The sequence below is a fragment of the Urocitellus parryii genome, chromosome 8 (genome assembly GCF_045843805.1).
Source record: "Urocitellus parryii isolate mUroPar1 chromosome 8, mUroPar1.hap1, whole genome shotgun sequence".
NCBI classification, from domain to species: domain Eukaryota; kingdom Metazoa; phylum Chordata; class Mammalia; order Rodentia; family Sciuridae; genus Urocitellus; species Urocitellus parryii.
The window spans coordinates 110,462,391-110,533,689 of record NC_135538.1 but is presented as its reverse complement, the minus strand read 5'-3'; the positions used below and the strand labels follow the sequence as shown (position 1 = coordinate 110,533,689).

General features: G+C 50.4%; 1 protein-coding gene across 1 annotated transcript; it reads right to left on the bottom strand.

The window, feature by feature from the left end:
* Nucleotides 1-33,336: 33,336 nt before the first annotated feature.
* On the bottom strand, nucleotides 33,337-70,949 carry Lrfn2 (leucine rich repeat and fibronectin type III domain containing 2). The gene is made up of 2 exons (XM_077802111.1): nucleotides 69,550-70,949; nucleotides 33,337-34,303 (listed from the first exon to the last, which is right to left on the bottom strand). Exons 1-2 carry the CDS (start codon nucleotides 70,947-70,949, stop codon nucleotides 33,337-33,339), a joined length of 2,367 nt encoding a protein of 788 aa, XP_077658237.1.
* Between the last annotated feature and the right edge of the window lie 350 nt (nucleotides 70,950-71,299).

Sequence of the window (71,299 nt, the reverse complement as noted above, 5' to 3'; positions counted from 1 at the left end):
GTGCCCTGTCTGTCCCCCTCCCACTGCCCTGCTTGGCCTCTGATCCCTGCTCTGGGGATTTCCTATCTCTCCATCTTCTTTACTCCGCTAGGACACCCTTCCGGATGAGTTTTGAACTCACTTCCTGGGTCACAAGCTCCTCTCTCATTAAGACCTCACCCTTAGGACCTGGGTATCCACGAAGCTGGAGCCCCACAGGACCATCCTTGAAGCCTCTCTAAGGGCTGGACACCCAGGGACTTAGACAGGGAGATTCAGGCCTCTGCCAACTCCAGTCCAGAACTTGTCCCAGTAGACACACGCAGACAACTTGTAGACACACGCACACCTCTTGAAATCTAAGCTCCTTTCCCAGGACCAGGAGACGATCCCAGTAGTAAATACTTACTGAAGAAAGGCTCAAGCACAGCACAGCTACGGTGTTCCAGGCAGCATCCTAAGCTCTTCACATAAGTTAAATCATTCAGTCGTCACCGTAACTCTCCAAAATGGGTAGCGCCATTAACCCTCAGAAGCCCAGAGAGGTTAAGGAACTCCCTCAAGATCACAAAGCTACCAAGTGGCAAAGGAGGGAATTGGGCCCAGGCAATCTAACTTCAGAGTGCGGGTTTAGGGACCCCTGAGCCCTGCTGACTCCTCCGTCACTGGCCTCAGATCCTGCCCTTCCCCGTGCCCGCTCTCCTGGCCCCTCTGCCGTCCAGCTGCAGCACGCCAAGCTCACTCTAGGCCAGCTTCTGGCCTTGGCTTTCCCTTGCCTAGACTCAGGACCCACCTTCCTGCGGCCTCAGGAGACCTTGCCTGGGGCCGTCTAAAGCCATCTAAGTCTAAAGTGGCCCCTGCATTCATTCACTGTGCTTCTGCCCCAGCTGAAAGGATCCCATGTGCTGGACACTGATTTTACCACTGCTGCTAAACTCCACGCGGCCCCTCATCTAGACCACCCCAGCCGGGTATCCAATGGGCACTGATAGAGACTCATGCATGATCCACAAGTGCCCTGTCCACACACTGCCCTGCCGTGCACTGCGTGTGCTTGTGAACACACTGTGGCAGGTGCCTGTGCACACCAGTCTGGGACACGTGTGAGGCCAGACAGAAGTGGTGAGACCTGCTTGCCTCCAGAGGGCTGTCCAGCAGTGGACACCAAGAAACAGAATTCTCTGGGGACAGGCTCAAAGTTACCCGCCTAGAAGAATGCAGTAGAGACAACATAACCTCCAGGTAGGGCTGAGTGTCCCCACCACCTGGGCCAAGCCCTCTGGCGTGGCCTGGAGAAATGGAAGGCTGGATTAAAAGGTGTGAGGGAAGCCAGCCCCTCCAGACTACTCAAGAGGTGAGGGCTAGGGTGGCCCAGTCGCTCTGGTTACCCAGTCAGACGTGGGGCTCTGAGGAGGCAGGGCTCAGCCAGGTGCACAGGGCGCCCTCCTCACACAGCAGCGCCGCCCTCTCCGTGCCCCTCTCATCCCAGACCCCATCTGTGGGAAGGGGATGCCATCTCTGCCCCCGACAGAGAGGAGGAGAGAAAGAGGTAGCGGCACCCAAGCCCACAGATGTTCTGCCCAGTGCTGCCCGGAGCTGGGGTGTTCTATTCTGGACAGCAGATGTTTGGGGGAAGGCAGGGTCGCACGGGGTCTTGGTCATGGATAGCCCCGCTCTAGCAGATGGGGCTTGCTCTGTGGCACTCGGGTCTTGTCAGTTTGTACGCTGCTTGAAGACCTCATGTGTGTGCACACGTGTGCCCAGAATGTGCACAGGGGGCAGTGATTCACGCAGTAGGAGGAGCAGGATGCCCTAACCCCCTGGTGGTTAAAAGCCAAGGAGTTAAACTTAGTCTTCCTCGGGGAGAGACACGGGGCGTAGTATGTACCCCATAACTGTCCCTAGTAGCAGGGGCTGAGTTAGTCCTCACTGGCCTGGAGGTCCCCAGAGCCGCTGCTCCAAGGTGAGAAGGTCTTAGAAGCATGTGCTCCAAGGGAGAGGACCAGGAAGCCTCGGCTAGAAGTGGGCAACCGGCTGACGCTGAGATTGTCCTGCCCAGAGCATCAGTGACTATTACTGCCCTGGTCCCCAGCCACCCGGAGATCTCCCAGAGTCCTGTGTCTGTAACATGGGACTAACAAGTGACCTTTTCAGAGCATCGTTGAGAGGCTGAAGGGAGAGAGGACGGGAGAGTACTCAGCACAGCCAGAACAGCACCAGGGCTCTCTGCTTAATCCCCCAAGGCAGCCCCCTCCCTGCCCTGCCTCTAGTGGAAACGTCCCTGCATGCTCACGCGGGCACAGGTGGCAGGATTTCCATTTCCTTTTTTCACCAAAAACCGTTTCATAGCATGTGTATGACATTTTCTTTATCTACTCCTTCTTCTACGAAAACTCCGCCTGTTCCCATATCTGGGCTACTGTGAACGATGCTGCAATGAATCCGGAGGTCTCTTGAGAGAGAGGCTGCATTCCATTGAAATGAGGAGTCTGAGGGTGGAGCTGCCCCAGCCGGGAGGGGAATGGCGCTTATCGGAGGCGGGGGAGGGGGCAGGATGGCGAGTCCTGGTTCAGTGGGTGTGAAGTTTCAGTGATGCAAGATGAATTCCTTCTCCGGATCTGCCGGGCCACGTTGTCACCATTGTTAGCGTTGACAATACCACATTGTGCACCTCAAAATGGTTAAGAAAGTTCTCACCACATTGAGGGGGAAACGGACCACAGGAGCAATGCCTTATCTGTCCACGTCGCTGTGAGAGTGACTAATGCGTGTGTCAGCTCAGCTGTGGGGCGGGATAGGCTGTGCCTGTCCCTGGTGCTGAATCTGCATGGCGCTCCCTGCGCTGCCTGTCTGCCAAGGTCTCCTGGGTGACTCTTTCTTCCACAAGGATCAAAGCTCAGGACCTTTACCCAAGCGAGATCCCAGGGAAGAGGACCAGCACCCACGTTTCCCTTCTGGGCAGACTCCACCTGGTCTTCTCAGGCTTCTTCCTATCCTGCACCCTCAGAGCTCAGGAACCAGGAGAAGGTTGGGTTTGCAGGACCTGGGGCCTTTGTTCCTGCCTCTGAAGTCCCCAACTTTGGTGAGGAGAGATGAAGAAGGCACCCCAAGAAATGCCCCAATTCCTCCCCCTTTCCAAGGATAAGATCCCACCATTCCTCAGGGGCAGCATCCTGGTAGGAGGAACGTGGTCCTCCATCCCCAATCCCCCCACAGTTCCTCTGGGGCCCTCTGTTCATATCCACATAGGTCAAGCTCTTCACCTGGGCAGGCCCCTGCCCCTCCACCAAGTGTCCCGGCAGACCCCACCCCTGCCTTAAAGCTGACCATGGACATCTGCCTCACCCACAGCCCATGGGCTCAGACAGCTATGCCGGCTCTTTCAGGGACTTTCCTGCACCAGGAAGGGGTCAGCAGTTTCTTTAATGAAGACTTTATATCATATCCCTTACTTCTTAAAGACGTGCTTGGAGACAAAGACAATTAAGAGTCCATTTTACTTTCCATTCCTTGGGGGCACTGGGTTTGGGGCAGAAGAGAGATGAGAATTCAAGGAAAGAGAGCCTGGTCAGGGTCTCCCTCCTCACCTTCCAGGGCCTCCGGTGCCCTCAGACCCCAGGGTGGGGATCATCTTCCTGAACATGCTTTGCAGACAAGGTTCTGGTAACTCAAGGAGCGGCCTCTTCTCAGTGACATCCTGGGTGAGCTGCAGTGGGCCAGCGACCTTCACTGGTGCGATTCTCACGGGTTCTACCTAGAACAGTGAAAGGGTGAGTCCTGGCTAACACAGGTGGCCACAGCGCCCATCCACACGGCGGTAGGGCATGAGCCCTAGGGAATCCGGGCCCTGGGCTGCTGCTGTGTCTCTCTGGACTCATCAAGGGCATGGAGTCCTTTCAGTGAAAACACTGAGGCCCGGTGTCCTCCTGGGCCTGGGGAGTGGGACAGTCAGCCCACCCCTGTGGACATGTTCTCCAGTCCAAGCCCTGGCGCATGGCTGGTGCATCTCTTCAGACGTAACCACACCCACTCTGGACATGCCCTACGGATCAAAGAGGGATGGATCTGGTGAACATGGGCTGCCGGGAGTGGGGCCCAGTCCCTGGATGAATTCTGAAAGTCAACACACCCCTCGCTCCCCAGCACAATGCGGCACTCCTGGGCACAATCTTGAAGAGCAAATTCTAATAGATACCTAGAGGAGACTAGAGGGCCGGCCTCGGCCACTGTGCCAGTCCAGTGATTCTAGAACCCAGGCAACCGGACGTCGTCATTCAGAGGCTGCGACTGGTGGCTGCATTCAGCGATGCGTGTAATTAATATACAGGAGGCTGTGAGCACTTCTGCTTCTCCAGCACTGTGTGCTGCGTATTTAATTACTTATTACTTCTCAGTTTGCACATACACAACCCCCTGAGCTGCATCTTCTGCATGGCTACTTTACCCATTAAGGAAGTAAAGCCATGAAATAAAACCCTATTCCTGTCCCCGCCTTTGACAGCTGATGGAACCTCCTGTTGTCCCCAGGCCCAAGGCCCCTAAGCCCACCCACCTCAGCCAATGTAGCCACAGCAGACACACCCCAAATTCTGAAGCTGCAGTTTGCTCCCTGAGGCACCCTCTGTCCTCAGAAATGACAGTCAGCCTCACTGACTCCTAAGGCTGGCCTCTTCCCCTTAGTCACCTTCCACTAAATGGGGCACATGGGCCTGGGAGCTGCTGTGAGCCCCCAGGACCTCTTGCAGCTTCAAGAGCCAACTCAGCTGGGTGCTGTTGTGCTTCGCCACCCCTGGCCAGGCAGCGAGCTCCCCAGAAACACAGGCACCAGGTGAGATGAGGGAAAAGCACACCTGTGATCATCAGCCAGCCACGAGCGACCCAGGCAGCTGGCAGGGCCTCGAGGGCCTCTCTCACAGCCTGGGGAAGCAAGTTCCTAAGAGTGACCTGCTCCATTTCCCCAGTCCTCGCATTGCTGCTGGACTCTGCCTTCTAAAGCTCGTGGCCTGTGAGCTCAGATTCATGGCATTAGGAACTACGGGATCATCAATTCTAGTGTAGGTGAGTGTGCTTATTGAAGACTTGCTTGGTCCTGTCACTTACCAGGACTGTGACCTTGATGACCTCTCTGTGCCTCATCTTGCTCATCTGAAAAATGGGAGCCCTACTGTCCATGCCAAAAGCTTAGAGAGGCTTAGCTGGCATAGCCAGTGCCTGAACTCCCCAGGGACTGTGTAAAGAAGCGCCAGCTTCCCCTTGCCTGCTCACACAGGCCTCTCTACATGGCGGAGGGCCTTCCCTTCACAAGGCTCAGAACAGCCAGGTCCACAGGACACACCGCATGGGCTCTCCCCTTTCAGTACAACCGCCGTGGCTTGGCCCATTCTGTGCCCTTGGAATATCCCATAAGGCCTGACCTCAGAGCGCTTTCTGTGCTGCTTTCCCCCGGGCCAACCCTAAATCACAGAGGTCCCGCTTTACCCCCAACCAGGGGCAGCATGACTGACCGGGGGACCACAGCAGTTTTAAAAGGCCAGTGGCTCACTGCCCGCTCCCTCCATGCTTGGGCCAGTGTTTCAGACCCACAAGAGGAGAGGAGGCCTGGGGCAGGAGTGGAGAGGGGCGATGGCCCTGCCGCAGGATGTTGGTAGAGGGCCCTGGAGCCAGGCTTCTTGACTTACTCCTGAAATGACGACTGCTGAGTCCTCAGGAGCAGGTGCCCTCCTGCCTCCCCTACTGGGGATGGGCCATAGGTGACAGGTAAGAGTAACCGGCATAGGGGACCTTCCTGAGAATGAGCTGCGACTCCCAAAGCAGGGGAAAGAGCACCCTGAAGTCAGAATGCAAGCTTCCCTGGCTCAGAGCCCCGTCCCGCCACCCCCATGCCCTGAGCTGCAGAGGTCCCCTTCCCCGCTGCACAAGCCCAAATCAGAGGGTTTCATCTGCATCTCTTTCTGCACCATGGAGCCTGCTTCTGGCTTTCAGGATGGGCTGAGTTCCACTCGGGGGACACCAGAGGAAGACAGGTTCAGCTCACCACCAGCTGGGTGGCACTTGGGGTCCTGTTTGTTTTGTTTGTTTCCAATCCACCTGCTGGTATTGACTGTTCAGAGACTTCAGACAGACGCAGCCTGCACTCTGTCCAGTGGCGGTCAGTGGGAGTGAGGATGCCCAAAGTTCACCTCTCCTCACCTGCAAGCAGGACACAAGGTGTCAAAGCCAGATCAAGTTCTCAAACCCATGGTCCTTCCCTCTCACCAGGAGGAAGATCATTCTATTGTCCTGTATCCCCATAAAAATGCCATGACACCTATTCATTGCTTCATTCATTTAACAACTATTTCTTGAGCTAGAAATTGAGTATAACAATAACAAAAAACAGACAAAGCCACTGTCAGGACAGTCGGAATACAAACAAATAATTAACTATGTATGTGTAGGTGTTAGGTGCTGCTATGAAAATAAAGGAAGATCAAAGGATGGAATTTTTTTTTTATAAAGGTGGACAGGCAGAGCGTCTTTGGATAGATAATGACATCTAAAGAGAAAGCAGGAAAAGCAAACATTTCAAATACTAGGGGCGAAAGCACTCCAGCAAGAGGATACTGCCGTGGTCCCTTGAGAGGAGAGTGGGCTGGGCATGTCTGAGGAGCAGCCAGGAGGCCAGCGTCAGGAGGGAGCATGGGCCAGCAGGATTGCAGGGAAGGTAAAATCAGTTTGGTGGGGCTGGGGCAGTGGCTGGGGCCATGGGGGACATTGGCTTTTCCTGGGAGTGAGATGGGGTTTGACAGAGAGGGACATCATCTGACTTTTGATCCGACAGGATCCATCTGACCCCTATTGAAGACAGACTGGGATAGGAAAGTCCGGGATGCAGGGGGCAAGAAAGAAGCAGAGAAGTCATCTAGAAGGCTACAGAAATAGCTCAGGGGGCAGAATACCATCTGTAGATCCAGAGTGATTCAAACATTGAGAAGGGTGTTGAAGATTTGTTGACAGTGTGGGTTTGGATGGCCAGAGGTGAATGGCCAACTTGGCATTGCCACAAAGACCATCTGGCAATTACTCCGCTGACCCAGGAGTCTGCTACCCAACATCCAGACATCACATCCAGCCTTATCGAACACTCTCTGGTTGTGGAGAACAGTGATTTGAATCACAGTCTGACTCCCCCATGGATGCATTGCACTGGAACTGCCTGTGCAAAGGTGCAATTCAAGATGGCCCAGTTGCTATGGTGATGCTGACCCAAGGAAACTGCAAAGGATCAGGGTTCTCCATAGAGGCCTTGAGTTCAGGCACCAACTCCCAGGGATAGATGATGCTGAGCATAACAAGATAACCCTAATGTCTCGCTGATCCTGCATCCTTCAGATTGCCTGCTTTGCTAAAACTTTCTAACAAATTACCTTTTAATGATGAAACCTATAAAATAAATGTGCTGAGCTAGTTCTGAGTCAGGCAAACTCCATCAGAGTTTGGCTGCCCACCTGGCCCCACCTTTTTCTCTCTATCTGTATCTGTTTGTCTTTTCTTCATTCCCTCATAGCTCCTTGTCCATGTTCTTCCCTGAATTAACGGCTTTGGCTGAGAGAGAGATGAGAGGGCTACAGCATCTGGTAAAGAACCCATGACCTCACATGCTAACCCTGCCCAGACCTGTAACCTCCTTTCTTATACTCACTCAAAATCCATGTCCCTGTGTTTCACTAAAGCAACACAGGACACGTCTCCACCACCTCCCACAGGATGTCCTCCAGATTCCCTGAGCCTGGCTTCTTGCTTAGCACTACTCTCAGTCCCTCTGGATGTGGAGATCCCAGGAGGAAGCAGATCTGGGTCTTGTACTAGGTAAGAGGGTCAGGGATAGATTGCCCTCTGAGCTGCTTCTAGATCATTCATAGAGTTTGGTAACTGATTGGCTTCCATCCAGGAATCTAACTTTGTCAAATCACTCATCTCCACCTGTTTTCCAGGTGAGGGATTGGAGTTAGATTAGATGGTGCTTCCCTACCTGAGAAAGTCACATTAATTAGAAGAGCCCCTCCTCCATGACTGCCTGCCTTTTAGCGTCCATGGCCATGTCCTCTGTCTCTCTGTCCATCCTAGTAAATAAATTCAGTGCTCCTATCTAACAGCAGTCCTCACCACTCTACACCATTCTGACCCTCCTTGCCTATTTAAGAGGTTGGTTTCCCCGAGAAGTGGAGGGAGCATGGAATAAGGGTTAATATCTTTTAATGGAATCAAAAAATTCTTTATAGAAATAAAAGAAAAATCTACATTTCTGTAGGGACCAATGTATCTAAGAAAATTGACTGAGAAAGATCAACTGAGACATAGTCTCTAAATCTTTAAGACAAGGGTTTCGGTTTGAGACAAAAGAACAGTTCTCAAGAACTCCAGACACAATATTGTAATCTACAAAGGTAAGAAAAATATCTTAGCATCAGGGTATCTGCAGCATCCTGCAGAGCAAGGCAAGAGTGGAGCGTTATTTTCGAAAAACCAAAGGAAAATAAATAGTGGGCCAAGGACTTCACATGCTAAAGCCGTCATTCAGCTTTGCAGGCTGTAGAAAGGCAAATCATCCGTTCAAGGAGTGAGAGAACTTCACACACGTGAACACTCCTTGGATGATCTGCTGGAGGATGAATTTGACCCCACCAACACATGATCGGGGTGGATTTCTGGAAAAAGGGTCTAGAGTGTCTCTAAGTGTAGATCTGTGACTTTAACAAGGATTGGGAACAAGAGTGGAAACTAATTGTAAATGTCACATGTTCTAACAAAGTAAAAAGAATACAACTTAAGATTGAGCTGACCTAGAAGACTTGTTGAAACTTGGGTCACTGGCCCACACCCCTAGTTTCTGATCTAGTTGTGCATGGGTGGGGTCTGAGAATTTTTACTTCTGTACAAATTCTCAAATGATGGCTCTCTGGAATCTCCTTCAGAACTTTTGGTTATAAGTCAAATCAGGTTCAGCATTGCTTCTTGGGTTAATTTTGGTAAATTAAAAAAAGTGGCATATTTCATCTGTGTCTGAGATCTTAATTATCAACTCTCATCTTTTCTATATTCTGATATTTTTAACATTATAATTGCCCACGAAAATTTGAGCTGTGAAGAAAGACAAAAAAAAAGAAAAGTAGGATAGGATAATCAATCATTGCACAGGAAATGGGGAGGTATCAAATTATACTATTTAGAATCATCTAGATACTAAAAGCTTCAGAAAGATTAAAAGTCGAATAAGGGTATTTTGAAAGGTATCAATGCGGAAAGCTACTACAGAGCCAAATGTACACTTGAGCAAATATCAAAGTAAATCTTTTTGAAAAGAGTAAGAAGTTATTTAATATAGAGAAAGAAACACACTAAATATAATGAATAAAACTGTTCCAAGATAAATTGACATAGGAGTTGATACTCAACATATTAGTGATATCAGCAAATGTGAACGAGCTTAAGTTACCTTAGTAAAAGAAAGAGATTTTTCAGACTATCTAAGAAAGAAATAGGCTCTGGTTTATTCCATGTACAAGTGATTAAAAGGCTTACAAAGAAAAAAATGAATATGGAAAAAGTTATGGCAGGTAAATGAAAACTCCAGAGTGTGGGGAGCAGATATTACACAGTTCAGAACTTAGGACACAAAACATCAAACAAGACATAGAAAAACATTGTAATGTAATAAACCACATCCACAGTATATACACGAATCAGTCATGAATATCTATGAACCAAATTGCACAAAACCCACCTATAACATAAAGTAGAAATTACAGCCATGGAAGGAGAAATAGTTAGAAAAAATAATGATTAGAGAGTTTTCCACACCGCTCTCAGGACAAGACAGATCACGTGAGCAAAAAGTAAGTACACATAGAGAAGGCTTCGTCAACGTGGATGATACATTAGATTCTGTAAATGTGTATCAGATGGTGTAGTCTTTAATAAAGAATGTGTTTTCTTCTCAAGCGGGCGTCAAACATTCATTGAAACTGATCGAATATTAGATCACAAAAGAAATGTAAGTTCCACATTACAAACAGAATTCTTTGATCACCACGCAGTGAAAGTAGAAATGAAAAGCAAACTCTAAACATGTTCTTCCAGAGATGGGGGGAAAGAGACTGATTTCCCTCCTAAAATAACAAAGACAGTTGAACATGACATTTACTAAGTTACTGATATCAAAATACAAAGGACAGTGATCCAGAAAAGTCAGGGAACAGATGAAACAAGTTTTATTTTGCTGGCCTAGTGCTGTGGGAGAATTCCCAGTCCTTGGGGCAGAGAAGGGGATCTGGGCAGAGCTCTGTAGACTCCCTGACCCGGGAGCCTGTGTCTGGAGAGATCACAGTGGCTGGAGTCCATAGAACAGCACACCACAGACAGGAGCTATAGAAGGTCTCTCCGGGCACAGAATTGATCCGTTCATATTGATCAGCACATACTAGTCATGTAAAGAACTACCCAGAGCCATATAAAGAATCAACCGAACAGACCAAAGGAAATACTACCAGGTACTCTGTCAGGGCAAGGAAAGTGTCTGTCCTCAAGAGCTGAACTGGGAAATGTCATAATGTGCATAGAAACCTAGAGTATTCAGACAAATTTTTTTGCCTTAGAATGCCCTAGACTAAATGCTGGTTCCATCTAACAAATCTTACAAGCAAGACATGAAAGGATTAACTGTTTCCAAGTAACCTGACTGCATTCCAGAACAAATCTCAAGAGTATTTATAGGAAATACATAAATACCCCAAATCCAATAAGTTAAAATTCATAATGTCTGGTATCCAATCAGAAAATCCCCCGGCAAGCAAAGAAGCAGGAAACCCAATCTATAATGAGGAGAAAAATCAATAAATTAAAACCAACCAGAACTGGACACAAGTTATAATTAGTACACAAGGACATCCAGTTATAATTGTAATCCATATGGTCAGAAAATTGGTAGGAGAGGATTCACGGGAGATCCAAACTGAATATCTAGAGATGAAAACTACAATGTTTTGCATGAAGATACGCTGGATGGAATTAATGGGAGATTAGAAATTAGAGAAGAAAAGATTAGTGAATTCAATTTAGCAAATTTAAAGACAGCAATAGAGTCAGTCTTCTAGTTTTAATTTTTGAAAAGGATTGGTGTTGATTCTGCCTTAAGTGTTTAGTAGAATTCACCAAGGAAGCCATCTGGTCCTGAGCTTTCTTCAGTGGGAAATTTTTTTAAAAAAATTATGATTCAAACTCCACAGGAACTATAGGCCTGTCCAGGTTTTCTATTTCTTCCCAAGTTCATCTTGGTGGATGATTTGTTTCTAGGAATGCATTTTCTTTTAGGATATCCCGTTTATTGATGTATAATTGTCCATAACAATCTCTTATGATCCCTTTTATTTCTGTGGCATCAAATATAATGTCTCTTCTTTCATTTATGATTTTATTTGAGACTTCTTTTTCTTAGTCTAAAGTTTTGTCAATTTTATCTTTTCAAAAAAATAACTTTGTTTCATAATGTTTTTTTTTCTAATTTTCTGTGGTCTGCTGTGTTTATTTCTGCTTTATTCTATGTTACTACTTCCTTCTCCTTCTCTAACTTTGGGCTTAGTTTGTTCTTCTCTTTTTCTAATTATTTGAAGAACAGAATTAGGTTGATTCTTTGAGACCTTTCTTCCTTTTACCTATAGCTATTTATTGCTATGAACTGCCCTCTTTGTATTGCTTTTGCTGCATCCCATACACTTCAGTATGTTCTTTTCTCATTTTCTTTAGTCTCAATATATTTTTTATTTCATTTTTTAATTTCTTCTTTGGCCTGATGGTTTGTTCAGGTGTGTGTTTTTTAATTTCTACACATTTGTGGATTTCCAGTTTCATTTCTGCTATTGATGACTTTAGTTTCTTTCATTGTGATTAGAAAAGATACCTGGTATGATTTCAAGCTTCCTAAGTTTGTTAAGGCTTGTTTGTAACCTAATGTGATAGATCTTTCAGAAAGATGCATTTGGGCTTGAGAATACTCACTCTTTTGCAGTTGGGTGCAAGGTTGTGCATATGTCTGTTGGTTACAGTGGTCGACGCTGTTATTCAAGTTCTCTGTTCTCTGACTGATCTCCTTTCTGGATGTTCTATCCATTATTGAAAGTGAGGTACTGAAGGATCCTACTATTATTGTAGTGTCTTTTTCTTTCTTCATTTCTGAAAATGTTTGCTTTATATATTTAGGTGTTCTGATGTTGGTTGTTGGGATGTTCTGATGTTTATAATTGCTATATCTTCCTGATGGGTTGACCCTTTAATAATTACATAATATCCTTCTTTGTCTCTTAGAAAAATAAAAATAAAATCTGAAAGAAAACATTTTTTTTCAGGATGATATGTCTGATAAAGAACTTGTTTCCAGAGTACGAAAGAACTCTCAAAATACTAAGAAATCATAAAAATCAGTAGAAATAGGCAAAAGACTTAACCAGATACTTCACCAAAAAGATCGATAGATATCAATAATCCCATGAAAAAATGCTCAACACTAGCAGCCATCGGGGTCATACAAATTAAAAATATAACGAGATATAATGGTATACATTTTCAAATGGCTAAATTAAAAAAAAAAACTAGCTATATCAAGTATTGGTGACAATTTGAATGAAGTAAAAGGCAAAGTCATATACTTCTTTCCTTCCTTCTTGTTTTCCTTTTTTTTTGGGGGGGGGGACTGGGGATTTAACTCAGGGATGCTCAGCCATTGAGCCACATCCTCAGCCCTTTTAACATATTACTTTGAGACGGGATCTCCCTAAGTTGTATAAGGCCTCCCTACATTGCTGAGGCTGCCCTTGAACTCACAATCCTCCTGCCTCAGCCTTCCAAGTTGTTGGGATTACTGGCATGTGCCACGATGCCAGCCATACACTGCTCTTGATGTAAAACGTACAGTCACTTTGGTAGACAGTTTGGTAGCTTCTTATAACTTAAACATACCCATCATATGATAAATCATTCACATCCTAGATACGAGAATGAAAGTGTATGTCTATACAACTGCATACTCCCAGCAGCTGTATTTGTACTAGCTAAAAATGGAACACACAAAAGTCATCAGGCGAGTAGATAAACCAATTGTTGGACATCCAGGCAGTGGAATTCTATTCGTCAATAAAAAGGAATGAACATTAAGACATGGATGGATCTCAGAATAATTATGCTGTGTAAAAGAAACTGTACAAAAAGAGAGTACATACTGAATGATTCCATTTATATTAAATCCTATAAAATTTGAAGTAACCTACAGTGACATAGCAGGTCATTTCTTGGTAGGAACGAGGGTGAGAGATGAAAACAGCGTGGGTTTTGCTGATATGCTCACTATCTTCATTGTGGTGATGGTTTCATTGGCGTCTATAAATGTCAGAATTTAGGAAAAGACTTTCATATCAAAATATTTTTAGCGATACCTTTCCAACTAAAGTTTTAAACCAACCTCTTCTTAAACAATTCTGGAGTGATAATTAAAACTTAAGATGGAATTCAAGAATCCTGATGAAAAAAAAGATAATCAAACCACTAAATATTCTATCATAAGATGCATTTAAAGCAGTGATGAGAAAATTCTTCACAGCTATAAAAAATCATACTGATAAACACTGAAAAATGAAAATACATAATGCTTCCCCCCAAAGTACAAAAAAGTAAATACAAATACGTAACCTAAATATGTGAAGAGTTGTGATAGAGGACAGGAATATAATAAGCCTAAACAACAAATTAAAATCCCAGTTATTTTTTAAAACAGCATTAAAGAAAACAGAAACAAATGTTTAGAATGTATAGAAAAAATATATGTATATATAATTGACAAGGAAGAAATATCCACTAATAGAGAACAAAATTTGCTTTAAAGTTGGGAGTCATTTTCCACATTTGTGCAAGTAAATTGGGTGGAAGGAGTAGAGAATCAAGCAGACACTCACTGATTAGAAGACTGAATATGGTTTGACATTTGAAATCAGGTGATTGTTCTCCATATTTAAAGAATCATATCAAATCAGGCTGAGGAAAAGGATATTAACATCATCTCTAAGACTCTTCCATGAAATTACTTATTAATTATGAAAGAAAAAAAAAGACTTTGGCAAAGGAATAATTCTAGCTCAGTACCTCTTCATAAAATGGAACAAAGTTAATGTCATCAACCAAAAGACAAGATAACAACATGGCCCTCAAATCCAAAAATCACGAGCTAGTGTTTCTGCCAGGAACGCATTAAGTGAGTCCAATCCACAGGAGACAGCAGGCCAACCACACTGTGGAGGGTTCTAAAAATAACTGATCTGTGCTCCTGGTGTCAATGTGACAGCACCAAGGAGGAGTGAGGCAAGAATTCCAGATGAAAGACACGTGACCAATGCAAAGTGTGACGCCGCACTGAATTCTAGACTGGAAAACAGAACTGCCTGAGAAAACACCACTGGAATCCTAGAGGAAATTGAAAAATATGCCAATGGCATGACAGTGAGCTCTCCTGATTGATAAAATCCTGCACTTCTGCGAGGGAATGTCTTGGGAAATGTTATGACGGAGCAGGCAAACGTGATGTAATGCAACTTGCTATAAACAAGAGACAGAAGGATAAGGAAATGTGGCAAAGCATGGCTTATGAGCAGAGCCAAGCAAGCAGATAAGGAAATTCATGTGCTGTGGTTGCAAATTGTCTATAAATTGGCAGCTATGACAAAGCAAAAGCTTGATAATTTATCCATCTCCATAACAGTCCTGATGCTCAATGTGTACCCAATTTCTTAATTCCATAGGCCTTATTAAGCCCCATCACCAGCAGCTATTTGTTTATTATGTTCATTATGAATCTCCCTCCGTAAAAACCTGAGCCCTCAGGAACAGAAATCTTTGCTCTTTTGTAGAATGAAGTAATCTTGAATTTCAAGAACTGTGCCTAGCACTTAGTAGGTGATGTAAGACAAATCCTCCTGAGTGAATGCATACTAGAGCAGGTTCAAGGTTCAAGCTGCCTATGTCCAAGGCCTTCCTCTCCTGTTACTCGATCAACCTGGGCACAACACTCACTGCCATGGAGCCCAGCTCTCAAAGAATATTTACTTTAAGGGATATGGAGAGCGTAGTGTCAGCAGAAATGGAAGAGTCTGTTCCTGTGGTCACAAAGTTTAAGAATAAACTGGCAAAGCCTGTAGGGATCAACTTTTTAGGAATTCTGGAACCTAATCAAAAGCTTTAGGCAAGCAGGGGAACATTTAATCAAGGGGGAAAAGAATTATGTCTTAATAAGAAAGCTTTGTGACATTTTTATTTACCCTGGCACTGTCCCCCATTCCCCAGCTTGGTGGCAGGTGCAAGACAACAGACAGCATGCCCAGCATGTACCAATTACCACAGGGAGCAAAACAGATCTCATTTCCAAAGAACCGGGATTTTGTTTTGATCTATCTGGTGGCTCATTGAAGAACTATCTCAAAAGTGCTCGCCTCTATTTCATCTAACTGGAACACATCCAGGGTTGAGCCAGTTATCTGGAAAGAATTTTATTGAAAATATTTAAAGGCCAATGCATTAACTGCTCCTGCCCAAGGAAAGAGATCACAGTTGAGAAAAATAATAGACTAACATAAAGGCTTAGGGAGAAAGTCTAGGCTATGAGAGGCTTTGGAGAATAAGCTCTTTTAAAAGCTTCCACAATTCCTGGGGATCTAGAAGGTCATGCACATAATTTAGGATAGACATAATTTAGGCTCAGAAAATGTGTGAAAGAATCCTACCCTCTTACCTGTGGCCAGACTTAAGGATCTGCCTACCAGGAAATGAGGCTTAGGCAGAATTGTACGCTCTCTGGCTAGTTTTTGAAGGTTTACTCTGACACATTCAGAGTACATCCTAAAAATCTAGGACTTTTTTCCTTTTGGTTCTGTTATTTAAGGAAATCTGTCTTGTGAAATCACTAGCTGACCACTCTTCTAACAGAATAGAATATGTCTACAGGATACCAACTCTGCAAACTGGCTCAAAAAAATTCACTAAATGTCTAATAAAACAACAAACACAATTAGAAGTAACAACTAGAGCTCTAGGGGTGGGGTACAGAATCTGATTTCAAGAGCTTCCACATTACAATGTTCAAAATGTCTAGTTTTTAACAACAAATATGAGGTGTGCAAAAAAAAAAAAAACCCCAAGAAAGTATGATCCATACATTGGGAAAAAAGAAATTAAAAAAAAACAATTCCAGTGGAATCCCAGACATTAAGACTTTAAATATTTTAAATATACTTAGAGTCATAGAAAACCATATATATAGAACTAAAGGAAACTATGATAAGGAGAAATACTAATAAATATTAATATATAAATGCACACATACCTACATATACACAAGAAATGTAAACAAGAATGAGATTATAAAAAGGAGCCACATTGAAATTCTGGAGTTGAAAAAAAGCAATTAAAAAATAATTTCGTAGCAGATTTGAGCAGAGAAAAGATTAAATTTGAAGATAGTCCAATTAAAATTATACATCAGGAGGAACAGAAAGAAAACCTAAAGAAAATTGAATACAGATTAAGAGACCTGTGGGACACCATCAAGCATATCTACATAATAATGAAAATCTCAGAAGGAACAGAGAAAAGAAGAAGGCATAAAAATAATATTTAAAGCAAGTCAAACATGGTCCAAATTTGATGAAAGATGTGAATCTACACACCCAAGAAGTTCAATGAACTCCAAGTAGGATAGGTTCAAAAAATCTGCACTCAAGTTGATTGTAAACAAAGGGCTGAGATCCAAGGACAAAAAGAGTCTTGAGACCAACAAGAAAGGAATGAAGTCCTTGTCATGTACAAGGATTTCTCAATAAAATTAGGAGCTGGTTTTTCATTAGAAAGCATGAAAGCCAAAAGACAGTGAACTGATATATTCAAAGTGCTAAAAGGCGAAAACATAAATCCTGTCAACCAAGAATTCTATTATCTGGCAAAACTATATTTAAAATATAAAGGAAAAATCATGACAGTCCCCCAATTTTTGAAAAAAAGAAAATCTAATGGAATGTGTGGCTAGTAAACATGCTCATGAAATGCTAAGGAGAGTCCTTTAGGTTAAAATAGAAGGACATGAGATGGTACCACAAATTCACATTTTTTTTAAAAAAAGGATCATCTGAAAAGGTAACTACATTGGTAAATATGAAAGTCTGTATTGCTATATTTTTATAACTCTTCTTTTTTCTGTATGATTTCAAATACAATTTTATAAAACAATAATTATAAGTCTATGTTGACGGTCATACAATGTATAAAGACATATTTTGTGCAAATAACAGAGGGGGTGGAGTTACATGAGATTACAGATTTGCAAACTCTATGTTGGAACTAAGTCTAACTAGATTGTTATAGAGTAAGATATTAACTATAATGCCCAGGGAGCAGTAAAAAAAATAACTTTAAAGGTACAATAAATAAACTAAAAGGAAATATAATGACACATTCAAAATATCCACTAAACTTAAAAAATGCAGACATGAAGAAATTTAGAAAATATAATAGAAAAGATAAATAAACAAAAGTGATGAAAGCTTTACCTTTTAGCAATTATGTTAAATATAAATGGATTAATATCTCAAATTAAAAGGCAGAGATCAGCAGAATGAATTTTTTGAATGGTTTGCTGTCTGTGAGATACATAATGTAGATTCAAAGAAGGAAATACATTGAAAATGAAAGGATGGGGAAACATTTCACACAAATGGAAACCCAAAAGGAGTGAGTGGATGGAAGGCTTTTTCCCCTTGTGGTTCTGGGTACTAAAGGGAATCTCTTTCAAATCACTATCTGGCAAGACAAAATAGACTCTGTAACACAGTGGTTACAAGAGGTGAACAAAGATATTATATAATAATGAAGGAGCTATCAAGTCAATATTTTAACAATGATGCACTGTATGTGCCTAACAACAGAGCACCCAAACGTATGGAATAATGGCTACTAGAACTGAAAGGAGAAAATGACAGTTCAAGAGTAATTCTTGGTGCTGTGGTTTGAATATGCTCCCTAATTTTCATGGGCTAGAAACTTAATCCCCAATCCACAGTGTTTTGAGAGATGGCTAAGTCATGAGGGTAGAGTCCTTGTAAATGGGTAATGCCATTATCACGGGAATGGATTAGTTACATAGGGAGGGGGTTCCTGATAAAAAGATGGGTTCAGTCCTCATCCCTCTCTCTCATGCTGCATGTTCTTTTGCCTGTCCATTCTCCTGACGTTGAATAACACAGCAAGAGGCCCATGGTGTATGTGGCCCTTTGATCTTAAACTTTCCAGCCTCCAGAACTATGAGACAAACAATTTTCATCATGAATTATCCAGTCCTAGATATTCTATTATAGCAGCAAAAAAAATGGACTAAGTCACTGGGGACCTTAATATACTACCTTTAATAATGAATAGACAACTAGACAAGAGATTATCCAGCAAATAGATGACTTGAACAACACTATAAACCAAGTGGACTTGACTGATATCTACATAGAACATTCCATCCAACCACAGCACAATATTCTTCTCAAGACTACTTGGAAACTCTCCAGTAGGAGCCATAAGTTTGGCATCGAAATAAGTCCCAATAAGCATAAAAATAATGACATCATATAAAGTATCTTCTTCAATTACAACAGAATGAAATTTGAGATCAAATAAAATTGGAAAATTAACAAACACTTGGAAATAAAACTACACACTTCTAATCCAATGGGTCAAAGAAGAAATTATAAGAAAAATTATTTAAAAAATCATTTATAGGGCTGGGGATGTGGCTCAAGTGGTAGCGCTCTTGCCTGGCATGCGTGGGGCGCTGGGTTCGATTCTCAACACCACATAAAAATGAAAAATAAAGATATTGTGTCCACCTAAAACTAAAAAATAAAAAAATCATTTATACCAGAGAATATAAATGAAAACACAATCACAAAATGCCAAAATGTATATATGATGTAGTGAAAGCAGCACTCAGGAGAGTTGTAGCTGTATACACCATTTGAAAAGAAGAAATAACCCAAATCAATAACTAAACTCTATAATTAACTAGAAAAGCAAATCAAACTAAATTCAAGCAAGCAGAAGAAAGGAAATGATAAAGATTAGATAAATGACATAGAGTTTAGAAAAATAACAGAGAAAAAACAAACCCAAAAGTTGGTTATTTACAAAAGTCAACAAAACGGACACATTTTTTAGCTTGACCAACCAAGAAAAAGAGAGAGAACATTCAAATTACTAAATTCAGTAACAAAAGACCTTGCCCCAAAAAAGGATTATAAGGGAATCATATGAACAATAGTATGCTAGCCATTATATAAATTAAAGGACATTAACAAAATCCTAGAAAAATGTAAACTACCAACATTGACTGATGAATAAATACAAAGCATAGACACATAGATGAAAGAAATTACACCTAGAGTTCAGAAATAACTTCATATATTAATGTTTAACTGCTTTTCACCAAGGGTCCCAGGACTAGTCAGTGAGGGGAAAGTAGAGTATTTTCAACAAATGATGCTGAGATAATGTGCAAAAGAATTAATTTGGACCTCTATTCACCACAGGCAAAATTAATTTTAAGTGATAAAAGACCAAATGTAAGCACTAAAAACTATGAAAACTCTTACTTCAAAAAAGGTAAGTGACCTTGGATTTGGCAATGTCTTCTTAGATCCGACACCAAAAGCATAAGCAACAAAGGAAATAAAGATAAATGGGACTTCATCAAAATTAAGTTTTGTGCCTCAAAGGACACTATCAAGAAAGTGGAAAAACAAATAGACTGGGAGAAAATATTTGCAAATCATTCATCCTGTAAGGGACTTGCCTTGGACTGCGTATTTTTGTTTCCTCAACATTAGTATGTGGAAATTCTACCTTCAAGGTGGTGGTATCAATAGGTGAGTTCTTTGGGAGGCGATTCATGAGGGTCCTGAAGAAGGGCCAGCCCCTTTATAAAAACAGGCCCAAGAGCCCCTGTGTTCCCTTCCATCATGCAAGGAAGCAGTGTGAAAAGACCACCCTCTATGAACCAGCTAGTGGGCCCTCACTAGAGGCCAAATCATCAACACCTTGATCATGAACTTGACCACAATCATATAAGTGATTGTGAAAACTAAATTTTTCTTGTTTATATACCACTTCTGGCTCGGTGATAGTGATTCAAACAAAGGGCAGCCAGGGGTAGTGTCTAAACTATATAAAGAACTCTTTAAAATTCAACTAGAAAAAGACAATCTAATTTTATAAACAAGTAAAGGGCTGAAGTAGAAATTTTTTCCAAAGAAAATATACCAAGAAGATGTGGCCAAGAAATATGCTTAAAAATGATCAAAATCTTTTAACATTAGGGAAGAAAAGAAAAGAACAAAGGTTGATAAGGATGAGGAAAGAGCAGGACCCTTATACATGACTGATCAGGGTGTAAAATGGTATAGTCACCCTGGAAAGCATTTTGAGAATTCCTCAAAAAGTTACACATACGGTTACCACGGGATCAAGCAATCCAGTTCTTAAGTATGTACTCAAGAAAGCTGAAATCATGTCCAAAGAAAACATCTTACACAAGTCCATAGCAGAATTGTTCATGAAGTGGTAAACACTCAATTAACCATCAAATGATAAATGTGTAACCAACATATGCAACAGGATATGATTTAGTCTTTAAAAGAATGAATACTGATACATGCAACAAAATGGATGAATCTTGCAAACTTCATGCCAAGTGAAAGGAGCCAGTCACAAGGGTTATCTATTGTATAATTCCATTTACAAGAAATGTCCAGAATAGGCAAATCCATTCCAACAGCAAGCCAATTAGTCGTTACCAGAGACTGAGGGGAGGGCAGAATAGGGTGTGATTACTTGATGTGCTTAGGGCTTCATTCTGGGGTAAGAAAAAAGTCCTGGAATTAGTGATTATGGTGGCATAATTTGTGAATGCACCAAAACCCAATGAATCATACGCTTAAAATGAACTTTATGTTATGTTCCTTTTATATCAATTTTAACAGAGGTATGAGAGGTTCTAATGTGATGGTGCACTTGAACTTTTCCATACGGGATCTTTCCAAGCACCTCCCCAATGACTATTAATACACAGGCCTTCCCAACTGGCCCCTTCTCAGCCACAAGCTTTCTTATCTCATTCCCTGGACCCTGAATACTAGGAGTATGAGGATCACATCTTCCTGGCTGCACTTCAGCAGGGGCAGAAGGGCTGAAGGGGGTATCGCCAATCCTTCAGCTAGAAATCTGGGTCCCCGTGAGCTGGCTGCGCTTGTTCAAGCGTTTCTGTCTAGTGGCATCAGGAGGGTCCAGCTTGCAGCCCCGCCCCTCGCCCTTGGGCAATCTGGCCAAGTGTCTTCTGCATGCTGCTTTCTCGGGGTAAATCTGAAGGGGGCATTGGAGGAGGGTCAGTGCCCAGGATTTTGGCAGCTAATACAAAGAAGAAGTCTTTGCCCCTTTGAAGTCAGGCCAGGGATGCCCAGGATGCTCCTGCTGTCCCACGTCCAGAGGATAGCCCTCCCCACCCGCTCCTTGGTCCCTGAAGCCCAAGAGGGTCTCCTAGGCCCTGGAAACTCAGGGAGAGTGAGGGGGGTGGGGAGGGGGTGGGGATCCGGGCCTTTGATTGGAGGATGCCAGGGTTGTGGGCGTGGCTAACGGCCCAGGGCAGCCGTTGGCGGTTATTTTTCCAAGAGTCATTTTCAGAAATGTCCCCAAGCTGACATCTTGCTACGAGATGCTTGGTGGGCAGACCGGGAAGATGGGGGCCCCTCTAAGGATGCGGCAAGCCACTGAGGCCCGGGTGCTGGAGACCAGGGATGGCCCCTTCACTTACCCTCATTGATATCTGAAGTTTTTCAGAAGCCTTCACCAGGGCCACCGTCCTGGGGTGCAGAGCCCCGCCCTGGGATAGTTTGCCAGAGCTGCTTCGAAGCCCCTCCGCTCCCTTCCCTCGGGGTCTGGGGACTCACCCCTCGCGCTTGTCCAGCTGCTCTCCCTCTGCCGTGGTATTGCATCTCTCGTGGAAGAAGGATTCCATTCTCCCAAGGAAGCGAGTCTCCTGCGTGCGGTGAGGGGGCCTGGAACGCGCGGGCCGGCAGGTGCACACACAGCTGCAGGAGCTGGCCTGGGCGCTTGTCCCAGCCTGGTCCAGTGCTCGGCTCCCTGGCTGCTGTGATGGGTGAAGGGTTGGGGAGGCTGGCCCTCCAAGGCCTGGGCTCAGGAGATGCCATTATGAAGCCCTAGGGCTTCTCAAACTCCTTGGGATCGTGGGAAAGACGCCTTACCTTCTGTGGGCATGCCGTGTCCCCTGAAAGGCCAAGGCCTAGTCATGCCTGATTCAAAGTCCTCGTGAGAATGGAGATGATTGTGATTTTTGGAAACTGATGGGGCGGCCCCTTAACTTGTGATTTCAAGTCTGTCTTCCCTGATGCTCCCTTTCTACCTTTTGAGTTTCTGTTTATTTTCTTCCATAGGAAGAGCCACTGGCCAGGACGCCCCCGGGTCAAGCTATAACAAGGAACGTTCAGCCTCCAGTCCCTTTTCCCACTTGGCCATTTTCTAGGAACTGGGAAGCCAACCTTCATGAGAACCGACACCAGCAAGACCTTGCCCAGGCTCACCCCTTTCCAGCCTGGGCTGAGCTTTAGCTATCTGGAAAAGGATCTGCCAGCAGGACCAGGGACTCTGGTTCCCTGAACCCACACTCCCATGACTCCCCCTCTAAATATTCAGTACTCTACTTTCAGGAAGGAGATTTGAGTTCAGGCAGCCAAAGAAAAGCCTAACCCTCCAGAGGCAAAGGCTCCCGTAATTCCTTCATAAGCAGGCTGGCCTTCCATGGAGCCCCACTGGGTCCTTAAAACTAGGAAAGAGGAAATTCTTCCTACCTCCTCTGTTTGGTCCCAGAGCTTAGCTCTCACCCCAAGGTTTTTCCATTTACCATCAACATGGAAAGTTGGCTCTTCACAAGGGTATATTCTCCCTCTTTCGTGCATTATCTTGTTCCTCAAAACTGCCCTTCTGTGAAAGAGGCCTGTGGGACCTAAGGAGCCTGGTCAGCCACCCAGGCCCCAATAAAGTCCCTCACACCTCAGGAGAGAGCGGGGAGAGTTTAATAAAGGCGTGACAGCACGCTTTACTGCCTGAGCTCGCATTTGGTGTGCTGATTCACAAGCAAAGCCCTGGATCCCATTTTCCTTCCCACACCAATCAGATGGATTTGTGTTTGTACTAGGGAGGGACCTGGGCTACAAGGATGGCTGTGATAGGGGGTGACCCTGGCCCTCCCACCTCCCCCTCTGAATAAGGTTCAGGGTCTTAGGGACTTGACACCAGTTTACTGGACACCTGGCAAGGTTTCTCTGCGTATTTGTGTTAGGGCAAGGACTAAAGGGAATGGATATATCCTGCAGAACATCAGGCCTTCAGAGGATGTGGGAGGAGGAAATAGCAATTGATTTATGATTTTTGAAACTTTGTTCTGGTCTTTGAATGAAGGCAAAAGGAAACTATTGGGAGCAGATTTCTAGTGTGAGAGAGGTGGTGTCCTAACTGAAGTGTGAAAAGGTTGCTAGTGACATAACTCGGGTTATTATGGTTTAGATATGGGGGTGTAGCCCAAAAGCTCGTGTGTGAGGCAATGCAAGAGGATTTAGAGGTGAAACAACTGGGTTATGAGAGACTGGAGCTAATCAGTGCTGATCCACTGATAGGGATTAACTGGTTGGTGACTGTAGGCAGGCATCTGAGGAGGTGGGCGTGCGTGCCCTTGGAATTTATGAGTTCTCCCAGCTGCTTTCCTCTGCCACATACTTCCGCCATGGTGTTCGGCCTCACCGTGAGTCCCTAGGAATGGAATTGGCTGTCCATGGACTGAGACTATGTGAGACCGTGAACCCCCAAATAAACTTTTCCTCCTCTGATGATTCTTGTCAGGTCTTTTGGTCACAGCAATGAATGGTCGACTAAAACTCCGCCTTGTTGTACACCTGGGAGGTGGTGGGCAACTTACCTGCACCTCACAACTGGTAGTGAAATGAGCAGAACCCCAAACATCCACTTCCTGGGGCTTCAGAGTTGCCCAGTGTCCTCTGCCCCTGGCCCCTCTCCCCTTCTGGCTTTCTCTATGTCACAGAAGCTGATTTGGTGAGAGTAATTGTGTCCCTAAGACTTCTCATTAGGGGCCCTGGCTGGCTTTCTACCCCCATGATGGCCATGGAAGAGTCTGGGTATTGACTTTAATAATGGCTCTGGGGTCTTTACGGGGGGAGGGAGGGTACCAGAGACTGAACTCGGGACACTCGACCACTGGGCCACATCCCGGCCCTATTTTGTATTTAGAGACAGGGTCTCCCTGAGTTGCTTAGTGCCTTACTATTGCTGAGGCTGGCTTTGAACTCACAATCCTGTTTCAGCCTCCCAAGCTGCTGGGTGTTACAGGTGTGCACCACCATGCCCAGCAGCTCTATGGTCTTTTTGAGGAGCAGGAATCGTGGGGTCTGTACAAACCTGTGGAGCCACCATCATCAAGCTATTTGTTCATCAGAGCCCAGGGCACAAGAATACCTTCTCATGTGTTCTATTCCTTGGAGGTCTTATGAATTAAAACTATGGATTGATTTATAATTAGAATAATACCACCTGGAAGGGATATTGATGTGTGGAGGAGGGTTTATGTGAAGACTTCTGATCTTTCCCATCCCTGAGACGCTGGGCTTAATACCCATATAATGATCATAAATGTCCTATTATTTATAATAGTGTTACCATTGATCCATTACATTAATCATCATGAGTTGGTAACTCCTGGAATCCTATGGCTTATTTGTATAACTTTAGAGAGCACTGTAATTGCAACACAAAAATCCTTTGAGATAGATGCCATAGCCATTCTACATTTGCAGATTCTAGAAGCAGAAAAAAAAAAAAAAAACTCAGTGCCCTTGATAAAGAGAGTTTGCAGTGAACCTACCCTGACTGGGGAGGAACCACCTTTCTGGTCAGCTGTGCCTGCTCATTTCCCTACATAACAGTGATAGGCAAGAATGATGCATGTTAAAATTACGATATGGCAACCACCGTGCTCAATAAGTAACGTGGGTTCCTCCTCCATGTCTGGACAGTCCTTTGATTTCTACTAAGGGGCTTTCTATTTGTGCTGCCTCACAATCTAAGGCAAAAGAGTCCTGAGCCCTGGGCTCACACCTTCTCCCTTCTCTGCTGGTTCAAGGCCAGTCCAGACCCCATGAAAAACTCCCACCCTTCTGTGCAACAACCTTGCTCCCAAGGAGCCTGGACCTGGCCAGTCAGTGCACCTCAGAACAACCCGGAGGCCAGGCTCCTTGCCTTCAGTCATCCCCCACCCGTCTACCTTGATCCATCCCCTCACGGGACCTGGAAGTGGCAAGTGAGTGGGGCTGTGCCTTGCAGCCATCCGTATTCATGGAGAAATGGGTTCTTTCCTCCTCCACTGCAGCAGGGGAGGGAGGACACAGCCAAGGTTTCCAGTGGGCCTCTGTCAGAACATGCAGGAAGGAGGGGTTGGGCATCTCTTCCTGCCCTCAAGGGACAGACAAGACACTTGAGTCCTGAACATGACCACACACCAGGTGGGCCCTGCCTGCCTCCTGGCTTCCCCAGGTGGAGGGCCCACAGGGATGCTGTGCCCCTTCCCCCTCCCCTCAGTGTGCACAGTGGGTGGATGGGGCCTACATCCTGGACCTGATAGACCAGGGGCCACAGAGGTGACCGTGTGTGTCCTCTCTGCCCCTCCCTCCCCTGCCTCCTTCCTTCTCAAATGGCATAAAGACCAGTGCTGATTTGGCAAAGGAACAGCACCCCCTGAGGTGTTCCCATCCAGAGCCCTGGCTCTGGACCCAGTTTCTAAAACTATTTCTCCATCATAGTTTTGGGAGTTGCTTTCTGTTGGGGCTCCACATTTCCCATTGTGGAGCCATCATCACAAGACCTGGGTCTGACCAGAGTCCAGGGAGCCACTCCCTGCCTTGGATGAACACTGAAATTCATCATGCACCATTTTCCTTGTAAGAAGATTAATAAGAGTTTTCATGGATATTGAACAGGGCATTCTGGAGTAGATGACTTCTGAGAGCTTCCGCCACTCCTGAGAGTCTGTGAGCCTGACATACCTAAAATTACCCTTAATATGCTACAATTTATAATAATATTTTCAATGTTGCATATCATTACTAATAATGACTGTTATCATTCTGCCTTTCCAATTCGCTGGATGATCTGTGTAACTCCACAGGACTCCGCAGCACACTTGCTGAGGTCAATACTTACCATTGATACTTTTCTGAAGAGGAAACAGAAGCCAAGAAACAGGCCCCCAACCAGCTCCTCCCACTGAACAGCCCCTCCTCCCAGGAGCAAGTGCATCTGTGTGGGTTACTCAGGACCCTCCAGTTCTCCACAGCTGCCCTTCTCCCAAGCCTGCTTAGCTCTCTGTACCCCACAAGCTCCTGAGACAGTTAGCATTGCCTCCTATAACTCCTGCTTTCCTAGGTGCAGGATTCCAGTCCTGACTGGGCCCCCGCTCCACTCAACACCAGCCACTTCTCCTGCCAAATCTTAATTCCCTCCCTCTAAGATGGGCCAAGATTGGGAACTTAAAATCTGGTGAATTCCTCCAGAGGTGCCATAATAGACTTTGTAACTCTCTGTCTCTTCTCGAATAGTAGTTTTCCCAGGGCTATGTGTTGTTCTAAAATGAGCAAAAACAACCCGTCTTTGTAAAACCAGAGATCTGGATGCCAGCTTGTGCCCCTCGCAGAAGCATGCAGTCCTCAAGGGCATACACAGCAACTGTCATTTTTACTTTAAATTGTTTCTGGTATGCGAGGCCAGCAAATGCATGTTGAATAAGCACACATGGATTTCTCCACCTCTCTCGCTTTTTCTGCTGGGCTTCATCTCCTCAAGGGCAAGGTTCACATGCCAGGATGCAAGCTTTTGACATGAAACCCAAACAACTCCTCATTGCTAATCTCCTCTGCAGCTATGTAAGCAACTTCAGGACAAATCCACAGTCTAGCCGGCTCTTCCCTGCACTACCTCTGTGACCTTGGGCAAGGTTAATCCTCCTTTACCTTAGTTTCCCTGCCCATAATGAAAGTAGTAATACCTGGCCAGGCATGGTAGTACATGCTTGCAATCCCAGCAGCTCAGGAGGCTGAGGCAGGAGGATCGCAAGTTCAAAGCCAGCCTCAGCAAAAGCGAGGTACTAAGCAACTCAGTGAGACCCTGTCTCTAAATAAAATACAAAATAGGGCTGGGGGTGTGGCTCAGTGGTTGAGTGTACCCCAGTTCAATCCCCAGTATCAACAAAAAAAAAAAAAGGAAAGAAAGAAAGTAGTGATACCTGTTTCATTGTGTTGCTTTGATGAAAAATTGAGATAATCTACATAAAACTCTTAGAAAGTACGTGGCATATAGCAAACTCTCAATAAATATCAGATATGATTACAAACTCAATTTTGTAGTTCAATATTCACCTGAAAATTGTCAACCTTATGTCCACTGAATGAATTTCCTATAATTGGTCTGGATAGTAGGCAGCCAGGCCATCTTTGGGAGATAGAACCATGTCCTCCAGAATTCCACAGCCATGGCTGGGAAGAGCACAAGAGGAGACCCAGGAGAGATGCGGATGTAACTGAGGAATTAAATCCCTTCTTCTTGCAATAGTCCTCCTCAAAAGATGAGCAAGATACTCGCTTGTGACCAGGATTGCTGAGTCCATGATGGAGGGGACAGGTGTGAGGCTCTGAGGTTTCTTCCCAGGAATGTAGAAACAGGGTCAGGTAGGTCAGCTGACAGAAGGACCCATGGTTTGGGGAACAGGGACATTTTGGATATAGTTCAGGAGATTCAAAGGAAAGAAAATTAACTATTATCAAGTATTGAAATATTGAGTTGCTGCTGGGTGGGCCAGGGCACATCGCAACCACAGTTCCTGAGCATGTGCAAAAGTAAGGTGGTGAGTTCACCATTGAATCACCAGGCTGGTTGGAGGGACCTGGGGCCATGGGAGGCTGGTATATGGACTGACTGGCCACAGACCAGAAGGGCTTGGGGATCCTTTGGAGATGGGTGAAATCCTAGCTCCACTTCTTCATCAGTAGGAAACCAAGCATATACCTTCAGGATCCACTGACATCTCAGAGGGACTAGAACAGGAGATCTTGCCCTAGTTCCAGACAGATGCCAGCCTGTGAGGTCAAGGCCACTGGCTGGACTGCCCAGCAGCACATCCTGCTATTGGATAAAGGGGCCAGAGGTTAATAATCCCCAGAAGAACAGGAAAATGACCAGATGTCTGCACTCTCTTCCCCTGGGTCAGAGAGCAGAAGACAGATGGAAGACATTGTCCAAACTGAGGTCAGGGTCAAGGCCATTGATGTGCCGGTCGACCCTCATGGCTATGGCAGGGTTCCCAGGACAGCTTTAGAGGTAAAGGCCAGCTCCTCTTTTTGGTCTGGGGAAGCAAGTCAACATTCCTCTGCTATAAACTGCAGAGAAGGGAAACTCAGGAGCCTGATTGTCAACACCTCCTGGCTGTGATATGGAGAAGCGTCATGAAGACAACGGAAGCTGAGAACCCATGATCTTTGGTTTAAAGAATGAAAGCACAAATAGAGGTGTTTTAAACATGGAGGTCAATGCTCTTTTTAGATGTTGGGAGAGCAACTTGGGTGGATCTGGTTCTGCTCTGCAAAGGGACAAGCCCCAGGCATTCTGCTGGGAGAGGCTGTCGTGACACAACAAACATTTCCCGTTGCCAACAGCATCGCATGGGACCACACTGAGTTTGGGAATCTGGGTGTGATGTTTAAAGCTTCATGTTGAGGTGTTCTGGCTGCTGCCTGCCAACAGTCTTTTCTTTTGAATGTAAGTTTTTCCAGCAGCAGTCTGCAGAAACCCCAGTGGCTGCAAGAACAGAGGAAGCCCTCAGCCCCAGCTCACTGAAGCCCTGAGAACGTCACTGTAGACACTTGGAGATCAAAAGTCCTGGGAGCAATTGGGATGTGCTTAGGAGCAATCAATACTCCATACTTTTGGACGATCGCTCCTTTCCATTTTGGGAAGGGGAAAATCTGACACAGTGACCTTTCTCTTACCTGGCTGAAAATTACAACCCTAAAAAAAAAAAAAAAAAAAAAAAAAAAAGTGTGCCTAAGATCTGGGAGAAGTTCAACACTGTTATGATGGAGAAATGAAAAAACATTTCCTCTGAGGGGAACCTGCGATGTGTCATTATCAAGGAGGCGGAGAAGGGAGCTGCATTGTCTGCCAGAACACCTGACAATCAAGCATTCCCTCCATCTCTGCCATCTCTCCTCTGCCAAAGACGGGGAGCTGTCAGGAGAGCGAATCTGGGTGGGTAGGTATCTCCCCCGATAGAAACAGCGTTTTGGAATAGGAAGGCGTGAGACCATAGGTTTGGTTATAGGAGCAAGCTGGTGTGAGGGTTTTTACCTCCAGGGCAAGAAGTTACAGGCTCCCAGGGCAGAGGGGACCCAAGGAGACTGGAGAGGGAAGGCTCATTAACCTAGAGGTCATCAAGATAGGTGAAAGGTGACCGTGGGATGGGCCAGGCAAGGCAGTCTGAATCCTGGAGGAAGGTTCCTGGCCAGAAGGAGAGTATGTTTCAAGCCAATAAGGGCCAGGAAGGCTAGTGTGAGGTCAGAATAAACCACTTAAACAACAGGTTCTTGCCTAAAGTCAAAACTGAGGATCAAATAAAAACCGGGTGCTAAACTCATGGGCGAAACTTGGGAAGTTGTGTCAGCGTAGAACCCAATCTGTAACAGGCTGAAAGGTGAAAGGGGGGGCAGTGTGACGTCACAGACCCTGGGTGAGTTAGCCCCTCTGAACTTCAATTGTTTTATTTTTTAAAAGGACATAATAACATCTCCCTTGAAAGAATGTAGAAAGGGTTCAGTAAGAAAAGTATGTGAAGTACCAAGCACAGTACTTGGAAACTGTAGGTACTTAATAAGCGTTTATCTCTTTCACCTTCAAAAAGTTGCTTTCTAATCAATTTTGCTCTCACTTTAGAGCCGTGCTGACTCAGTGGCCAGCATTTTAAAGGTGGCTAGCCAGAATTAAGATGTGCTCTAAACATAAAATACACACCAGCTTTCCAAAACTTGGTACAAAAAAAAATTGCAAATTATTTTTACTAGTTTTATAATGATTGCATGTTGAAATAATACTTTGGATATATTGGGTTAAATAAAATATATAACTAATGTTGATTTCACCTGTTTCATCCTATGGCTACAAGGAAGTCTAAAAAATTACAGTGTGGCTCACTTCTGATCCCTTTGGGGTGGCACTGAGGCAGACATAGAGAGAAGGTCTGGGGCTGGGAAGCTGTGTTCAGGAAGCTTTGAGTGTTGGTTTGTCTTCATGGTCCCCTTTTGAAAACACCACCCAGGACTCCACCAAAACGGAGGGGAAGTACCCGTGCGCCCCTAGTGGCCAAGTGTGGTAGGGCTGGGAGGGCTGGTGTCTCAGGGGATAGAGAAGGTGGTGGGCAGTCAGGCCTGGGGATGGACTGCTCCCTTCTCCACCTGGAGTTTCACCCCACAGTCCACCTTTACTCCGGGAGGACGGCCCCACCCTCTATTTCTGAAAACTCCCCCGCCTTTTACATGAACTTGGCAGGAAGCAAGCTCTCGCCAGGCAGTAACAAACACAGGTGCAAGAGAAAATGCCATTTCAAAGTCATCTTTAGAAAACCCAGAGTTTCCAGAGAAATGAACAGCAGACATTCACAGACAGGAGAATGTTGTTTTTTTTTTTTTTTTCCTCCCTCCCAGGAAGTGTGGTTGGTAGCTGTTTGGAAAACCATACATTTGACTGTACTTTATCTTTTGCGAGAAGATTGGCATTTATATTCTGACCACAGGGATGTTGCTTTCCCCAACCCCCAAGTCAGAAACATGACAATCAAAAGAGCAAGTACATATCGTGTCACGACAGAGCTCTGCCCGCTGAGGGGCACAGACAGTGAGTTGGCTCCTCGCCTTCCGCTGTCCACCACATCCCCCTGCGGGTCTAACAAAGGCAAAACGTCAGGTGGCATCGGAGACCACTTCCACAAGGGCTACGTCTGGACAGGATGAAGGGGTGGGAGTCACAGACCAGGGGGAGGGGAAGGGGAGGGGGAGAGATTTCCCTTCAAGTCGCCCAATTCTGTGGGTGCCACCCTGACAGGGAAGGGATATCCCCCTGGCACTGGGGGTGGCTTGGAAAATGAACCTGGAGTCTTGGGAGAGACTGGCCTGATCTGCTAATGACCTTGTTAGAACCAGAAAAAGATAGGGGGAGGGCAGAGGAGCAGACAGGAAAAGAAGAACCGAGACAGGAGAGGGGAGGGGAGAGAGGGCCGAAGGGCACAGCTGGGTGGGGAGGCTCCCACGTGGAGCCCGAAGGCGGCCCTGCAGGGAGCCCCGCCTCCACCCGCCAGCGCCCCGGGAGACAGGGCGGGGCTTGCCTCTTAGCATCAGGCCCGAGCCCATCAGAACTTCTACAAAGTCCAGAATGGCCTCACCTGTGTGCTTTTTCCACTGTGGTGGACAAGTAGAAGGAGGAGGAGGAAGAACAAGAGGAAGAGGGTGGAGGTCCGTGGAGGAGGCTAGGGGGAGGGAGGCGTGAATCGGGGAGGCCCAGGGAGGGAGAGGTAGTGCGTTGGCCATGGGGAGAAGACGCAGAAGGAGGCAGAGGCCAGGACCACAGGGATGCAGGGGACACCATTCAGGTGTGTCCTCAAGAGTTTCTCCCGGCTCTCTGGGAGTGGGGGGTTAATCCCTAGGTAGACAGGAATGGTGAGCCTCCCCTCCCACCCTGCCCACCTCTAGGGGTGGGTCCTCCTCAGGGAACCATCCAGAAGGCACCCCAGATCCCATCCTGAGCCTCCTTCTTCAGGAACAGACATGGGACAGACCTGGGACACAGAACTGTTCTAGTTGGGGTGAAGACAGGGGCCTGGATCCCAATGCCCCCAAGAGGTAGGCAGCCTCCGCCCTGCCCTGGCTTGGTCACTCATGCTCCATGAGACTGTGGGCCTGTCTCTGCTCTCAGGGAGACGCAGGAAGGGGTGAGGGTGGGATGATCACCACACCTCCCCAAGCTCCAAAGCTCTGATTCCGATTTCCCTCAAACATCTAGAATGTTCTCTCTGTGCCCGGAGAGGATAGGGACTGCTCTGGCAGCTGGTGCTCCTGGCCCACGGAGCTGGACACCGTACGCTAGAGTTGGGGAAAGCCAGTGAGTCCTGAGACTGGGAGAGAAGTGGGGGGTCTTCTAGTTCTGTCTCAGGATTTTGCCAGTTAGAAAGCTGACATCTACGGAGAAAATGTCCTCGCCTGTGTTATTCAGCTGGTGGTCCCTGTGGCTCTGGAAACCACACCCAGAGCTCTGGGCTCAAAATCTGTTGTCCCCTGGTCACCCCACCTCTCAGCCAGCACATGATCATGGGAACTTCCTGTCCCAGCTTCCCAGGAAAAGAGGCAAATGCCCTGAAGTAACCCCAGAGCAAGGTCCCTATGCCCTACAGGCTAGAGCCCCCTCCCTACCCGTGTGTCTGTTCTGGAGGTCACCCTCTGGCTTAAGCCACTGTGCTGGGTGAGGGCCTATTTGAGAAGCAAAGGACACTGGGTCACTATCGGCCACTCCTGCCTCCCAGAGCAGGGTGTGGGGATGGCTGCGGGTAATGAGGGCTCTGGGCAGGGAACTCCACACTCCTCCAAAACAAGACTTGAGACCAGAGTCATCCCCACGCCTTGCCAACTGGCCATGGTCACCCACAACCAAGGAGGACGCTTTCTCGTGTAGAGGGAATTCTCTCGGTTATCTGTGGGAATGAAGAGGAGGAGTCTGGGAAATGGAAACATAAATTAGAAATAAAAACAGCACTGGACCCATGAGCGATCCGAAGCCGCTTGCTCGACGCTGCATTGGTGATCAGAAAGACGGAGTCCCCGCCTCTCCAAACACTCAGGGCTCAGCGGACACTTGAGCGAGTCACATTCCCTGAGCACACCCTGTTGGGTGGTGGGGACGGGCCTGGGAAGGTGACATGGGGGGTGGGGGACTGGGGAGAAGGGACGAGAGGCCTTGACCGGGAGACAGAACTGCCCCTGGATGTAAACATCACCATGGAAACTCCACAAGACTTGCCCGAAAAGGTCCTTTGCCCTACTTCTCCCACTCCTCGAGGGTGGGAGGGAGGGTACCACCCGGGGGCTACACCGTGCTCTCCATCACCCACTCGGAGCTGCCGAAAGTCCCCCGGGCCCCCACAAGGTCACTCTCCTCAAATGGCAAGAGCATGCCATTGACGGAAAGGCTGCGCTTCGTCCAGATGTTTGAGACCCTCCGGGGAGGACTGTAGCCACCGGGGGCCACCCCTCCTGCAGCGGCAGCCACAGCTGCAAAGTCCCCCATGTCAAAGGAGTGGCTGCGTTTGGTCTTGCCCTCCAGGGGCAGAGGGAGCAGGCTCCTGGCCCGGGCGGCCGGGGGCCCTAGCAGTGGCTCTCGGTCTGAGTGTTGGGCCCTGGCTGATGTCCCGGACCCTCTCCCTGCTGGAGTCCTGGAGTCTAGCAGCTCTTCCTTCCTCTGACTCTTGAGGTCCAGGGAAGCAAAGGCCCCCATCAAGCGGTCAAGGTTGGGTTTGGGGCGGGTGGCAGGAGGTGGAAGTCTCCAGGGACCCCGTCCCAGCCCCGCAGCCTCCCCGCTGCCCAGTGAGCTGGAAGAGGAAGAGTCGCTGAAGCCCACCAGCTCGTTCCGCACCACCACCTTGGGCCGCGGCTGCAGGGCTGGCGGGGCTGGCCCGGCGGGCGCGCTGCCCGGAGGTGGAGGCTGGGCCCCATTGGTCTGCGAGTACACGTTGCTGACAGCGGCTGCTGCCATCTTGCTGGGGACCTCCTGATTGCAGATCTTGTAGCGCACCATGAGGATGACGATGAAGACCAGCAGCGTGGCCACGATGATGCCCCCGATGACCAGGATCATGGTGCCACCCAGGATCTGGCTGTGCATAGACTGGCACTGCGGGTAGTCAGCCTTGGTGAAGAACTGGGCGCAGCCCACGATGTTGGTGGCCGTGAGGGTCGTGGCCGTGTCATCCCACATGGCCAGCACGCACAGGTCGTAGCCTGTCCCCGACACCAGGTTGTTGACCACGAAGGCCTTGTTGGAGGCTGGGATCATCCTGGGGAGGGAGGTAGACACGGGGTAAGGGAGGGCGCAGCCGAAGGTCAAGGTGACAGGGACGCAGAGAGCCCCGCAGAACCAAAGAAAGAGCCACCGGGAGAGGAGGGACAGGAAAGGGGAGATGGATGGAGGAGAGGAGGAGGAGGACGGGGCAGGTGACGACAGGCATGGGCACAGAAAACAGTGGGAAAGCAAGGACATGAGGAGCGAGACCCAGGGAGGGGGAGCGGGAGAAAGGCCGTGGAAGAGGAAGCGTGGGGAGTTCAGGGAAGGATATCAGAGAGCAAGGCAGCAGAGGAGGGCAGGAAGCCACCCAGAGGAAACAGGAAATGGATGGCGGAGGTGAGAGAAGCAGCAGAGGACAGTGCAGAGGGGACACACAGGGAGAGGCAGGGGGGACACCAGAGGCAGAGATTAAAGGAGCGAAGAAACAAGACTTAGACAAAGGGGCCCCCGCCACCCCCTCCCAGGCCTGCTGCCAGCATCCCCCAGTCTCTGGGACATGGAGGTGGGGGGAGTCAGGTCAGCCCTGCCCTGCTCCAGCCTGTCCTGTTCTCTGGGGCGCCTCAGGACACCAGCACTGAGCCCTCTCTGGGCCAGGTGCTGTGCTGAGCCAGACAGGGTCCTGCCCTGGGCCACCAGCACTGCCCCTACCTGCAGGGCTCTCTCCTGAGCCAGGAGGGCTGGCGACTGCACAGGGGCCTGTTGGGCTGGGGCTGGGGTCAGGTGGGGTTTAAGTAGAAGTGGGGGGAGTGGAGAACCGAGCTTCCCCAGGGAAGGGACGCACACTCCCCACTCCAGGCCACAGTAGGTGGCCCCCCAACAGCTCTGGGGCAGTTTCTCAGTCAGGAGGACCCTGCGAGGGACTCCACCTGCAGAACCGGCCTGATGGGGCAGCCGTCTCCCACACTGGGGTCCGTCCACTGCAGCCTGGGCCCCTCCTGCTTGGGCCTTCCAGATACGAGCATGGACGCAAGGCCCCATCTCTACTCGAGGGCCCACTTCTGTTTCCAGGGGTGATGCCTGGATCACCCTGTACATGCTCCTGCAGAAATCCCCCCTGGGCCTGAAGGAAGGCCCTGCAGCCTCCCTGGTGGGCCCCCTTCTACCCCAACCCCCTATTCCCTAGGACTTGAGAACGAGAAGGCTCCATCCACCCCTCCAGCCCGGAGACAGGCCACGTGATTGAGATCTCAGATGTGAAACACTGCGGCCTGAACACACCCACCTGAGAGATCAGGGCTGACAGGCAGACATTGACATCCCGTCAGTGCACGGCCCGGGAGGCTCTGCCGTCCCCCCAGCTCCTGGGTCCTGCTGCTGGGGTAGCCACACTCGGGGAAAGGGCCTCAAGCCCCTCTGCATCCCAGAGGGTTTGGGGCACAAGAGGCCAGAGGGGAGGAGAGGTGGATCTGTCTGAGGACTCCACTGCCACCATTCTACCTGGCACTGTGCCCTCCTGTGAAAGAGTGCTTAGGGCTCTCATTTCATAGGAGGAACGGCTGAGACTCAGAGAGGGTAAGTGATTACCAGAGGTCACACAGCTGGGACTGCTGGGATGAGGCAGTTTGGGGACTTCAACTTCTGGGCTTGTGATGGATATGGGGATGCATTTCTTCATTTCAAGTCCTGTAGGGCCCATTGCAGCTCACTCTCCACCCATAGGATCCCTGGCCCCCAGGACAGAGCCCAAGGATCCCTATGTGACCCGTGTTCCCGGGGACACTGGCAATCCCCAAGCCCAGTTCCTCCTCCCTGAGGCTATAGATGCAACTTGGCGAGGTTGGAGCTGGGCACACCCAGAAGGATGACAGTGGTAAGAGCAACTAGCAGCTGGCACCTGAGTGCCAGGCTCTTGTAGTTCCCTGTGCCCATCAACTTGGCTCTCCAGAAGCTCTCTGGGTGGCCGCTGCCATGGTGCTCCTTCTGCTGTGGGGGACAGAGCTGGGATGCAGACCCCAGGGGCCCAGCTGCCGTCACTGTGAATCCCTGCCCTCCACCACCTGGAGGGCTCGGGTGACTTGAAAAAGCAGAGCCACCAGAGGAGGGGGGCATGCTGCGTCCTGGACACCTACAGCCACACGGCTGTCCCCATCACTCCTGCATTTGACACTCCCAACCACCCAGCACAGGACCTGCCTCAAGACCCCTGAGGTCATCTCCATGTGCACCCACCTTCTGGGAGGCAGGCGCTGCTACTATTGCTGTCATTACTAAAATGACAGTGAAATGAGAGTGGCTCCCAGGGCCTTGCCTTGGGCCAGCTCCACCCTCAGCTCTTCAGGGAGCATGAAGACGCACACAATCCTCCCAGCAATTGTCCAGAGGTAGTTACCACGATGGCATCTCCACTTTATAGACAAAAAACTGAGGCACAGAAAGGTTACACTACCTGCCTGAGGGTGCCCAGCCATAGCCTGGGGCCCCAAACCAGGCAGTCTGGCTCCATGGCCTCCACTCCTCTCAGACACTGCTCATCTTCCTGCTGTCCCTGGGTGACTTTGGAGCCCTGCCTGCTTCCCAAATAAGGGAAATCATAATGGAATGAAAGCTAGTTGGACCAAGCTGCTCATGGAGGTGCCATTGGGTGAGGCTGGTTCTTGGCAGGCTGCTGGCACTGGGGTTGCAAGGTCTGCCTGGAAAAGCCCCCCATGGTATCTAGCTCAGCAACGAGGCAGGAGGAATAATCCTGCTTCCCCAGGCCAGGACCAAGAGCCAGGAGGCAGCTCCTGGATCCTCTGCCCCGTGGGGTGTGTGTGTGTGTGTGTGTGTGTGTGTGTGTGTGTGTGTGGTGTACAGGTGTGGCATGTATCTGGTGTATGGGTGTATGTATGTGGTGTGTGTGGGTCTGGTGTGTGTGTGTGTGTGTGTGTGTGTGTGTGTGTGTGTGTGTGGTGTACAGGTGTGGCATGTATCTGGTGTATGGGTGTATGTAGTGTGGGTCTGGGGTTGTGTGTGTGTGTGTGTGTGTATGTGTGTTTGTGTGCGTGTGTGTGCACGCCCATGCATCTGGGCAGGAGATGTCAAGGAGAGCCAGAGCAGCTGACTCAGCAGGCCCCAGCTGGCAAGGTCAAGTTCATCTCTGTTAACACCAATAACCAGGACTTGCAGAGCCCTTACCTGGGGCTGGGAAGTTCCCATGCATATCGCATTTAAGCTCCTGCAAACCCCTGAGGAAGTTAGTTAGCATCATTCTGATTCAGAGGAAGAGGAGGCCGAAGAGTTTGCACTCCTCCCTGGGGGAATGATGGAGCGGAGACCAGATGGGCTCCACTGGGGTCCCACCCTTCTTCATCTGAAGCTAGGCCGCTCCTGGCTCCAGGTAGCAAAGACAAGCCACATGAAAAAGTCACATGGAATGGCCACTCTTCAAATCCTAGTGACAGAAATGGAATTCCCTTGCCACCCCGTGCTCTGTACACCCCATCACACCCCCAACAGAGCCATCTGCTGACCCTGGCTGCACTGGGGGCCTGGGCTCCGCCTCATGCCCACCTGTCCCTCTCTGGGAGGTAGTTCTACTACCTGAAGGCCCCCCGCCTCCCGATGCCACACGCAGGCCCTGCCTGGACCTCTCCACTTCTGGTCTGGACAGAGGCACAGCCACCAGCCACACAGATGCTCTGCGTCGGGAATGCTCCTAGAAGTCCTCTCAGCCCCACCATCTCCAGAGTGATCCTCCCAAGTCATGGCTGTGACTGTGTCCCTTGCCACTGACGTGCTGGTCAAGGGCGAGCCATGACCTACAAGAGACGGTCGCAGCCACAGCCTGAGCATCACCTCCTTGTCGTCCCACCTACACAACCTCCAACTTTGCTCACTTAGGCAGGAAAACATCCCAGGATCAGCGGGGGCTTGTTGGGCAGAGGGCTCAGTGGCAGAGGGATAATAACTGAGGGCATTTACGAAAGGACCCATTGCAAGGAGGTGGGTAGGGCAATGGGGGACCACAAGGGAACAGGCAATAACCCAAGGCTAGTGTCACCTAGCTGTCATCCCTGATGTCCCAGGAAGGACAGAGAATCACAGAGGTGGGTCTTGCTCAGACGATGGCCCACAGAAGAATCCTGTCCATGAACTGTTTATGATCAGCTGCCCAGAAACTGAGAGTAGGCATTACAGTTGTGAGCAACTTGACATGGGTTGTCACATCCAAGCGCATGACAGTATTTTCTAATGTCTGTTACATAATTCCAAAAGCATTCAGACAGGGGAGAAACAGAGCTGGTCCTTTTGGAGGAATCTGAGAAGCAGCAAACGAGAGCACAGTTCCTTAGCCTCAGCCCTCAGGACCCCTGGCCTGGCTAAGTCCTGGCCGGGCCTTTGCCCTCTGCACTGTGGGATGTTTGCAGCACCCTGGCCTCCAGGATTTGCAGTCCAGAACACACCCACAGCTCTACAAACCAAAAATGTCTCCAAGCATTACTGAATGGCCTCTTGGTTCAAAATCACCCCTTGTTGAGACACAATGGCCTACAGGATTGGGGTGATGGAGCTTCCAGGGTCACTTCCTGGGGTGGGGACTAGACAAACAAGTAGCCCAACCTCTCCCTCTTCCAGGCCCAACCTTCTGCTGCTCCTTTCCATGGCAGAAGCCCACTGAAGGCAGAGCCCTTGGTCACAGTGGTCAGCCTTCCATCAGAGCAAGGTGCAGGAGGGGAGAGTGCACTTGGGGTCAATGACATTAACTGAATAGCCAGAGGTCTCCGCCCTGTCTATGAAAACCACATTCCTGAAACTCTGGTGCATTTCCCTCCATCACATAAACTGGCGACGTCTCTGTTAGCAGAAAATATGAATTGCTATTTTAAGTTAAGTTGCTCCAACGTGTTAAATTTAATTAAGCTCACACACTCTAAAACACAATTTGAAATTGTAATCCCGGCGCCTACCCGGGAAAACAAAGCAGGCCTAAATGGCTGTTTCTGAGTCAGTCTCTTCCTCTCCCTCTCTCTACCCCCCGCCCCCACTCCCTCTCTGTGTTTTTATTCATTTGGCATTTGTTCATTCAGCTGAACACTATCCAACAATCTTCAGCTGACCCCAGAAGTTTAAGAAGAATTCACAGGCAAGAGCAGCCCAGTCATCCTGCTGTTTTCTCACAAATTTGCTTTCCCTCTTTCCCTGGCCCCCTCCCTAACCACTGCATGGCAGGGAACTACATTTCCCATGCTCCCTTGCTCTTCCCAGGTTCCTGTGCCCTGGGTCTGCTGGGTCCAGCTGGCCAGTGCAGGCTAGAGGGTGGGAAGAGGGAGAAGCTGCTGTGACACAGTCCCTCTTCCTCTTCTTTTTCCAGTGCTTTCTCCCTGATAGCCTGAGTCCCCTCTAGGAGGCTGGCTCCTGGTTCCAGCTCCTTCCAGAGAGATCTGGATCCCTGTCCTGCTGACACCCCCTCCTTATGCTCTTCCAGCCTTGGATGGGGCGGGGCGGTCACTTCTCACCTAGGCTCATCTGTGGTGCTCCCAGCCACTCCATCATCCGCACAAGTTCTTACTCCGAAGTCTCTTTGGAAAGACTCGCAGGGCTCTTTCCCCCTCTCTGACCGAATCCTGAGTGACACAGGAGGTAGCTTTGACGGGATGCCAACATCCCATTCACACCATCTTTTCCTCGTAAGTGGGGTTAGACTATCATTCCTCCATGCCAGCAGCTCACATCTTGGCACTGCCTGGTGGGACTCCACCTGGGGCATCCCTCACACACCCCAGGTCTCCATGCACTTGGGCCGCCAGGTCCAGTGCACTAGCACAGGCACAGGTTGGTCCCCTTGCATGTGGGGGTCCCCCTCCCCAGAAAGGCCATCTCCTTCTCTACCCAGGTCCTCACCCTCTGAGGCTGACGCAGATATCATTTCTGACCCCAGCCAGAGCATGTCCCGCTGCTTCTCCTCAGCTCTCCGCGCCTTCCCCTCAGGGCCCTTCTCCCTGGTGATGCTGGTTCATGCTGCCACCTCCTTGAGGACCAGGTTGTGTCCTGTCCCTCTTTGTACCTCTGGACTCGGGGTCTGGGTTGCTCTTTGGGGGACGTGTGCTTGGTTAGGTGCTGAGGGCGGAGTCCCTTTGTGCATGGGGAGGGGCTTATTGAGACTCACTGGGGACTAGTGCTAGGCTCTCAGATACCACTGGCCTGTGACCTTTCTGCAGAGGGTCTTCTGTGTCCTTCAGGCTCACTGTGTGGGCTCCTGAAGGCTATTCATTGATGTGCATGTATGGGTTTGGGATGCATGAGTGCAGGGTACAGGTGAGTGTGTGTGTGTGTGTGAGTGTGAGTGAGTGTATGGGTGAGTGTGTGTGTGGAGGGGAGGTGTTTACTCCTGGATCGTTTGTAAGGGTCTGGTCCCAGGCAGCATTAGCCACTGTTGGGCCCCTCTTCTATCCAGGCCTAGCCCTAGACTCCCACATTCCCTGACACTGGGAGGGGTCACCCCATGTGACCTCCCAGAGACATCTGCAAGCTGGTCCTGCTCTTTCTTAGCAGTATAGTTTACCCCCAGAATACACCTCTGGGGCCTCAGGGCCCAGGATTGGGGGTGGGAACAGGAATGGGTGGGATTCTGAGTTTCCCCTTGGGCCTCATGGTGAAGCGTAAATGACCAGCACCAGCCACCCTCCCCTCTTGGGCCCCTCTAGACTTCTTCCCCAGCCTCCCTTGCAGCTGGGGATGTCTGAGGACAGTTCATTCTGACAAATGGAATGGGGGACACAGTGTGCCACCAGCTTTCTAAGAGCTGGAGAGCCTCCCCCACATGCTCCTTCCTTCGCCCCTGGACCTTGCGGTAACCTGGCCTTGATAAGCCCTGAGGGGAGCTGCAGACCCACCCTGAGCCTGCACACGGGGAGGGTCTCCTGCCTGGCCTGGCACGCCACGCTGAACATCAGGAGGCCAAGAAAGACATCAAATCCTGTTGTGTTTGAGCTTCTCCATTTTTGCAGCAGCCATGAACTGTTGAGAGCCACAGATGTTGAGAGCCACAGCCAAAGGGGCCCCAGCAAACTTCCAGCTGCCAGCAAACTTCCAGCTGCCGGCTGATGATTGGCTCACAGTGGCCCCAGCAACATCTAGCTGATTGGCTCCTCTGCGGTGATGTTCATTGGGCTGTTTCCCTGCCCTTCAAGCTGCCAGCTGATGATTGGCTCACAGTGGCCCCAGCAACATCTAGCTGATTGGCTCCTCTGCAGTCATGTTCATTGGGCTGTTTCCCTGCCCTTCAGACTACGGAACTGCTCATTGGGGGACTTCTTTGGCTCCGCCCACGCGACCTAGCCAATCGGCCTCAAGAGCAGGAGGATGGTGGGAGGTGGTTGTTGGTGTGTGGGAGAGGCTTGTGGAAGCCGGTGGTGGCAGTTGGGCTCTGAGGGTTTTTCCTGAGGAGCTGTTTTGTTTGGCGTTTGTAGTTTTAAAAATAAAGTTTGTTTCTTTTGACAAGTGGCTCCTGAATTGTGCCCAGCCAGACTGCGGCATTCATTAGCCCAATGTCTCCCTCTACGGCATCGTGGGCAAATACCCGGTATTCTATTCCTTTGATACCTAGTATTGTTAAACCCTCCTCCTATGGGGCAATTCCTTTTAAAATGTCCTGCTTGTTGACAATTGTAGCATGTTCTTGGCCCGGCATCTAAAGCCTGTTTTACTGCAGCTGCCACAATTTGCCCTTGTTCATTAATGTCTCTGGCATCTAAAGCCTGTTTTACTGCAGCTGCCACAATTTGCCCTTGTTCATTAATGTCTCTGGCATCTAAAGCCTGTTTTACTGCAGCTGCCATGACTTGCTCTTGTTCATTAATGTCTCTACACAATTTAATATATTTGTTTAAATCTTCCTGTTTCCATGGTCTAATGATATCTCTGCACCAACGATTCGCTTGGTCATAAGCCAGTTGTTTTATTAATGGCATTGCTTGTTCTGTATTCCCAAAAACTCTGGTAGCTGTTTGAATAAGCCTATCTACAAATTCAGCATAAGGTTCATTAGCTCCTTGTATTATCTTAGATAATTGACCTTGTAAACCTCCATGTCCTTGTAAAGTCTTCCATGCCTTAAGTGCATCTACAGCAATTTGTGCGTATACACCAGGATCATATGCAAGTTGTTGCTGCCGATCCTCATAAGGTCCCTTTCCTAACAACATATCTAGATTTCTCTGAGGATAACCAGCTGCTGCATTTCCCATAGCCGTCTCCTTGCAAAATTCCTCATTAGCAACCTTCCATAACAGGTATTGTCCTCCAGTTAGCACAGCTTTACACATATTAGCCCAATCTGCTGGCGTCATGTCCAATGAACATGACTGCAGAGGAGCCAATCAGCTAGATGTTGCTGGGGCCACTGTGAGCCAATCATCAGCTGGCAGCTTGAAGGGCAGGGAAACAGCCCAATGAACATCACCGCAGAGGAGCCAATCAGCTAGATGTTGCTGGGGCCACTGTGAGCCAATCATCAGCCGGCAGCTGGAAGTTTGCTGGCAGCTGGAAGTTTGCTGGGGCCCCTTTGGCTGTGGCTCTCAACAATGAACCTCCCCCAGGAATGCAGCCCCCAAGAGAAGATAGGTGGGTGGAGTCGCTGGCCTTATGCAGCTGTGTGTGTGGTGGGGGGGGCTGTATAGGGTGCTTTTGTAGGGTGCTGGTGTCTACGTAAGAAAGCAGCTCCTTCCTTCCCTGAAGTTGTCAAACACCCCTTTTATCTTCGGGGCTCCTCCTGCCCCATCTGCCTCAGCTCCCCCTGCACCTCCCCTTTGCAGAAGCTCTGCCCCCCCTCCCCTCCATCAGCCATGCGCACAGCTGCCTGCTGAGCCCAGCACTAATTTGGAGAGGCCACGTCAAGCTCCTCGCACCCCTTCCCTGGCTCGGCATCCTCATTACCAGCCCTTCATGGACCCGAGGCCTGCCAACCTCTTCAGCCGCCTTCACATCTCCGACCGCATGAAAGAGCCTCATTAAACCCAGACGAGAGGCCCTGACTTTGCAGCCTCTCCTTCCTCTGCCGAGCCCCTAAGGGGCCTGCTGGCTTCCCTGCACAAACCCAAGGCAGGAGAGGAGATTGGATGCTCTATCTGCACACCCTGCATGGGGTACTTCCTGTGAGGCACTTCCTGCAGGCAGGGTCTCATTCTGCAAACTGACTCTGATGCAGGAATGTTGCCCCACAATACAGATGAAGAAATGGAGGCTGGGCAGATAGGCTGCCTGCACAGGCCTGCCAGGCCACCCAAGCAAGACCTCCCTTTGCAGTGTTACCCTCGAATCCTCCAATTCCGCAGCCTCAAAGTCCAACCAGCTGTGGATTGGAAATATTTGAAGGAAAAAAAAAAACTGTTTGTATACAGACTCTTTTTCTTACCACTATTATCGCATCGTCTTAGGTGCTATGAATAATCTGGAGATGACTTAAGAATACAGGAGGATGTGTGTAGGTTATATGCAAATACTATGCAGTTCCATATAAGGGACCTGAACATCTGAGGATTTGGGTACCTGCAGGGGTCCTGGAACCAGTTCTCCTCAGACATTAAAGGATGACTGTACTGTTTTACTTAAATTGAACTAAGCAGAATGAGATTTTGGCAGGAAGCAAGTCTTTGAGTCAAGCCAACTGTTTGATGGCAATTATCAAAGAAGAAGACATGTTACCTTGCAGTAACAGGTAACGGTTACTGAGCATCTACCATTTGTCAAACGCCATTCTGAGTATTTTACATTATTAATTAATTTAATATGTATAGCAGCCTGTGAGGGAGGTGCTGTTATCATCCCCATTTTACAGAAGTGAAAATTGAGGCTCAGAGAGGTTATGAGATTTGCCCAAGTTCTTGCAGAGTTTTGTGCTCAGCCAAGATGAAAACCCAGAACCCTTGTATTTTCTCAAGCTATGTGGAAAGTACATTTAATTTTGCTCCCCATTTTAGAGACAGTGATTAAATGAACTTCCTGAGGTCACACAGTCAATTGGGACAGAGATGGGATCTGGTGAGGGATGATGGTGGTCTCAGGGCTTCATGCCAGTGAGAGGTCTGAGGGAAGTAAAGAGCCACGTGGATACATGTGGGCACAGTTTTGGGGCAGAAGGAGCTGCCTGGAAAGGCCGTGCAAAGGCCCTGAGACAGGAACAGTGAGGAGGTAGCATGGCTGGAACAGAGATAGAAAGGGAGGATGGTAGGGAATGAGGTCACCAAGGCAGTGGCCAGGAACCAGGTTCTAGAAGGTTTGCAAATATGTTTACTCTTGTGTTCCACCTCTGAGGGTTTTTTGGGTGCCAGTGTTGAGAAGGATTCTGAGGTTGCATTCAAATTCTGTAGGACGGAGTGCTGTGCATCTGGAAGACCCCGGGCCCCATATTTGATGGTCCAGGGATTAGAGGAGTCAAAATTATCAGAATTACCAGTGCAAGGCGTGGAGTCCCCTCTACTGGTGCCAAACGCTGGCCTTACCTGAACACTGGCCCTGAGTGAGGACCGGAGGAGGCGCAGGGCTGCTCTGCAGAAGGGTGGAGGGTGCGGGAGCCTCAGGGCCCCAAGGGTCAGGCCTTCTATCCACTTGCAAGCCAGGGCCCGGGATGAGGGGCTGCCTGTGACCCTGCTCACTGCCTTTGCCCCTCCTGAGAACACGGGACCTCCCACGTGCCCCTGCCTCGGTGGCTCCACGGGTCAGTGAGCCGAGGAGACACTTCCTTTCATCAAGACTGAGATTCTGAGACGAAGGGCCCAGCCAAAGCCTCCAGCCTCAGGTGCATCCAGACGTTCCTTCCACAGCCCTGGGGACTGCAGGCAGAGTTAAAGGTCAAACCCCTGCCTCCGGGTGTCCTCCCTCGCTCCCCTCCCCCAACTGCATCTCCACAGCAGTCAGAGGGATACAGTTAGAACACAGGTCAGTCCTGTCCCTCCTCTGCTCGGTGCCACCCCAGTGAAGCGCATCTCGTGTAACCCAGAGTCCTCCATGGTGCACAGGTCCCAGGTGATCTGCCTCTCACCTCACGGATTCCCTCTCCAAATACTCCCCCTGCTCACTCTGTAACCTTGGCTGCCGGCGGCTCCTCAGACCCACCCAGGGGTTCTTACCACAGGACCTTTGCACTGGCTGTTCTCTTTGCCTGTATGCTCTTCTGCCAGGTAGCTAGATGCTCACCTACCTACCTTCTCCAAACTTCTGCTCTAATGTCTCCTCAGGGAGACCATCTCAATCACCCTATGTGAGCTTCTGCCCACCTCTACCCTGGCTCCCCCAAGCCCTTTACTCTGTTCATTTTCCTGCATTGCCCTTTGCCTGCAGACATCATCTCTCCCTCCCTGTGCTTACTGTTCCGTGTCTGTCTTTCTCTCCTTCCACTGGAATGTCAGCTCCCTGAGGTCAGAACTTTTCCTCTCTTTTGTTCCTGGATTTCCCCAGGGCCTAGAACAACACTTGGCACATGGTGAGCCCTTGACATCCTGAGGTGTCTTATGTCCTCTGTGCCTTAGTGTCCTAGGAATGTCCTGTTTCTGTAAAATGGGGCGTTCTTCATCTCTGCCTTACAGGGTGTCCTGAGGATTCAGTCAATTACAATTCATGAAGAGCCCAGGTCAGGGTCTGGCACAGAGGAAGGTCTGCGTGAGGATGAGCCACATATAGGAGTGGGCACTGCTTCACCCCCACAACCCAGAGAGAGGCATCCCTGGTTCATCAAGCTGGAAGCTGGAGATGGGCAGTGCCTGGTCCTGACTGAGCAGGCAGGGAGCCATGTTGGATGTGGCACTTGCAGGGAGCCATCTTGAGTGTGGCGCTTGCACACTGACGGATGTGCCACTTGTTATCAGCAGACACAAGGACAAAGCCCTGGCCACTACTGGAAATTAGGCCACAGTGATCTGAGACCCAGCAGGCTGTCTCTGCACCCATCTCCCCAGAGTAAGAGCTTACCTGGAGACAGGTGAACTGCTCCATCAGAAAGGCCCTGCCTTTGCTTCCTGGCTGGGGAACCAGGGCAGACCCTGCTGCCTGTGCCTGTGTGGCAGCTGCTGCTTCAGGGTGCTCCTTCACAGAGTGGAGAAAGCCAGGAGGTTGGGGACAGGTGCCAGTAATCACTACCAGGGCTCCAACCCCTGTGCCACCAGTGACCAGTTGGGTGACCTTGGGCATGCCACTTAACCTCTCTGTAAAAGGGGCAGGTGATGGAGTCCCTCCCAGAGTTGCTGTGGGCTGAGATCTGGGTCAGTCTAGGTGCAGCCCTGGGCCTCCCGGGCCCTTCTGTCCAGCACTGCCTTTGCTGGCTCTCAGCCGGCTGCTGGCTTCTTTCTAGTTCTCCTGCTCATCTCCACTCAGACCACAGGAACAAGAGGGGCCCTGACATAGTCCCTCAACATAGGCCCCTCTGGCTGCAGCACTCTGCTCCTGCACTTCCTGGGACACGCCAACTGCTGCCCCTTCCCAGTTCTGGGCAACGCCCAAGGCTCCATTCCGATGCTCAGTGGGCTGTGTTCTGAAAGCCTGCTCCTCCCCTCCTCAGGGACCACCCCTCTGTCCCTAGTGCAACCCCAGGGGTCCGCCTGGAAAGCTCCTATTTCTTTCTTTTACTCCTGGCTGACTTTCTCCAGTTGTGAGGCCACGCCACCCCACTTCTCCAGAATTAGCATCCCATCCTCCCCAGCAACTGACAGGCACATATCCCAGTGCTTCTTAGCTGCTCCCCTCCCGTCAGATGACTTGCCTTTGGACCCATTCTCCCCATCAGATGTCACGCTTCTCAGGGCCACTCCGAATTCCCTGGGAGCTGCCATCTGTGGGTGGCCCACACCGAGCCTTCAGCGAAACCCCCAGGGCTGCTCCTGAGACTCCTTTCTCTCTCTGTCCTCTTAGAGCAGTGCTCCGTCGCCATGGGCTGAGCCCACCAGGACCAGCCCCCTTATCCCATGCAAGGCCTCTGTCTGTCTCTCCTTTCTCTCTGTCTGTCTTCACCCAGGTCTTCACAGATGTGGGACTTCCCTCTGGATTTATTCCTCCTCAACCTCCACACAGGGACTGGTTTAGCGTATCTTAGAGGAAAGACTGTGGACTTTGGAATCAGACAGAAACTTCTTCCAAGACCAGTCCTGCCTCTGCCTAGCTGACGCCAGATCATTTTTCCTCTCAATTTCCTCACATGTGAAATGGGATAGCAAAGCCAACCCTCTGCGAGAAATGACGGGCAATGGGGATAAGCACACCTGTCCCTTCCCAGGGCCTTTCAGGGCCACAGCAACGATGGCTACGATGACAATAGTTGCCATTCGTCTCCTGGAGGAGCTGAGAAGAGTTTGCTCAACAAGTCATCGTTTACAGAAAAACGCAGAAGATGTCAGGTCAATTACACCTCGTCACAAACAGAACGGTGGGAACCAAAGATTCCCCACCAGCTGCGTCCAGGATGCGCTAGAACAACCAGCTGGCACCGAGTCAGCACCACCCAACTGAATGTCATGATTCACCTCCACCCGCAGACCCGTGATTTCATGGGGCAACACCCAGGGGCAAAGCCAGTGCCAGCATCCTTCAGAATGTCACCACAGTGCTCTCTTCAGCACACATAGACTAAAAACTGGAACCTTACAGAGGAGACGAGTGTGACCCCTGTCAGAGGTGACATGCACGTCTGTGAAGCTGTCACCATTTTTTGGGTAAAATTCGGATACATGCTACAACCGGGATGAACCTGGAAGACATTGGGTGCAAATGGACAGATACTGTACACAAAGCACCTAGCATGAATGCACTCAGAGAGACAGAGGGTGGGAGGGTGGCTTAGGGGCTGACGGAGGGGGACGCGATTGCTGTCTGAGAGTGCCCAGTCTCACACCGGGATGATGACTCCTAGAGACGGACGGAGGCAATAGTTACACAACACGAATGAACTCGATGCCACCAAACTGTCACTTAAAAGTGGTTAAAATAGTCCCTGCTACACGCGTACATTTTGTACCCCTCTCTCTCTCTCTCTCTCTCTCTCTCTCTCTCTCTCTCTCTATATATATATATATATATATATATATATATATATATATAAAATGTTATCACAAAGCAAATTGTTCCAGGGGAGCAGGAAGAACAGGGGTTGCTGGGAATCTGGGTGTCGCTCCAGCAAGGCTGAGGACGCTCGGGTGGCCAGCACTGCACACAGGGGCTGCTTAGTTCTGTTGCCCAGGCTGGCTGGCCCTGTCAGACCTGGGGCCACAGGCAGCATTGGAGAAGGTGCCCAGCGGGGAGAGTGGCCCCTGGCCATCTGCTTGCTCTTCTCCATACTCATTGAGGGCTGAAGACTGGGGCAGTTTCAGGGCAGGACATGGCAGGAATCCAATGCCCAAGAGGAATTGCTGAAGATTAAAACCCAGTGACTCGCAGCACCTGGGCCTGAGTTCAAATCTTGCTCTGGCACTGACCAGCTGTGTGACCCTGGGCAGATTACCTGAGCCCTCTGCCCAGGAAGCCTACCCCTCCTTTATGGAAATACTGTAGGCATAAAACCAAGTGTCTGAAGGTCAAGTTCAAATCCACCTCCGCCATCTGCCAGCTGAGTGACCTTGGACAAAGAGATGTTTCTCTCATCTGTGAAACAGGAAGGCCCACACTAGTACCTGCCCTTCAGGACTGCTGAGGAGCCCAAAGAGACGCATCCCTCCTGGGACAGGCTGCAAGTGGCAAAGCATGCACCAATGTGAGCTGTCACTTTTATATCCCGAGGATATTTGGTATGACAGCTTGGTGGAGAAACTGGCCGATGCTTTCTTGGGGGCTGACGCGTGGCCTGCTGGTCATCCGGCTTGCAGAGCTGCTGCATCATCTGCCCGCTGCCTGGGCCCCTGGAGAAATGCCCTTTCCAGCAGTGGTCAGGTGGAGCCCACTCAGCACTTCCCTGGGCCGGTTCTGCTGATCCTCCCAGACACCACATCTGCAGCGAGCAGACAGGAGGGAGGAAAGGGAGGAGGCGTGGCTTCAGGAGGGAGACCTCCACACTATCCAGACAACTGCAGCCTCTGACAGAGTCCAAACCCAGGAGCCCAAGGAAAGGAGGACTGGGACAGAGCTGTTCCCACCTACCAGGCGCCCAGGTTCAGGCTGGGTACCGGAGCCTGGAGCAGTAGCTCTGTCATGAGCCCTGTGTGACCTGGGGAAAGACACTTCCCTTCTCTGTACTTCCACACCCATGTCTGACATTCCAAGTTTCCACAAGAACATCACCAGAGGGGAAGGGGTGGGGGAAGGGCAGGCAGGGCACAGCCATAGAAGGACAGTGGGAAGGCAGGGACAGGTCCCTAAGCTCACATGATTTAGCACCAAAGGAACCTGGGCTCTGGGCTAAATCCTGACTCCACAGCTTCCCGCTATATCTTTACCCTGTTCCTGGATTTCCCAGAAAGCATTAGTCTTCCTTTTTTTTTTTTTTTCTTTTTTGATACCAGGGATCGAACCTGGCATGCTTCACCACTGAGCCACATCCCCATCTCCTTTTATTTGGAGACAGAGTCTTGCTAAGTTGCTTAGGTCCTTTCCCTAAGTTGCTGAGGCTGGTTTTGAACTCATGATCCTCCTGCCTCAGCCTCCTGAGTTGCTGGGATGACAGGCAGGGGCCACCATGCCCAGTTAGTCTTCTTGTTTGTAAAAGCAGTTGCCATCATAACTGCAGTGGTGGGAGCATTACAATCCACGTATGCAGAGCACCGACATCAAAAATAGCTCCATCACCCATGCATGCATATGGCGAATGCTTTTTTTCCTTTATCATCTATCAATAGATGAATCAATGGTTAACTTATCTAACTGTCCTTCATTTTTACAGGCAATGTTGGCATCACCACCCTCTCAGCAGGAGCCCTCTGGTGGTGAAGGCGAGCCATGCGGGGTGGAGGGAGCCTTGGTCTGGTCCTGTGCTGGGGGAAGATGAGCCTCATCAGGCACCTGACTCCTTATCCAGGAGCGTGGAGGCGCCCCTCCGGCTGGGAGGCACACAGTCCTAGTTTGGGTTGAGGGTAACTAAGAGCAGCAGTGTCATGACCCCATCCGCAGGTGTCTCCTATGGTATGAAGAACACAGACCAGAGCCACAGACTGTGTCCCTCGAGGATGCATGCAGGCCCTTTTAGTTTAGACGTGGTCACGTGAGTAAATTACACAGGAGAAAGCCGAAGACTTGCTTTCCATGAGGTGCGCGGTCGGTCTGAGGCCTCAGAACCTGGTGCTCTGTCCCCCTCTCCTGCTGTGGCTGGGCAGAGGGAAGGACGCTGGGGAGGAGTCGCCCTGCTCCTCTCTGGCACACTCACACCCACGCAGGAGGGTGGCAGTGAAGCCAGGTGTGGGTGGAGGAGAGCTTGCGTATTGGCCAGTGTGTTTGTGAATGTGTGTGTGCGTGAGTGTGTGTCCATTGGCCAGTGTGTAAGTGTGTTCACCGTTAAGTGTGGAAGCAACCCTGGGAGAGCAAGCAGAGGCGGGAAGAGGCTCTTGGTTCGGGCTGTGAGCATCTGTGAATGTGTCCCCAGGGGTGAACCCTGACACAACATCTTTCCAGGGGCCACCGTACCCTGCCCCCCCCTCCACTCTAGCCACCCTGGCCCCCTGGCAGGGTCCCGATGCTCTCCAGCCTTGGGGCTTCTCCCTGCTGCTCCCCTGCCTGGGATCCCTTCCCAGAGATTCCCACCGGCTCACCCCTCCAAGTCAGTCCCCTCCAAGTCAATCCCCGGAGGCCACCCTATTCAATGCTGTGATTTTCCACCACCCAAGTCCCCTGCGCCCCTCCCCTGCTGTGCCATTTCCTTTGGCACAGCTGGTCCCCTCCCTGCACCTCCATCCTAGCGGGCTCGAGGACGATGCTGTAACCTGGTCCCTCCAGGAAAAGGAACCTCTCCTGTTGTCCTGCTTCCTCATGTGTCCCCAGCACTTGGAACAGAGCGTTTCCTTTATAGTGTATTTGCTTCATTTTTAACACGGGGACGATGGCAGGAGATCGCCACTTCCTAGATGGGTTTAATGAATGTGTAAGTAAAAGTGCTGAGTACGGAGCTTGGCACACAGCTCAATGGATGTGTTGGCACCACAGCTTGGGGGTGAGGGTGGGATGAGCCTCCGTGGGGAGGATCCAGCCAGGCGGGAGGATGGGGTGGTGCTTAGGAAACACCCCTCCCCATTTCCCACCCCACCCCACAATTCTTAGGAAAGAAACTCCCTGAATTCCCCAATTAATGGAACACATAGTTTTGGGCCCCCTTTGGGTTAGGAGGTGTGTTATCAGGCAACTTGTCACCTATTTTGTTTTGTAAGTCAAGGTAAGAAGCAAGCATGCCTTCCCAGCCCTGGGCTGCGCTGCCCTGGGTCCTCTGGGTGGTTAATGGAACATGACGGACAGCAACGTGGTCACGGAGCAGCTTGGACCCTGCAGGACCTGGAGCTATGCCTGGGAGCAGGAGACTGGGTCCTCCTTCCAGTTCTGTACCCCAATCAGAGCTCTCCTCCTCCGGAGCTCAGCTCTCCCTAGCGTGGTGAGGGGTCGGAGTCAGACCATCTCTCAGGTAACTTCCTGAGACTCATCCATCTAAAAAATGTCCACGGAGCACGTGTCACATGATAGGTGGAGCTGTCCTGGGCCCTTGGGTACAGCAATGACCACAAATAAAATCCTGGCCTGAGGGGGCTGGAGATCTGGGAAGGTGGAGGGAGACAGGGCACGGTGCCATCTTTGTGCGTGAGTAACTCATTCAGTAGGTTAGAACTCGGGATGTGCCAGGGACAACTGAAGAGGTGTTTCAGCAGGTTAAGAGAGAGAGGAAGTGTCAGTGAGGGGGACAGGCTGAGCCCCACCTGGGTGTCAGGCTAAGTGGGACGGGAAGGTGACATTGGAGGTGAGGGACTCCTTACATTCTAGAGGTCTGTGAATCTCACTGACTCTCAGGACTGCTATAATCCAGAGTGAGTACCATCTGGGGTCCCCCGGAGCCCACATCTTCTCTCCCTCTACCTCTGTGCACACGGATGCCCGGTGGCCCAGCGGGTGACAGGGTGGAAGACAGATCGGGCGAGTTCCCCAGAGTGGTGAGTGATTTACCACCGTCCTTACTCACACTCCCGTATTTCAGGCTCCCGTGGCTCTGATGGAATAAATATGACCTTTTATTCTTCACTTTGCTTAAGACTCAAGGTCAACAGCCCAGCTGTGATCTATGGGCTGCTTCCTCCATTGGGCGTCCTCCGGCGGGGAGCCCCATGGCTGTCAGAGATTCATGGTGCCATCCTCCAGCCCGGCAGGCCCTCGGGAGCTCTGGGGGATGCTGGCGCCTGCGGGGCAAAGGCCAAACCATAAATCTCCTCCCTCTCTCCCAGGCCTGCCCCATCACTGGGGTGGACCACGACCCGATTCCTCTCAGCCTGGGGGAAGGCGGTAACGGGGAGGGGCAGCCATGGTCCAAATGGCCCGTTATAAATGAGAACTCTCAAGGGCATGGCCAAACCAGGCATGGTGGCCCACGCCTGTAATCCAGAGGCTCAGGAGGTGGAGGCAGGGGAATCGTGAGCGAGTTCAAAGCCAGCCTCAGCAAATTCTTGAGACTCTGTCTCAAAATAAAATATTTTAAAAAGAGGCAGGGGTTGTAGCTCAGTAGTAAAGCGCCCCTGGGTTCATTAAAAAAAAAAAAAAAAAAAAAAAAAAAGCCAGAGGAATCAGATGGTTCCTCCAGGCTCTCTATGCACTGTGGACCTCCTGTTTCCAATCCAAGACTTTGTCAGGCATCACCAGCACTCCCTGGAAGTTCTTCCACTTGTCTAACTTAGAATCTTCCTGAAGCACCCACTTCTGTCACATGACAGCGCTGGCTTCATGAAAGAAGGTTCGATTCATGAGTAATTGCTAGGGAGTTTTTAAATTAAAGAAACAAGACTCTTATTACCTTTAATACCAGCTCCGGGACGGCTTCTCCTAGCTCCCGCCTCCAGCCACCTAATGCGGTGGCGAGGTTTACAAAGAGACTAGGGAGAGAGAACACACCAGGGAGTGGGCTTTTATTGGGGAACAAAAAATTCAAGGGAAAATTCCATCCAATGAAGGTTAAAGGGGGCAGCATCCCAAGGTCAAGGGTGACGACTGGGTATTCGGGGCAGTGGCCAGTCACACCTCTGCAGGGACAAGCCCTCTGACCTGGGAAAGGGTGGGGAATAGCTCTGACACAGCTGTGTCTAAGCACCTCTCACCCAGCCAGGGAGGCAACTCAAATCACGTGCGAGGATGGCTTCCCACAACCCACCTGTCTCCGTATCTGTGGATGGATGTGGTGGGTTGGTCTGGTGCATACATCACTTGTTTCCTCATGGTGACTCTGAGTGACAAAAGGCTGATGATTTGGAGGTTGTTAGTAGAGAAGGCGACAGTGTGAAAGGAAACGGAGTTGCTGGTTTCTAGTTTAAACACATCACCTGTGACCCCAAGACAACTTATTCCTCACCATCCTCTCATGATCTGGAAGGAAGAGGAGTGGCCAGGTACTCCTTAGAGCATGATAGGCCTGGATTCCAATTCTGAACCTGCCACTTCCTGGCTGGGCAGCTTGCTTTCCCACTCTGTCCCAGAGAGTCCAACCAGTAAAGCAGGTGTAATAGCTACTCCTGGGTGGCTGTGAAGATGCTCGGGCAGTGGGAGGACCCAGCAGGCACTCAGATGGGTGCTGGAGGCTGCCGCCAAGGCCTGGAGCCAGCTGGCCTGGGTGTGAATCCCAGCTGAGACCTTGCAAAACTTCTTAACCAAATTGTGCCCCGGAAAATTGTGCTTCCTGCAAAGTGAAGTTGATCTCAGGGCCCTTCTTGGTTGGGATGTTGAACAAACTAAAGGAGCCGATCAGCGGCGGCTGCTAGGAAGTTCCCGGTGCTAACAGCTCTTGGGACAGCTGGCCGTTATCCTCGTCATCACTCAGGAGAAACCACCCACGTTTACTTGGCACTTGTTGATAAACTGATGTGACTCCATTTTTGAGAAACCAGCCTCTACCTCAGAGCAAAGCCTGTCCAAGGAAGTGGGCGTGACCCTTGTCCTTGGAAAGACCCACAGAGCACTCCTAGGCACATACCCACCCTGCTGAGGTGTTTATCTACAAATAACTGGAGAGATCTGTAGCGCCAGGTGTCCCTGACTCAGTCAGGCTAGGTGAGGATCCATAGCAACCCCCTAGCAGCCACCAATCAGCATGAGTCAGGGAAATACCTGGGATGCCAGATGACCCCCCAGTAGTTTATGGTGGTTGGTAACATGTTGGGAAACCATGTAGTTCAGCATGTACTCCCCTCATGGTTTAAACCAATCAGTTCAAACGAATCCCCCTCTTGTACTAACCAATCACCCTTACCCAACTTGTTCCCACCAGTGAATGTGCTAATCATGTTTTAGAGTTGTTTTATGATCTTCCCGCGGTGTGTGATGATTTGCTAAGAGATGCTATGATGTATGTGAAGTCCCTGCCTTCCCTAAAGAGTGTATAAAACTGCTGCAAACCCCAGGCTCTGGGCCTCTCAGCGTCACCAGTTGCTGTATGCGTGGAGGACCGAGCTAGCTCACAATAAACGCTTCTTTGCTGCTTATATCAGTCTTGGTCTCTGGTGGTCTTTTGGGGGTCCCCATCTCGAGCATATCATTGTGATCTAATTTCCATCCCTCAGTCTCTGTTTTTTTTTTTTAAAGAGAGAGTGAGAGAGGAGAGAGAGAGAGAGAGAGAGAGAGAGAGAGAGAGAGAGAGAGAGAGAGAGAGTGTTTTTAATATTTATTTTTTAGTTTTCGGCAGACACAACATCTTTGTATGTGGTGGTGAGGATCGAACCCGGGCCGCACACATGCCAGGCGAGCGCGCTACCGCTTGAGCCACATTCCCAGCCCCAGTCTCTGGTTTTAATCCATGCACTTCCACTCAAAGATGCACAATCTAGAAACACGCAGAAGTGAGACGAGTGCAACTTTTAATGTTTTATTGAAGATCAAAAGTCAACATCGGGCCTGAGCTAGAGGCCCTGGGTCCCCAGGACGGTTTGCTGTGACATCCGGACACTGACTTCCCCTATGCACCCCACCATGGAACTGCCACGGGTCCGAGCCACTTCATCTTGGGAACAGCCTAAGGAGGAGGGGTCAGGAGGGCCCAGAGCAATTCGAGGGGCGTGGCCTCGTGGGCGTGGCCTCTTGAGGACCACCCAGGATGGGGCGGGGCTGCCTCCGCCCGCTGAGCCCTGGCCAGGCTGCCGCCAGCGTCCACCCACGGCTGACCCCAGGTCTGCAGAGTCGTCACAGACTGGTCCACAATGGAGGTGAGGCCCCAGGAGACAGACCTCGGGCACACACAGCCCAGAGAGGAACACACTGGCGCCCCGACCTGCTGCACAGGGGTCCCTCCGCCTGAAACCCTTCCCTGAGTCCCCGGGGCTGGGCCAGTCCCCAGCACCTGCTGTCACAGGCTCAGCACTCCCCAGGGCCCTAACTCCTGAGGTGCCCCTGCCCGCGTTTCTATTTACTGTCTGTCTCCCAGGGGAACCCATCTGCTGGAGGGTGGGAAGGCCCTAAAGGCCCTGAGGGCCCTGTGTCCCCATGCTTGGGGCCCAGACCTGACTTCATAAGCCTAAAGGTAAAGGGAAGGGTGGAGGGCGGCAGGGGGAGAGGTTGATCTGAATCAGTCAGCACTGGGTGGACCAGGACAATCATGGACATATTATAGAAGAATTACTTTAATTATTTCTGCTGAGGACAGAGGTAGGATCTCAGGACAGGAGGCCAGGGGATGGATTTGGGGGCTGTACTAAGGAGGGCTCAGAAGTCCTTGGCACTGAATAGGGGTGGGGCCTTGGGGGAAATGTGGGGTAGTTTTTGTCCCTGGAAGTTACTCCACAGGGGACCAGTCAGCATCCCAAGAGGGTAGCGGGGTGAGGGGTGACAGGTGGCAGAAGTGTGGGCAACTAGGACTCGCACAGGGAGGGCTGGTCTGGGTGACCTTGAACTGGCCCTTTCTCACTGGGAATTTCTCAGCTTGTAAATGCAGCAAGAAGGAGGCCCATTTTAAAGACAGAAGACCTGAGTCCAGGATAGTTGGGATGAACTGGCAGCCGGGCTGATCCAAGGGCCTTGGCTTTATGGCTCCTCTTCCCAAACTGTCTACAGCTCTCTCAGTATGCCCACCCTGGGGAACTAGGCTTGAGGTCTCTTGTCACCTCTTCTGGCCTCTTCCCTCCTGCTGCTGCCAGAGTTTCCACTGTGTCCTCCAATAGAGTCAGCACCCCCTGTTGGCCCAACTCAGAGGAAGCCACCTCTGCGTCTCCCAGGTTTCTGTACATTTTACATGCAAAGAAATGCATCTCTAATGATGGAATTTCAGTCCCTTTGATCCATGAAAAAGTCTATTTTGGACGGGCTCCTGTTCCTGGCCCACTCCAGGTAGGGTGGCGGGAAATAGGATTGAGCCTGAACAGGGACACTAGGGGTGGCGGACCCAGCCTGACCCAGTGGCCACAAGCCAGAGACATCCTGCAGCCCCCCGCCCGGAGGAACAGACTAATAATTACTAGCCACCCAACCTGCAAATTTTCAAAGCCCCCCCTTTCCACTCAGACCTGCTTCCCAGTGACACTCAAAGCCAGGGACAGGGAGCAGAGCAGCCCTGGGGAGCAGCCGGTGGCTCATACACGGTGGCATTTTGACAGGTGTTAAAAATATCTTTCTGGAGTTTAGTGCCAGCTGCCACCAAAGCACCCCAGCTTCCAGGATCCTGTCCTGTGCCCAGTCCTGTCCTCGGCAGCACCCCTGCCTGTCCTTCCACAGGGAAGCACAGAACCCCAAGTCCCTGGCCACCTTCTAACCTGCAACTGCCACCTTCATTCCGTGGCCAGACGCCGGCACCCTCGCACCTAGGAGCCACTAGAGAAGGTGACTTATGATCAGAAGCGCCGCGGTACACGCCGAACGAGCTAATTAAACAAGAACATAAATAATGACTCCCCGTCAGGGTAAGAGGACGTGGGTGGTGAGGGACGGGGTGTGATGGCTGAGGAGCTGGGACAGTGGCCTCGTGGGACACTCTGCCTTGTTCAGGGAGGGCACCAACTCCTTTTCTCCATTCGGATGGTGAGCTGGGCCTCATCCATGTCCCAGGCCCAAGGATTCTGCCAGAAAAACCACTGCAACACGCTGCTGAGCTCATCCGGAAGGACACCCAGGTCCTGCCGCCCATCTTATAGATGTGGACATGGAGGAGCAGAAGGGTCTAGAGACACAGCTCTCAGCAGGTCCCCTGGCTCCATCCTTTGGCTACAGTGTATTCTCCCTGCAGCAGCTAGAATTTTCTTTCTCAGTCACATGATGCCTATTTCCTGCTTTCAACCTCTCAATGGCTCTTACCTTTTGCAGGATACAATTCAAGGCCTTACCCATGTGGCCCATGTGGCCCTGTCTGCTGAATCCCTGCCTGGACCTCACCTCACCCCCTGCCACTTCCCCCTCAGAGGCACCAAAGTCCTTACTGTCTGTGCAACAGTGTGAGTGCAACCTGCCCCAGGGCCTTTGCACCAGCTGCCTCCCCTGCCTGGCCTATTCTCTCACTCCACTCAGGTCTCTACTCCAATGTCACTCCTCAGCAGGACTATCCCTGACCACCTGTATAAAATAGTAGCCCCAGCCTCTGTCTCCTGGTGCACATTTTTAATCCCATCTCTCTCTCCCCCATAAGAATGGTAGATCCTTGAAGGCAAAGACTTTGCCTATCTGAGTCTGGATTGGACTCTCAATACAGATTTGTTGATTGAATAAGTGAATATTGAAATCAATGAATATCAGTGCCAAATCCAGGGTTTTCCTAAGCACATGCCATTTATCCCCTCAGAACTAGGCCCTGGCTCCTTGCTGCCAACATGTGCAAGCCCCAAGTCACATCTCCTCCCTGGGGCTGAGTTCTAGTCCACCAAATGACAAATAACGGGTCCCACCTCCCAGGAGAGTAGTTGAGTACCAGGTACAAGAACACACAGGAAATGTGGCAGGAGCTCAGGAACATGGCAGCCGTGGGTGACAGGCAAGGCCTGCCATCTGCCCTCTTCCAACCTCCTGTTATCTCACCAGACCCAGGGTTCTCAAAGTGTGGGTCCCCAGACCAGCAGGACAGTGGCAGCCCCGCTGAGAGACCCTGTTCCAAATGCAGGTTTCCAGAGACCCCTCCAGGCTGACTGGGTCAGGGGCGGGTCCTGCGTTGTGTCGACAAGCCCGAGGGCTGATTCTGACACTTGGTGGGGTTTGAAAGCCAGACAGAGCCAGCCTGTCCACCCAGGATGTCAGGAGTGCTCTACTGAGTGATTGGCCCTGTTTCTTCACTTGCATGATATAACCACGGCCTCCTCCTGGCCGGGAGGTGGGGTGGGGAATGCCTGCCCTGCTCCTCACCCTGGTTCTGCCAGGGAACGTGCCTCAGCTCACATAGGATCTAGCAGATGCGACCCCAGCAGCCTGACACTTGCCCCTGCCACTGGCTTGCCCACAGGGACACACCCTGTTCTCCTCTCACCATGAGAAAAATATATGCAGATGACACCTGTCCTCCCCTGGGACTCCAGAACAAGCCACGGTGAGGAGATCCCCACCTGGAACTGAGAGCCACGCGGGGCCCAGCCCGCAGAGACCAGTTCAACCCAAATCAACCTCAGAGCCACGAACAAGGAAGTCAAATGTTAGCAGCTGCAGCCACTAGATACTGAGATGGCTTGCTGGGTGACATTCCTGCAGCCGCAGCAGCAGCTGACCCACACACCTACCCTCGGGCCTCGCGGTCCCCCTCTGGTCTCTTTCTTCACTGACTCCATCTGAAAAGCTCCACCCTCCCTTCTTCTCCAAACCCCACCTGTACCGCAGGTGCAGCTTCTCCTCCTCAGGGTCTCAGAGGTCCCCCGATATGGCCCTGCAGGCCCAGGACAGGAGGTACTTCAGCAAGCTCCTGAGAAAGCTCCAGAGGACAAATTTCTCCAGGCAATTCATTTCCAGGCTGACCCTTGAAGAGGCTGATTACTCAGGGGAAAGGCTCTTTAAGGTACCACCACGAACTCCCGACCTGGTTAGAGGCTCCGGGTGTCATAGCTCTAGGTGACGCTGGGCTTCCTGACACCTGTCTTCTTTACCAGGCACTAGGAGTTGGTCCGGATCAGAACCCACAGCCTCCACCCCGCCGCCCCAGAACAAGTGGGGACCCACATGTGGAGCCCACCCCGGTTAGAAAGAACCCTTCTCTGAATAATCAGGGGGCTTCATCCTGACGATGTGCCTCTGTGGTCGACTTTGGCCTGGCTTGGCACATCCCATAACGCCCTTGGGACTCCTCCCATTCACTGCCCCATATCTGAAGAGGATGGGCATCCCTTTGACGTCTGACCCCGAGCCCTCTGTCACCCACAGGGTGCCCACTCTCACCCCCACACACGTGCCAGGCTGCAGGCCTGATTGGCGAGAACTGAGACATCCCTCCTAGCTTCCCTCTGTGTCCTGGTGTCCCCAGAGAGGAGAAAAAAGCCAACTCAGCATCACAGAGAGGAGGCCCAGACAGGCTGCTGGTCTCAGGGAGTGTGTGGGCAGGTGGAGAGGGACATTAGTGACAGGGCCCTGTGCCACCTGCCACGCACCTCCCTCTCCTCATTTCCCAGCACAAGACTGACTTTCACTGGGAGGGAGGAGGCGCTCATGGGTCTGATCAGATGCTTCCCTTGCTGGGCCCCCACGGCAGACTGGGGGACTCGGAGCAAAGTCAGGGGGGGGCGGGGCTTCCGGGGCTCCATCATTACAGGGCTGACACATCCAGGAGACTGAGCCTTACTTTGGGTTCCCAGGAGGTGGACAAAATTGGGTAGCAGTAGTTTATTCTGGAGGTGGACTCAGAAGCCCTGGTGAAGGCACCAGAAGGGATCAACACAGGCGGTCTTGTTAGGCAGGTTTCCACTGTGGACCCCACAGGCCTAGAACATGACCCCCCCGGCTGTCCTCTCTTCTCTCCTGAGCGTGAGGAAGCTGGGGATCCATCCCCTGTTGTCTCTGTAATAGGCAAGGGGCTGCACCTGGGGACCCCAGCTCTGCCATGGCCCGGCACTGCAGAGAAAGCCCCGGGCACAGCGTCAGCAGACACAGGCTGGTGAGCCCTGCCTCAGTTCCCCGGGGCCAAGGGAGCTCCCAGAGCATCCTGGGAACCCCCCCCCCCCGGCTGCTTTTGCTTGGTGTTTATTTATTATCAACACAGGTCAGTTGTACAAATGAAGGGCTTCCGGGTGGCATTTCCATACCTGTGTAGAGCAAGCTTAGAGCATGCACCCCTCTGATCTACTGTTTTCTCCGTTTCTTGACCCCCTTTTCCAGACCCTAATTGTCCCTCTTCTACTTTCAGGTCATTTTTTTTTTTAAAGTTTCCATGTATGAGAGAAAACGTGATATGGGTCCACCGGTGTGTGTCTGGCTTATTCTGCTTGACGTGATGTCCTCCAGTGCCATCCATTTTCATGCAAATGGCAGGATTTCATTCTTTATGGCTGGATGGAACCCCACTGTGCATATAGAACGTATTTTCTGTCTCCCTGCATCTGTGGATGGGCTCCAGGCTGATTCTACGACTGGCCATTGTGAACAGAGCCTCTACCTGTGCTGGCTTGAGTTCGTTCAGGTGTAACCCAGGAATGCCACACTGGAGCATCACAGTTCTCGTCGTAGCTTTCGAGGAAGTTCCATGCCGTTGTCCTCCGTAGTGGTCACACTGATTTCCATTGGACGTGGGCTTCTTCCACAGGACAGAAACAAACCCTGGGTCTGGATGAGCTGCTGTCATCAGATCTCTGCAGCTAGAAGTGCTTCCCACGCTTTGAAGATGTCCTCTTTCACGTCCGTCATCTCCTTCCAATTCTACAAGCATTTTGGGAGGTAGCAGGATAGTGGTTTTCATCCCCATTCCACAGATGAGAAGCTTGAAGCTCAGACAAGGGAAGTCAGGGATTCCACATCCCTGTCTTCAGAGAAGGAGCTCTTTTGAGAGTAAACAGGGAAAGACATGCAGCGAAATCAGTCACCTCTGAACGCTTGCCCTGAAGGTTTTTGAATCTGAGTGGTGTCACCTTCTTGAGCAGAGAGGGACCTGATGAAGGGCCAATGATAGGATTCAAGGCACTCTTAGAAGGCACCCTGGTACCGTCTCCCCTGTGCATGAGCCCGCAGTGGGCTTTGAAATTCCACCATTAGAGATTTACTCCTTTGGGTTCTACAGAGCTGCAAACTGAATTGCAAATACTTCTAAAAGGTATACCTTAGACCTCGAGCCCTTACAACAGCTCTCTCTTCATATTCTTTTCCAGGTTTACAGCTCTCTAGGTGTTGAAAAATGGAGAGCCAAGAGGCATCCTGGCCAACAGAGACAAGAAGCACCCAAGCAGGGAAAGTAAAGGCTCCTCACCAAGTGAGCACTTACTGGTACCAGTGCGTCCCAGTTGACTGTGATTTCATTCCAGGACACCTCGTCCTGTGGAATACACATAAAGGAGTCATCCCATTTACAGATGAAAAAATGAAGGCTGAGAGCAGAGAAGAGATTTGCGCACGGTCTCAGGACTCGTAAACGATGGCGCTGAGGTGCAAGCAAAGGTCACGGAGCCACGGAAGGGTTAGCTGTCTCCCTATCTTCTCTGGATTACTAAGGGTGCCCTGTGCAAAATTTCCCAGACTCCCTTGTAGATATGTGCACATGGGCACCACTGAAGTGTGAACAGAAGGAATTGGGTGGGGCTTCTGAAAAATCTCTCACTTTGTCCTCTTGCTTTTCTTTTTGTTCATTTTTCCTGCTGCATAAAAGAGCACTGTGATAGCTAGAGCTGCAGCAGCTCTTATGTGCTATGAGGAGACCTTAAAGACAGAAACTGTGTGCAGAGGAAGGCAGGGGAGAAAGATAGAAAGATCTGGGCACTCTCCTCCACTGAACTTCTCTTAACAGAGGGGCACGTAAACTACTGTGGATGTCAGCCAGGTGGGAGGGCCTTGTTGCCCTTCCTCTGGGGTCCTTGTTCTCACATCCAGGTTAAATTCACTTTTCGGTTCACCCACTTTTTCTGTGAGACCTCTAGCAACTTTGCCACTTCTCAGTGGCTCACCATTGAAATGAGGTATGGGATGCTGCTCTTCATCTTGCCCCTAATTCCTACCAGGTGGTCCCAGCGGCTGTTTCTCAGTGGAACCGAGGTTCTCACTGCCACCCGTGTCTCTGCTTTGTGCCAACATTGCTGGGATTTGGAAATGTGGGGAAGAGAGGAAGCTGACAGAGAAGGTCCCTGCAGACTCTGGCAGGATAAAGAGAGGTCCTGGTTGTTATCCCCCCACCCACATCTCCAGGCTCGATGGAGTCTCCGGGTCATCGTGAGACGCCCTGCCGTGCAGAGGGAGCCTGGCACGGTGGGGAAGGCCCGGGTCTGGGAGACTGTATTCCTTATTCTTTGCTTTGCTAAACTCAGGGAATCTACTCAATTCACCCGAGACTTGTTTTTATCACCTGCGAAGAGGGCACAATATTCTTTGCCCCGCGCCTTCTGGTGGATGTCAGGTTTCAATGGTCAGCGAGACAAAACCTGTAAACGTGGACTTCAGGCAGGCGGATCTTGATCTGGGCTCTGCCTAAGGAGCTGCCTCTCCCCCGTGCACCCCCATGTCCCGTGCCTGCCTTTCTCTTCTGCCTGGGGGAGCTCAACCCACCTTCTCAGGAGACGCCAGCCTGGGGACACAGCTGAGTCCAGGCACCTTCCTGGGATTGGTGGCAGCCTGTCCTGGCACGCCCCCTTGCCTGGAGGGAGCATGTGTCCCTGCCAGCTCTTCCCCATGTCCTAGAACCTGGGGGCCAGGTTCATTAGTAAATTTTCCTCCACCCAATGGTGGAGGTGGCAGTGTTTTCCTGGGTTGGGGACAGAGCTCCCCCAAGGCGTGACTGAGAAGGTCCTCCGAGGGGTGGAAACTGGCTAAATCTTTTTCCTAGGTCTTTCCCCAGATGGGAGACCAGCAGCAGCCAGAGTTATAGCCTCCAGCCCTGCCAAGCTCTGGCAGGGGACCGTCTCTCCAGGGTGGGCAGGGTGTGGCAGAGAAGCCTGGTAGAGCAGAGTGGGAGGGCCGTGGCCCTTCCTCCAGGGTCCCTCTTCTCATAGACCCTCCCTTGCCCTTGGAGGGGACCCGGGCTGTGACCTAGCGGTAGGGCGGGGAGAGTAGCATCCTGGCTAGTTCCACACTGCGCTTTGCAAGTATGTTTGCTGTCCCCTGGTCCTCCTGGGGACCGTTCTAACATCATGCCTGGTGACAGATGTTCTTGACGACTCTTAGAGACAAGTGTTTGTGAATGTCACTCGGGCTGATAATGACATGCAGGGCACTTAATTTCCCATGTCACATCGGGGATGAGGTCCAGCTGGATGGGTTGTCGCTTTCTCTGGGGCAGGGAGTGGGGGACGCCCCTCCCATCCCCTGTCTACTCTTCTTTCGTGATATGTTGCCATTGATGCTGGCTCCGACCTAGAAGGCAGGCCCTGGCCATGAGAGACGTGACAGCCAGCCGTCCCCAGTCACTTGGTGAACAGGCCAGGCCCTGCTCGAGGACTGTCTGTGGACGGGCATGTCCCCAGTGTCTACCTGCAGGGTCCACCGTGTGTACTTGGGGAGGACAAATGTTTTGGGAGGGCAGCCAGACCCACTGGGTAACTAGGGGCCTTGTCATGTGACAGAAGAGCCAGGAGGGTTGCACAGTCAGACCGGATCCCGCAGGAGCTGGGCAGGTGTTGGGGTGACCCAAGGCTGCACGGCACCCCCTGGAACACGGGTTACAGCTCCTGTGTCCAGACATGCTCACAGTTCCCCGGGGCTCTTGTGGGACCTTGGGGTAGCTCAATGGTGACCTGTCAATGACCTATGTCCAGTTTGGGTTGGACCCTCTGACCCTCTATCAAGGTCCTATGAGACAGGGTCCCTAACCCTGGAGTACCAGAGGCCACAGTGGTCCCAGCCAGTAGAAGCAGGTGAGTTCAGCAGGAGCCTCCTCGTCCTGCTCAGGGAGCTGTGGAATGAAGTGGAGCGACTGCCTCAGCGGGCCAGGATTATGTAGGTCACGTTTCCACTCCTGCCTTAAAGTCAGGGCACTGGCTTGGTATCCCTGGGATGGGACAGCCAGGTTCTCCTGTGGGCAGCTAATGGCTGCATGATGGCTCTTCCTCCGCTGCCTCTCAGAGCCCGAAGGAGGGCAGCAGGAGGGTGTGGAAAGCGGGTGCTGCTGGAATTTTATTCTGGTAATGGGCCAATGCCTTTGTCCTGTGTGCGTACGTGCGTGTGTGCTGTGTGCATGTGTGTGCGTGTGTGTGTGTGTGAGAGAGAGAGTGTGTGTGTTTCTCTTCTCCCACCCATAAGTTCTTCAAATACATTAAAGGACCCAGGATTTCTTTCCTGCGTCCTCTCATCTCCAAGGTCAACTTCACCCTGTCTCCCGTGAGCCTCCAGGATCCCATTCATGCACAGCCTCTGAAGGCATGGCAATGTGTGTACGTGACCCCTAAATCTGGGCCATCCTGAATTCACCCTCTCACGGCCCCGCTGTGGCGGGGGTCTGAACGACTCAGGACGGCCATTAACCTCCTATGCATGGTCTGTTAGCGGACTCCTGCTAACACAGCAGAGGACTAGGGGTGCGTTTCACCGCCCCCAGCACTGGTGACTGTGGGATTCTCCAGAGCAGGTACAACTCTGAGTCTAGGCACCCGGAACCCCAGCAAGGCAGGGCCTCCTCACCTTGAGATGGGCAATTGCAATCGAGTCCCTGAACCAAAAGAGGCAGGTGGGTAGACAGATGGATAGTTAGACAGACAGACAGATTGATGCTAGACTGGTAGCCATGACAATTTTCTAAACACATTTTCTCTGCAGATATCCGTTCCAGCAACAAGACACTGAGCTGCACAGAAATGGGGACAACCGCTGGGGTGCAAGTCCACGGCCTTCTACGTGTTCACATCAACTTCTGAGTCAGTGTGGGGGTCTGACCAGTTGCAGTCCCCTTCAGGAGGTCAAGTTTCTCCATTTTGTCCTCGGGACAGCAGGCGGCTTTGCCAACATCCCACACCGTTGTAATACGCTGTTTGTGGTAGTGACTCGTCCAGTGGAAACCCTGATGTGTTTGCCCGGTTCACCGGTCACCCCAGAGGTGGAGCACCAGGTGGGTACGGTGGAGAGCCCTGTGTAGGGAGAATGTCCACCAGGAGCACTGTCCTCGGGACTGTCAAGGGGGCACATAACAAGGGATAACCAGGTGGAGAACTAGTATCCCACTGCATCTCCTGAAGACGTGGGTTCAATAATTGGGCAAGATCTGTCCTTTGTGAACCCATATGGGCTCAGCAGTCTTTGTCCAGGGTTCACCGCCAGCTAATAAAAAAGTCTTTCTAGAATTTTCTAGGGACTTCATGTCCAGTCTTGCACCGTAAGCTTTATCGGGTTTATTCTTTGAAAACCAGAATGTCTTTCTTCCTGTCTATCTCAAAGTCACTGCCAAGGCTTGTACATCTCGCCTCTGTGTTCTTCCAGTCCTGGAACGTGGCCTAGGAGCCCGGAACTCGTCTTTGACATTCCAAGGCATGTCTGTTCAACTTGGACATCCGTCTCCATGGTACTGGTCTCATCCCTCCTGGACCAGGCTCTGGGCAAGCACAGACTGCCGGCATCTGGATTCTGTCTCTGCTACTTACCTGCAGAGGAACACCTTGGGCAGGGTTCTTGTAAAAGCAGAGTAATGGGTTTTACCCCCTGGGGTTCCTCGGGAACCAGAGCCCATTTTGTGCATTAAAGCTCTGGGAACAGCAATGGCAAGGCCTCCCTCTGGGCAGCCTACGCCACCCCACTGTGCCCTTCTCCTTGCTGGGGGAGATGGAGGCCAGTGGAAGGTGCCCATGTTTGCCTCTATCTGTGCCTTGCAACCTCTTTCCTGACCAGCATTATTTCTTCCTGCTATGAATACAGACTAAAACGCCCTTTGGGGCTGCTTTGGGGCTGCTTTGGGTCTGGCTTTAATATTCACCTTCCGATCAGGACTTTCCTTCATCCTTTGGTCCATCTTCTGGTTAAAACCTAAGCCTGGTAGAGAGTCCATGCAGCCGCTGACATCTGGTTTGTTGTTGTTTGTTTGTTTGTTTCCTCATGGGGATGATTCATTTTCTAAAAACCCAGTTTCTTGCTTAAAGTCTGCTAGCCGTGGTCCCATGAGGACAGTGACCACAGTGGTCGAGCTGGCCGTTGAAGGCAGGGGCCAGGGTACACATATGGTTTATGGTTCTGTTTCGTGTTTCTATAAAGGAATCGCTGAAGCAATTAGCTCAATAAAGAGAAAAGGTGTATTTGGCTCATGGTTCTGGAGGTTCAAGTCATCTGGCATCTGGTGGCCTTATCAGAGGCCCAGAACCAAAGGACAGGAAGCCAGGTGGGAGCAAATCACTCAGAGGGAGAAAGGAAGACTCTGTGGGCCCCACAATCCTTTCTGGGGCACTAAGACCTAAGGATGTCCCATGAGGCCCCACCTCTTAAAGGCCCACCACACCTTCTGATACCACCAGGGAGAGGACCAGGCCTTTATAGACGGACCTCTGAGGGACACACATCTAAACTCTAGCAACAGCCCTGCCTCTTTCTGGCTGAGTGACCTTGGGAGAGTTTTGTCAAATTCTCTTGACCTTTTATGCTTCTTGGTGTGTGCAGGAGGATTAAATGAGATAGTGCCTACAAAGCTGAGAGCATCAAACACACAGTAAGCCTGCAAACATGCTGGCTAGGGAGTCTCTCACTATTATTTGGCTCCAGACCCACGTTTAACATTTTTCTCCCAAATTCTGGAAGTCTGTCTTCTTAAAGATAAGACTGAATTGTATATCGAAACTTCCTCTTCCAGGAAGACTACCTGAAGCCCTCCCCTGCCTTCCCCCAGCCCCCGGTGTATTTTTGAGACATCACTTTGGTGACATGGGTGGGCCGCTGCCTAGATGCCCACGTCTTCTCTGCAATCCTCAGCTGTGTTTCCCTCCCCCCCATGCCAGGGCCAGCCACAGAGCTGGTGGCTTGTTCCCTTCATGCTTTTTATCAAAGTCAAGACCATATAATAAATTCACCAGGGAAGAAATAGACTTATTTTCAAAAGGTCAGCCTCCCAAGTTATCAAAGAATGTAAATTAAAACAAGTTCCATTTTTCATCTCTGGAATTGGCAAAGATAAAAGGCATTGTGTACTCAATATCAGCAAAGGTGTGGTCAAGTAGGGGCGCTGTCACCCACCACCAGGGAAGGGTAGGAATGCGCTCACATGTACATGCAAAGATAGAAATTGACTTGTTAAATCCATCATTCGACTCTAGGAAAATAGGTTAAGGCAATCACTGAAGTTGCAGCAACATAGTTATGTACGAAAATATCCATCCTTGTGCTACTTTTAATATGGAAAAATGGGAAACAACCTGGATGTCCAAGGATTGGAGATTGGTTAAATAAATTATGGTCCAGAGAAATGAAAAATATGTTCATATCATGGGAACTAAGCCAGCTGTAATGTTGAGTGGAAAGAATTAAGATATAATACCATATACTAGATTGACCATAAATATCATTTAGAACTGATGTAAAATGGAAGGCACTTTCCAAATGCTTCTGGCTACATTTGGATAATGAGACTGCAAGTCATTTTTATTTCTCTCTTTATAATTTTTCTTTTCTTTCCAAATTTTCTACGAAGACTATGGCTTTTATAAGTAGAAAAATACATGCATTCTTAAGTTGAATGATATATCTCTCTATATTTTGATATATGTATGTATGTGCATATGTTGGAGTTCAAATCTAACACTGCTTCCTTTCCATTCTGAGATATGAAACTGCAGAGCAGTCCTGCAGATGTAGAGAGGGGGAGTTCCCTTGCCCCACTCTGATTCCCACCCTAATCACATGTACCTGTTCTCCCTCTTGAGCTCTCTTCTCCCACCGCTTCCCATCCAGAGACTAGGCCAATCACAAAGTCCTCAGTGATGGATCCAGGATTCTTGTCCCGGGGACTCTGGCTGTCTGGTGGAGCCTCTGGGCTCCCTTCTCAAACCAGAATGTGTAAAATGAAACATGGGATTTCAAAGGACACTTGCCTCTCTTGGGTAGGGAGACTGGAGGCCATGTCCTTCATAGAAACTGAGGCCTGCCCAGGAACAGAGCTTGTCTGTGGTCAGCCACCCGGGGCCCCTAGGCCTCTGTGTGTCACTCTGCAAGTAAGTTAAGCAGCTACTGCAGCTTTCTGCTCCTCTCTTTCTACCAGGCTTAGGAAATGATCCCCTTGACCTTCACAGTAAGTCTGCAAGGTCAACATCATTGTCTCCACCTCCATCAGCAGAATGGAGCCCAGTGGGGTCAGCACAGATGGCAGGAGGAACCTCCTCTAAGACCCTGGTCCCACCCAGCAGAGCGCAACCCAGAAAGGGATGCTCTTCTCCCTCTAGGGTGGCTTAGAAGACCTGTAGAGGTCTCCCAAAGGAGAGAGGCTGCCTGAGGGTGCAGCCAGTCCAGAGGGAAACAGAACGTAGGGGAAGTCAGAAACAAAGGCAGAGCGTTTGTGGGGACCTCTACCCAGCTAAGCCTGAAATGGGATCCTGACTTTCCAATTACATGAGTCAGCACATTACTGTGCTCTTTTCCTTCTCTCCCCCGCCCTCTGTTTTCTTTAGCCAGTCTGATGTAACTCTCTGCCACCAGATGTACATATTAAGTCAGCAAAGATTATATCCATTTACAGATGAAGAAACTGAAATAGACCAGAATAATCAAATGACTAGCAAGTGGAAGAGCCATGACATGAATCCCACTCTTTCTGACCTCAAAAGCTTTTACCACAATTGCACAGAAACCAAGGCGAAGGCCAAGTGCCTTCCTCCTTGGACCTCTTTCCACCAAGAGGTCTCCTCATTGCTCTTGTATGACCCCCCAGCTGGGCTCCTAGCAGAATGTTCAGAGGCTCCAGACCAAGTGCCAGCCACCACGGCCACTGAAGGGCAAGGTCCCGCTGTACACATACCCTGTGCAGGTCCTTTTCTTAGATTTGTAGCAATCTATCTCCTTTTACTTGCATAAATGGCACGGTGAGTCCCACAGGCACCCAGGGGAAAGGGGTACAGGTGGCAACAGCTCAAAACCCTGGTGGCCCCTCCTCCTTCCCGCCAGATGCAGCCCCTGCCTCTGCCACAGCCACTCGCTCACCTGTAGATCAGTACCTCATCGTCGGAGCAGTTGTACTGTAGCTGGTACATCTTCACTCGCGGCGCCGACTTGCTGACCGACCACTTGATCAGGGCCGAGGAGGTGGTCACATCAGACACCAGCACAGCCCTCTCGGGGGTGCTTTTAGAAGGCTCCCCGCCCCCGCTGCCTCCACCACCCCGGCCGGTCTTGCTGGAGCCCGTGATGTCCGAGAGGCGGGACTTGGGGGGCGCCGTGCGGCTGGTGCTGTTGCTGAGGTGTGGCAGCTGGACAATGGAAACCTCCACGGTGGCCGTGGCCTCCCCCGCAGCGTTGGCGGCAATGCAGGTGAAGGCGCCGCTGTCCTGAGACGTGGTGATGAGGATGTCCAGGGTGCCGTTGTCATATACAGCGGTCCTTGAGGAATTGCCCACCAGCCGGTCATCGGGGGCTACCCAGTGGATCAGGGGGCTGGGGTCCCCGATGGCCTTGCACTTGAGCGTGGCCGCCTGGCCCTCCAGGACCAGCAGCTTGTGTGTGTGCTGTGTGATGAGAGGCGGCTCACACACAAACTCCTCCTCACGCACGTGCCAGAAGTAGCGCCCCTTGAGGGCCCCCGGGGAGCCACAGGTCTCCAGGTCATCGTCCCTCTCTAGCCTCCGCAGCCAAAGCAGCTCGCAATTGCAGTGCAGCGGGTTCCCCCCGAAACTAAAGGACAAGGGCGGGGCAAAGGGCGTGGCGGTCAGAACAGAAGCCTGGGAGCGGGCAAAGATGGGATCTGGGGGCAGCTTCTGCAGCCTGTTGGAGGTGAGGTCCAGGCGGGCCAGTTTCTGCAGGTCGGCAAAGGTGCCCTCCGCGATGTGGTCCAGCAGGTTGTGGTCCAGGCTCAGCTGGTGGAGGTTGACCATGCGCCTCACGGAGTCCCAGGGCAGGCCATGCAGATTGTTGTAGGAGAGGTCCAGGTCCTCCAGCGTCAGCAGGAAGTCCTCGAAGGCGTCATCTGCGATGCCACCCAGCTGGTTGTTGTTGACGATGAGGTGCTGCAGGTTGACCAGGCCCCGGAGGGTGTCCTCTCCCAGGCTGGGCAGCCGGTTGCTGTCCAGATGCAGGGAGCGGAGGCTCTCCAGGTCCAGGAAGGAGAAGGGCTGGATGTGGCTGATGGTGTTCCTGGACAGAGTCAGGTCCACCAGCCCCGTCATGTTGGCGAAGTCCTGGCGGCCGATGTGGATGATGAAGTTGCCGCCCAGGCGCAGCTCCACTGTCCTCCGGTCGATGTCGGGGGGCACGAAGAGCAGCCCCTTGGAGGGGCACAGGGTCCCCAGTGACTCAGACAGGTTCTGGCAGACACAGTACTTGGGGCAGGCATCGACCACGGCAAACGCCATGCCAAACGCCAGCAGCCCACCAAGCAGGGTCTCCATGGTCTGGTCACTCGGCCTTGGCACCTGAAAGGGAGGCACAGAAGGTTAAGGTCAGAAGGTGACTTCCTAATGTCCTCCCTCCACCAACCCACGGCCTCAGGGAGAGGCAGAGGCTGGCCGTGCCCAGGCGAGCTCTCCTGCCTTCTCATTCAGTCCCACTAACCCAGGTCTTAGTTTTCTTCTTTCCTTGGTTCTTACCATCTTCTAACATCCTATTTAATTTACTCATTTATTGTGCTTATTGATTGTTTCCTATACCCACTGCTAGAACTCCAGCTCCACACTCCATGAATTGCTATATCCTAAGCATCTAGCACAGTGCCTGGAACACAGTTGGAGCTCAATAAACA

Excerpts from the sequence above, each read along its gene's own strand:
- Lrfn2 (XM_077802111.1), bottom strand. The coding sequence starts at position 70,949 with ATGGAGACCCTGCTTGGTGGGCTGCTGGCGTTTGGCATGGCGTTTGCC. Across the intron at positions 34,304-69,549 it reads GATGAGGTACTGATCTACAG|GATGATCCCAGCCTCCAACA; the intron begins GTGAGCGAGTGG and ends CTCCCTCCCCAG.